Below are 62865 nucleotides of genomic sequence, written 5' to 3'. Positions count from 1 at the left end.
AAATCTATTACATGTTTTTCCATCGAATTCAATGGATAAGTTGCAGAGCCTTGCTAAAATTGAGGTGGTCGGTAGTTCCTCCATGGAAGCATTATTTGAGCCAATAAGTCTCGGCGCCGAGCAAAGGCAAAAGCCATTGGTTCTCTCTGCATTAAAAAAATTGAAGTTGTTGAATCTCCCAAGGCTGAGAGACATTTTGAAGAGTGACTGCAAAGTAACCTTGGCACTTCCTTGTCTGGTGGAAGTGAACGTGAGGCGTTGTCCTAGTTTGCCATATCTCTTCTCAAGTGCCACGGCCAAAACTCTTGATAAACTATCGATGCTTGATGTTTCCTGTTGCAATAACCCGAGAGGCATAATTGCAATGGAAGAAGGAAAAGGGAAAATTGTAGAGATGGTAAAGTTTCGTCAATTAAGCACACTCAAGCTTGGTGACCTAAAGAATTTGGTTAGTTTCTACCCAAATGTTGACACACGAATTTTTTAGTCGGTTTTCTTTAGTTTTATTTTCCAAAATTCATTAAAAATTCACAAAAAAATAAAAATTATAAATTCAACATTGGAAGCCTTGGCCAAGCATAAGGAACCAATTTGGAACAAAAAATAATTTTTCATGTTTTTCGCATTTTTTTTAATATTTTCGAAAATAGGAAAATACTTGAAAAATTCATAAAAAAATACTTTTCGAGGTCGCAAAAATACAGAAAAATGTTCAATATTTTTGTTTTAATTCCCTTTTAATATTGACCTCAAGAAAAATCAAAAATTGAGTTTAATCTTAGGCGTTTCTTCACAATGCCTAAGGTTGAATTTGCATAAAAAATACCAATTGAGTCTTTTTACTTGCAATTTTTGCACATTTGGAGTCTAGACATTCAATTGTGGTCCCTTTGAACTTCAATTTGGTCAATTGCACCCTCAATTGCACGAATTGCGTGAATTAGACAAGAATTCCCAAATTTTTTGCAATTAAGTCCCTCAACTTTACAATTTTTGAAATTACTTTCAATTGGGGAACTTTCTATACACAATTGGACTACCCCTAAGGTTTTTGAACATTATGAATCGATTGGGATAGGTCTCATGATCCAATTTGGTCGAATTGACGCTCAATTGAACATTTCCCCAATTTGGGATTTTAGAAAAATTTGGGGTTTTTGTGCAAATTGATAAGAAATTTTGGGCAAAATCACATTTTTATGTAGAATTCAGGCCCCTAAGTCCAATTTTGAAGTTTAATTGCAAAAATCCTCACTCAATTTCAATTAATTTTGAAAATTCTACGTGATTTCTTGTCTCGAACCGGTTCGGACCGGTCGGATCATTGGTCGGACCGGGCTGAACCGGTCCGGGCTGATATCATCTCCTTCACCGAGCTTGTGCATTTTGCAGGTTTGCGAGCTGGATTTCAATGGACAAATTGGAGGTCAATATGACCATAATTGAATCAATTAACTTGGGGCTTTTGATCCTCGGGTCTAGGGCTGTCGATTGCCACCGGCGGCACGGCCAATGGCCGCCGGAGCACGGCGAAATCGCCGGTCAAAGGTGGCGGTATCCGAAAGTCAACAAATCCCCAAACCGTGTCAAATCTATGCTCGTTTGTGGCAAATTGGAGGACTAACGGACGGGGACGGAATCCTAAGCGATTCCGTCACCGTCCGGCGGCCATTTGGCACGTGTTGCCACGTGCGAAGCATCACCGACTCAAGCACCGGACGCGCGCAAATTCAAATCCGAGTATAAAAGGAACAAGAAGATTCCGGACTAGAGAGAGGTTCATTTTGCTCGCACATATACCAGAATAGAGAGAGAAAGAGAGGAAAAGCTAGAGAGAGAGGCTCCGGCGAAGATTGGTCAGAGTTGCGGGCCGAGACCGTGAGGTCTTCGTCGCCGTCGTTCCCGGCCAAATCAGGTCACCGGACCACCGCCAGAAGCTTCTCCAAACTTCCAGAAGACGATCGCGGCAGCTCGTTCGGTCCCAAACCCCCATATCGGGTGAGTCGAGCTTCACTTCCTTCTACTGTGCAATCATGGCACCTCATCTTCGTGATCACGATTTTCTCAATTACCGTGTGCCTTTTACTGCTTGAACTTCACTAACCACAATCGCATTGTTCTTTCGCATTGATTTTGCCCGATCGAGTCGAATCAAACCTCCAACCAACCTCGTCCCGGGTCGGACTTCGGCCGGGCGTATCTAGCAACTCCGGGCTCGATCGGAGCCCGAGGTAAGTGTCCTTAACTCTATATTAACGTGTTTAAAGCTTGAATTCCATTGTTATGCTCTGTGTTGCTTGATTGAAGTACGTGTTGCCGTAATCGTGATTAGCTCGATTCTCACGTTTTTAGCCGTTGAAATTGCTTGATCTTAGAGTATGTTAATCTGGATGTGAAAGCGAGTAAATTAGCGTTGGTTTGAGGTTGATCGGCCGAGGTTTCACCGTTGGATCTCGCCGGGGAAACCTCGGCCGTTCGTCGCGTCGTCGTGAGGTTGAAGACGACAAGGCGACGTGTCGAGTCAAACAGGTCAATGAGCTGACGTGGCGTCCTCCCGGTTGGGCCAGCTCACGTCCGTCGGCTCGGCCGTTGGCGCGAGCGAGCCGACTCGGACTCGATCCGACGGCCGGGATTATTATATGAGTTTGATCTGTGGCCGTCGGATCTTGACTTTTGTATTTCAGATATTAGATATATTAGATAATAAATAGGAAAAATCAAAAACGGTGCCGCTTTAGCCATATAGTGCGTCGTCGTTTAGAGCGGGGAAGGAAACGGACGGCCCAGATTAAGTCGAGAAATGATCGTGGTCGTCCGTTTAGTTATTAGACACGGCATCGTTTTAGCTTAGATAGGTTGACGGTCAAGATTAGATCTAAGCTTAGATCCTAGCCGTCCGTTCAATAGGCTGAAGCGTCGTCGTTTTGTAGAAGAGATAATCGACGGTCGAGATGGATTCCAGATCTAATCTCGGCCGTCCGCTTTTTTTTAGTATTTTCAATAATGGAAAATTGATTTGGAAAATACAAAAATAAATAGAAAAATACTTACGGCGCCGTTTTAGTGTTGTGGGCGGGTCTGAATGTGGTCGGACCGGGTTGACCGGTCTTTGACCGGTTTGACCCGGTCCGGTTTATTAATAAAAAATAATAAAAAAATAAAAAGAAAATTTCCAAAAATCCAAAAAAATTGTAAAAATACTTAGAAAATTCATAAAAATTCTCAGATTTTCATAAAAAATTTTCTAAAAATTTGTAGATCGATTCGGGACTCATAAAGTCTGGATCGAAAATTTTTGAGACTTCGAGGGTTGATTAATTTCGATCCGGAAAATTCCAAATATTTTTAGAAAATAAATGAAAATTCCAAAAAATAGAAAAAATTAGAAAAATTCCATAAAATCACAAAAAAATAGGAAATGGCCACATTCAACTGGCCCGACCCTAATTTTGTGATTTTTGGGTCCCGAACTCCCAAAAATGACCATTCTACCCTTCCGGGCCATCCGCCCCAAATTTTTACCAAATCACCCCGATACCCAAAATTGATTTTTGTGTGGGCCGATAGGGCCATTTTAGACATATTGAACCTTGATTGATTGATTTGATCGATTGTAATGATTTTGATTGCGCATTATTTTTTGCTGATTGTGATTGATTAGGATAGAAAAATCCCATCTGTATGAATACTTATTTTTTTTAGGACCTACCTCATCCGATATCGCATCCGCATGAAATCTTAGGTTAGAAAAACAATCAACATCGGTAACCGAAAGGGCGTCAAATATGAAACTTGGCGTAACCAAATCCCCGGACCCAAAATCTCCGGTTTTCGCGGAACCGAACGGTTTCTCCCGACCGCTCGGTAAGGTTTTCCGATCGTACCTTCCAATAAATCGATCGGTGGCGACTCCAAATTGCATGTACATCTCGCACATGCCACCCGACCACACAAGGTCAATTTCGATATTTGAAAAATTTTACCCGACATCGCGATTCGAGTAATGGGTCTTGGGAGAGACTCGCGATCCCCCACACACATATATATATACCTATAAAAGGAGGGGATCGGCTCGTTAGCCCTATTCCACCCCCGGGAAATTGAGGGAATTTCCGGGAGGGTCGCGACAGACCGGCGACTCCGCTGGGGATGTACTTTAAGAGGATTTAAGCCGATAAAAATGCTGATTGTTTTCTAACCTCGTTTTCTGCAGATGCTCTTGAAGATGAGGTACGTCCACTAACAAAAAAGTGTTAAATGTTGATGCAGATGGGAGTTATAAGGGGTGGCGTCTGTGCTAACCATTTTTGATGCAGATATGGAGTTTTGGATTGTTTGTTTATTTATGCAAATTTTGAAGCGGTGTTTTGAATATAAATTGTGGTGCATGTCTTGCATATTTCGAGGATCACGACACTGCACACACAAGCGCCTAAACCCGAGCCGCGAAATCACCTTTTAGGTCGCCATAGATAGGGATCGGTATGCGAAGCTCTTGTGTTTGATTGCACTTGGGTTGACCATATTTGATCCCGCTCGCTATGTAAGATTGATGGTCCTACCCACTTGTTGTTTGATTGCGCTTGTGGGCGGCCCATCGATTTGTATAGCGGGAGCCTTTTTAGGTCCATACCCGAGCCTTTTTGATTTTTTTTAGAGTTAAACCTCACCTGTCTCATGCGCATGTGAAATGGATGGTTGGTATACCTAAAACCAAAAACCAAAAAAAGAGTAACATCGGTTGGTAAGGCTTTCTACCCTTTTTATTTTGAACTTGTAAATTTAAATTTTGCATATCATACATTTCCACTACATATCATCACAATTTGTAAGATCGTTTAAGTGATCGGGGTTGAAAGTCAAATTTTCCTTTTTAGGATAGATGGCGCCCCAAAGTCGTGTTGATGCACCCGATGTATTCACATGGGAGCGGAGGACCATTCGACGCGAGGACCGAGTACCCGCTACATTCCGAGTTTTCGGATTTGTTCACGGACGAGAGCTCAACGGACGGAACCGCATCCGTAGCGAGAGTTGCGATTATACCCGATGTGGACGATATTTGGAGCTCGAGCGCGAGAAAGAAAGAATCTGGGAATTGTACATGAAGTTGGCGAGGAAGCCTCATGCTACCAAGACGGCCCCAAAACATTCTCCGATTAAGAAGAAGGAAATCATCACCATATCCTCCGATGATGAAGAAGATATCAAGCTTCCCGAGATAGTAGAGATTTCATCGGATGAGGATACCATTCCCACTGTCTAGATTAGTACGACTTTGGGGCATTTTCTAGGTTTCATTATATTTTGAGTCTATTATGTACTTTCATCGACATTTATTGTCCGAACATCTCTGGATATTATCATGTTCTATCTTTTTTGACTTTATTAGACTTGTAAATTTCATGAGTTGTCAATTTGTGAACGACCTTTTTACCCCGATTACGCTTAAACGATCCTAATCAAATTACATGCCATCTTTGGGTGAGATTTGGTCCATAATTACCCTATTTGGCTTATTTGGGTCAAGTGGGAGTAGTTGACCCTCATGTTACCAAAAGATGACATGGAATTTGGTTAGCACATTTGCATCACATTACATGCATATACATATTAAACTGTGGTAATTGACTTTAGGATCATCATTTTTGCATTCTTAGATCATGGGGAATGGAGACATCAAAGTCATCCCAATACCGCGCAAGGAACTCGCTATATGGTGGGATCGCCTCGACATCGTCAACAAAGCCTATGTGGAAGGACGTTTGGGACGACTTGTAGATTTGATCAAAGTGGAATACCAACCGGCGCTCATTCAAGCACTAGCCAAGGCATGGGACGCGCGAACAATGACGTTCAACTTTCGAGGATTGGAATTGACCCCTACGCTTGAGGAGTATACCGCTATTATCGGGGCCAAATTTGAAGAACGTATAGCTCAACCCCCTTTGGACATGGATTCCACTCGTTCGCTATCGAGTTTCCTTCGCCTTAAAACTTCTGAAATTGAAAAAGTTTACAAGTCCAATTCCAACAAGTTCGCATTCTCGTTCCTTTTCGATAATTATTCCTCTCTACCCACCGAAACCGGTCATAAATCGGGAAAGGTGTTCATTTTGGCTTTCTTTGCATTCGTTCTATTCCCGACTTCTAGAACTACTTTTGACCCCTCCATAACTCATATAGCCGGACAAGCGTGTTGTCGCTGGGATTATTCGTACATGATCTTAGCTGAGACTTTTCTCTCCATGAATCGTTCCAAGTCTTCAAAAAAGGCTGTTTTCCAAGCGTCTAGCGGATTACTCCACTTGTGGTTCACCTCTCATATAAAGACTTTCCAACTCCGGGTGGGGTGTTATGAGATCAATGAGCACGTTCACCCCCTTAGATCCTTCCTTAAGTGTCAATCCCTTGTACCCAAATACTCATTCAAAAAGTGGGTTGAGCTATTGGACAATTTGAAACCCGAGCATATTAGATGGCGTTTGACTTGGCCCAAGATCGTAGAAGCTCGCATTTCGGGTATTGAAGATAACCCTATTCCCTTATTGGGATGTACCGGCGCTGTGGCGTATTACCCCATTCGAGTGGTGAGGCAATTTGGAGTTCTACAAGAGATACCACCGGATGTTTGTCCCGGGATCTTCTCATTCGATATGATACGAGGAAAGCTCACTAAGGAAACAAAGGAGTTGTATCGGGTCCGGATCAAGCTTATTCTTCACGTTTTGAAGAATTCCCTACTGCAACAAGTTGAATGGCCGGACTATTTGGACGATGAGATGAACGTTCACGGGGCCTCCAAGGAGTATATCCAGAAGTTTAAGGAGTATCGCCAATCAATGGTAGAGCCATATGTACCCGAGTGCGTATCTCCTCGGATTGAAGAAGTAGAGTCATATGAGCCGAGTACATAGTACCATATGTACCGGGAGTAGAACCGTACATTCCCGAAGATCCGGAGCGAGTGGATATCGAAGAGGGAGGAGACCCATACTTATGGGATTCCGATGGATCGAAGAAGAGCAAGAAGAGTGGAAGCGCCCCCGACTTGGATAGATCCATTCCCCCATTTAGATTTTACATATTTGTTATCTTTTAGATACTTTTGAACAATTTGGTTTGTAATGAATACATACTATTTCTTTTATGAGCATTTCATGCATACATATAGAAAAGTCAATTACCACGGATCAATGTCTCCAATCCTTTAATATTTCCCATACTTGATTTGATATTCCGAAAATAGGTGAGTGATAAATACGAGGACTCGCAAGAAAACGCGCAAGTTAAGGATGGAACAAGAAGAGCTCGCACCTCGTGTGGGTAATCTGGAGAATCAAATGAATGTGATCGCCACAATGGTGGCGGAGATGAAGGCAATGATGATTGCAAGCCGGGGGAGATACCCCGTTGACCTTAATTCTCAAGCTCTGCGGGGCCATCCGATGGAGCAAACGCTAATCCGGCGCCCGCCGCCAATCCAACTACGAATCCGGAAAGACCGCCTAAGGATCCTCCCATTGTGATTGACCTGGAGAAAAAGGAGAAGCAAGTCCTCAAAATGGAAGAGGAAATTAAGAGGCTCGCTAAGATCGAAGAGTGTTTGGCGAGTCAAGGTTATGAGCTCTCGAGATTCGACAAGGTTGCACCGTTCGAAAAGATAGAGGTTCTGCTGATTACAAGGAGCCGGACTTTGTAAGAAGATATAATGGGACCGGGTGTCCCAAGGCGCACTTGAAGTATTACTTGCGTCGAATGTCGCAGGTTCTCCGACAACATTCCACTCTTGGTTAACACTTTCCAGGAAAGCCTATCTGGGGCAGCCCTAGCGTGGTTCATTGAATTGGAGCCAGAGAGGCTCGCCGATTGGGATAAACCGCGAGACGAGTTCCTTCGGCAATACAAGTTTAACACTTTGACCGCCCTAACTAGAGAGGACCTTTTAAGGACAGTAAAAGGAAAGAGCGAGGCCGTTCGCGCCTACGCCCAGAGATGGAGAGCACTGGCTGTGCAAGTAAAACCGCCCGTCCCGGAAGATGAACTAATAGATCTGTTTCTCAAGGCCCTTCCGTTTGAATTTTTCGACAAGCTGAACACCTCTGGGTGTCGGACATTTGCACACCCGATCAAGGTGGCGGAGCGTCATGAGTGGGCACCGAGAGAGAAGAAGATACCCGAGGCGCCTTTCAAACGCCAATACCCTTTGAGAAGGGATATTAGGGAGCAAACTGGAGAAGTAGCTTTTGTCCCTAATCCGCCAAAGCCCGAAATTTCTCGCCTTCAATTCCTACCCAAGGAACGTCCTCCTGGACCGCTTCCAAACCACCGGAATTCGAAAGAAAAACCCGGTTGTTTTCACCCCACTACCCCGACCCTTATCCAAGTTGTTACCCATGCTTTTGGAGAATCGTTTAGTTGCAAAAGAGCCACCTAGAGCTCACCCGCCAAGATTTCCTGGGTATGATGAGACCCAGACGTGCGTATACCATATGGGAGAAAGGGGGGCATAACGCGGATAACTGTCTCGCTCTGAAATTCAAGGTGCAAGCATTGATCGACGGAAAAGTTCTGGAATTTGATAAAGCCGAACCGAATGTGCAGCGGAACCCGCTACCCGAGCATCGTGAGGTGAACGCGATCTTTGGAGATGAAGAGGAAGAGGTTACGGAGTTCATAGTGAATATGGATAAAATGCGGGATGTCTTGACATTAGCCTCGCAATACCCGGAAGGAGAGAGTATTTCCCGAGAGCAAAAAGAGGCTTGCTTGGAAAAATTGATTAGCTTGGGTGTCATAGGAAGAATGGAAAATGTCGCTTTCAAGGGAACCTACGTGGCGGTAAACATGCTTTGTCCGAGGAGTTCGCAATGAAACCTACGAGGGGAGCTCTTTTGAAAATACCCTCGGGATATTTGATGAGCGTCAAAGATGGTCAAGAAATTGAAGAGATAGACGAATATGAAGTCCGTCTGGATAAGGCCCGCCGAGGCGACAGGAGATTTTTGCGAAAAGCCCTAGAGAGGGGCGAAATAGTTGATAACCTGGGGGAAGATAGTGGTGGGTACAACTTTAAAGTGCTATATTCGGCGCCCCGAGTTTCTTTGTTGACTCTGGAGATGTAGTCCCCGATGGGTGGGGTGGAATGGATGACCCCACAAGTGACGAATTTGTGGGAACGATCGATGAAGTTAAGGACCAAGCGGCTCCTCGGGATGAACAGAGGAACCAAGAGGTTGATATGCGACTTTCTAATCTGGAGACGCATATACGTCATTTGACGACTATGGTAGCAGAATTATCGCAATTAATGGCCAGGAACAACGCCACAAGAATAGAAGAGAATATGCAGATTCTGGAGATACGGCGGGCCATGGAAACACAGAATCGAAAGATCGCTCTACTACAAGAGCAAGGAGATGACGTGTCGAGGAAAATGGATGAGTTGAAGGAGCTGATTACGCCACTCACCCAAGCGAGAAATGTCCCGCCTCAAGGTGTGAACCCGAGGGTGGTCTTCCGCACGAAGTATAATGGCGCCGGGTGTCCTCGGCGCATGTCTCATACTATCTTCGCCAAATGGTTGGCCACCATGAAGATGACGAAACACCGATCCGGAACTTTGGACAAAGTTTAATGGGCCTCGCTGGTATGGTTTCAATCAATCGATCTAGACCGGGTCCCGAGCCGGGAGGATTTATCGAGCACTTCATACGACACTTTGAAGCTGGAATCGAGGGTTATTTCACTAAGGCTAATCTGTTGAATATCCGGAAAGGTGAAGATGAGAGTTTTGAGCTCTTTGCAAGAAGGTGGAAGAAACACGCCGTGATGGTGCAACCGCCGTTGTCGGAGAGAGAAATGCTGGAGTTTGTACTAAAGTCACTTCCGGCGGAATACTTTGATCGCATGTATGCATACACTTACTCATCGTTCCAACATCTGGTGGAGATTGGCATGAGGATTGAAGGGATCATCCCGAGAGTCAGAAGAGAAAGGCAGAGGGATTTCGATGAAGAAAATGCCACGCCGGTAAGGCCGGGTCCAGAACATAACCCCGAGGATGTTCATGAGGATGAAATGATTGGGATGATAGATGCCCCAATTCGTTTTGTGATTGATTTGAACAAAGTTGATAGCTGGGAGTTAGAAGCTTCTAGTTCGGAAAAACCATCAACATCTCAATCACTACCGAAAAAGATCATGCCGGTGAGGATTAAATTATCGCACGTGGAAGAGTACAACTCAAGGGCGGTTCATTGGGATTATGGAACGGGCGAGATTGACGCCATAATGAGATCCGGAAGATGTTATCCCCCGAGAGAAGTGGATTCCGAAAAGAGAATCCCAACTGCGGAAGATGTTGAGAAGTTGCAATCGGTCGTGAGGACCGAGTGAATATGATGTCGTTGACCAACTGCGGAAGATGCCCGCACAGATTTCCTTCTTGGATCTCTTCAAAAATTCTGAAAAGCACAAAGACGCCCTTTTGAAGGTGCTAGATGAGGTGCATGTTCCAGAGACAATTAACGAAGTGCAATTGGGAGACTTTGTGGGTGCTATCCTTCTGAAGGACCAGATATCCTTCTCGGACGAAGACTTCCCGAAAGAAGGGCGGGTCCACAACAAAGCCCTTTACATAGCTGTGAGGTGTCACGGAAAAGAGGTGCCTCACGTCTTAATTGATAATGGTTCCGCTTTCAACTTGTGTCCACTAAGCACTTTGAGAAGCTTGGGGATCAATGAAGATTTTGTGAAGACATCCAAGGCCACCATCCGATCATTTGATGGAGTCTCCAAGAATGTTGTAGGAGAGATTGAGCTGGACATTGACATTGGACCGGTAACTTTCTCTATACCGTTCCAAGTGTTGGATATTCCAAGCGCCTTCACCCCCGCTCCCGGGAAGACCGTGGATTCATGTGTCCGGAGCGGTACCTTCCTCTCTCGCATCAAAAGTTAAAATTTGTGGTCAAGGGTCAGTTGATCACCGTCCATGGCGAGACGGGACATCGAGCGACTTTAAAAGGGATGGTTCCATACGTCGAACCCTCAAAAGAGGAGGAGCTGAGTTATCACACCTTCGACATTGTATCAGTCATGCATGTGTTACCAAATGCAAAGGTGGCTATACCGGAGCTTTCGAGACCTGCAACTATGGCGGGAAAAGTGCTACTCTCGAATGGATTTATTCCGGGTCTTTGGATTAGGGAAATATGGTCGGGGAATTCGTAACCCTTTGAATTTGGGCTCAAATGACCACAAGGTTGGTCCGGGTTATAGCGGAATAGCGGAAAATAACATAGGTCGAGGCCGAGGTCGAAACAATCGTTATGGAGACCGTGGACGCCGTGGACGCCAAGGTGGCCGTTTCATAGGTACCGATGTATGGAAAGCTAGAGGAAAAATGCTCCTAAACCCTTTATTCGAGGTATTCTCTAAGGGAGGCAAATGGCTGGAAGATAAAGACATCTCCGAGGATGCGAGCGGACTTATTCAACCCGTTCCTCGGATAATCGGGTGAACGTGATAATTGAGTGGCTGGACGATGATTTCCCCACCCCCGAGTAAAAGGCTCTTTCGAACTTTATCTTTTAATGCATTTTGATTACTGCACTTGCTTTAAAGCTTTTTGATGTTTTAGCACCCTTTGGGTCACATGCTTGTGATCCAGGAAGTGCGATCTTGTATTGTTCTTAGTTGCATTTATTAATGAAAAACATTTCAAATTTGATTACGGACATGTGGAGCAACGGATTGGTCCGATGATGACAATTGATTCTACCATGAAACTTGAGGCCCGATCCGCCATATGATCTAGGATTTTAAACGACTTTTGAGAACCAGGATGTCCGGAAGATCGTGGACTAGTTCTCCTTTCCTTATCTAAGAAAATTGAAATTTGAAAAATGTTTTCATGATAGCAATCATGCATCCTTCAATTTTATTATCTTTGAATACTAACCTTTCATGGTGCATTTCGGGCATGTCATCCCACCCATACATAACGAGGTTAATATGTGACTCATATCAGCTCGATGACTATGCATGCGAAGTTGATATAGACGAGGTTGATGTGAGCGATATCAAGAAAGAATGGGATTGTTTCGAAGAATCTAAGCCCCCTATTTCCGAAGAACCTATCACTATTAATTTGGGAGATTCGATTGCGTCAAGGAAGTGAAAATAGGAGGACACTGTCCGCAGCGAGATATTTTAAGAATGACGGTGTTACTCAAGGAATATCAAGATATCTTCGCACGGTCGTATGCTTGACATGCCGGGTCTAGATCGTGAGATTGTGGAGCATGCTTTGCCCACGAGATCCTTCTTGCACACCAAGTAAATCAATCACCCGGAAGAATGAATCTCGAATCGGCGGATAAAATCAAGGAAGAGGTGATGAAGCTCCTTAAAGTTGGATTTATCGAGGCTGTCCCATATGTTGATTGGGTCGCCAATATCGTACCCGATTAAGAAGAAGGATGGGAGAATTAGAATATGCGTGGATTATCGGGACTTGAACAAAGCTAGTCCCAAGGATGATTTTCCCCTACCGCACATTGATGTGCTCGTTGACAAGATCTTGCGGGTTTTGAATTGTTCTCCTTTATGGATGGATTCTCGGGATATAATCGAGATCATGCTTGAAGGAAAAAGATAAGATCAAGACCTCATTCACTACACAATGGGGAACTTTTTGTTACAAGGTGATGCCATTTGGGTTGAAAAATGCAGGTGCAACATATCGGAGGGCTATGGTGACCCTTTTTCATGATATGATACATAAGGAGATCGAGGTCTATGTGGATGATGTGATTGCCAAGTCCAAGCCTGGAGAAGACCATGTTAAAGTGCTGAAGAAGTTATTTGATCGATTGAGAAAGTATAAGCTCAAGTTGAATCCTGCGAAATGCGTATTTGGCGCAAGATCCGGAAAGCTGCTAGGGTTTGTGGTGAGCAGCCGTGGTATTGAAATTGACCCTTCCAAGATTAAAGCCATATGGGAAATAGGAACTCCTGTTCTTGTTAAAGAAGTAAGGGGTTTCTTGGGAAGATTGAATTATATATCCAGATTCATATCCCAACTATCGAAACGGCAAAACCCTTCTTCAAGTTGCTAAAGAAAGGTGCAAAGGTGAAATGGGATGCGGAATGCCAACAAGCATTTGAGAAGATCAAGGAATATCCGGTACAACCTCCGGTATTGGTACCTCCTATCCCCGACGTTCCTTTAACTCTATATCGACGGTTAATGATGAGTCCTTGGGAGCTTTACTTGCCCAAACTAACCCCAAGGATCGTAAAGAGCGGGCCATATATTATTTGAGCAAAAAGTTTACAACATCTCAAGTCAAATACCCAACAAGTGGAAAGGACTTGCGTAGCATTGGTTTGGGTCCTCCACAGATTGAGGCAAGTATACACTTTGCATTATCATATAGAGCTGGTCACTGAAAATGACCCCATCAAATACCTTTTGGAGAAGCCAACATTGTTGGGAAAGATGGCTAAATGGCAAATACTGCTTTCGAGTTCGATATCAAAACCTCTCCCCAAAAATCTGTCAAGGGAAGAGCAATTGCTGACATGCTAGCCGAGAATCCTCCTAAGGACGTTTCCGAGCAAAACAAGGGAGGTCAAATCCTCGAATATATCTGAAGACAAATGGACAATGTACTTCGACGGCGCAGTGAACCTCACTTGGATCGTGCATCAGGGCGGTTTTGATATCCCCCGAAGATCAACATTATCCAGTTTCAGCCAAGTTGGTATTCCCCGTACCAACAACATTTCCGAATATGAAGCCTGCATACTAGGATTACAATTGGCCATCTCATTAAAGGTGAAGAAGCTCTTGGTATATGGAGATTCCATGCTAATCATTTTACAAACTCAAGGGGAGTGGAAGACAAAGGATCCCAAGCTTATTCCTTATCATAAATACCTCGAAGAGCTGATCCAACACTTTGAGGAGATTACTTTCGAATATCTCGCGAGAACTCGGAACCATTTTGCTGATGCTTTGGCCACATTATCGGCCATGTTACAAGTGCAAAATGGTCTTGAGATAGAACCGTTAAGGATTGACATCCTTGAGCAACCCGCATCTTGCATGGTCATTGAAGAAGAACCCGATGAGGAACCGTGGTATCATGACATCAAGAATTACCTACCGAAGGGCGAATTCCCTTGAGACGAGTCAACCGAGAAGATAAAAAGTACATAAGCAAGATGGCATCTAAATTTTTCCTCGGCGGACGGATCCTATACAAGAGATCCTTTGACTCGGTCCTGCCGAGGTGCGTGAATTCCAAAGAAGCAAATCTCATTATGAAAGAGATTCATGAAGGGGAATGTGGACCGCATATGAATGGCCACCTCCTCGCCAAGAAGATTATGAGACTCGGGTATTACTTGGTTGACTATCGAGTCGGATTGCAACCAGCATGTTAGATCCTGTCATCAATGCCGGGTATACGGCGACAGGATAAATGCGCCGCCAACCGAGCTACATCAAATGTCGAGCCATGGCCATTCCGCATGTGGGGAATTGATATGATTGGCCCTATCAACCCAAAGGCCTCAAACGGACATCGCTTTATTTTGGTGGCTATTGACTACTTCACTAAATGGATTGAAGCCAGCTCATATGCCAATGTCACCGCGAATAGTGTGGCTAAGTTCATCAAGCGAGATATCATCTCAAGATATGGAGTGCCAAGAGCCATCATTACGAGACAATGGCTCAAATTTGAACAACAAGGTTGTCGATCAACTATTGGAACAATTTAAGGTACGACACCTTAATTCTTCGCCTTACCGCCCGCAAATGAATGGAGGCGTGGAAGCGGCAAACAAGAACATCAAGAAGATATTGGCCAAAACTGCTGAGAAATATCGAGATTGGCACGAAAGATTACCATATGCTCTCATGGCCTACCGAACTTCAATTCGTACTTCAATTGGGGCAACTCCTTACTCTTTGGTATACGGTATGGAAGCAGTCCTACCGGTAGAGGTGGAAATCCCCTCTTTAAAGATTCTGTCTCAAGTAGGGCTCACGAGAAGATGAATGGAGTCGACAGAGACACGAACAATTGAATTTGATTGACGAAAAGCGATTAAGGGCTATCTGTCATGGTCAAAGTTATCAGAAGAAAGTGGCCCGAGCTTTTAACAAGAAGGTTAAACCTAGAAGTTTTGAAGCGGGGATGCTAGTTGTGAAGAAAATGCTCCCAAACGCACAACACCCGGGAGGCAAATTCATGCCAAATTATGAAGGCCCCTATGTGATTCGAAGGTCTTATCCGGGGAGCTCTTATACTTGTAAACATGGATGGAGAAGAATTGGCAAGTCCGGTGAATTCGGATGCCGTGAAGAGATATTTTCCTTGAAATAAATTGAGCTTCGGAGCGGTTGATGAGCGAGATATGAGTCACATGAAAATTTTGCATTTGCATGACATCTGCATACATGCATTTGCATACGTTTGTATTTTGTAGGTGGACTGGGAATCATGAAGAACTTTGCGAGCAACCGGTCAAAACAGGGAAGTTATACATTACTTTGGATCACGGATTTTGAATATCTTGGACTAATTGTTTCCTTTGTTCTTTACGGGGAAACGAGAGTCGACACCCGAAAGAGGAGACAGGAGTCAACATCCGAAGGAGACAAGAAGAAATCACTTCGGGATTTGAAAATTTGAATATCTTGGACTGATTGTTTCCTTTTGTTTTTTACAGGAGACGGGGTCAACGTCCGAAGGAGACGAGAAGAAATCGCTTGAACTTAAAATTTTGAATACCTTGGACTGATTGTTTCCTTTTGTTTTTACAGGGACGAAGCCAATATTTGAAGAAGACAGGTTTGAGGTTCTCTTTCTTTACAAAGAATTTTCATACGCCGTCGTGCTTGAAATTGAAAAAAAACTTGGAATTATAGAGCCACAAGGCCCTTTCAAAGAAATATTCCTTACAAATTACGAAACATCTTTTGAATATTATCTTTGATGAGAACATTTGGCAAACGATGAATTTTGACGAAAACGCCCGAGTTTCTATAAAAGGGCATGCTTTGAAAGCTTTTCAAAAGAATGATCCTTCAAATGAAAAGAGGCAAACTTTGTCCTTAAACACGTCCCCACACACACTTGAGTGATGAGTGAGAGTGATAGAGCGAAAGAGCTTAATTTTGGGACGTAGGGATCATTCGCGGTGATTACATGGATTTAAATGATGAAAGGCATTTCCATTTCAAAATTATCCATACACATTTGTATCCCTTGATAACCACTCGAGCCAAAAAGGGAGAATTTTATGAATATAACCCTGTCAAGAACCACCCCACAATGGGGCATATTTGGAGGTTCATTGGATGATTCCTTGGAGAAAAGGTCGGGTAAGACTTTATTGTACTTGACCTGCATCAATCTTTTTGTGATTAGCTTCGGGTGATTTCGGCAAAGACTTGGAACACCTCAAAGTGAAGAAAAGCATTTCATTTCTATATCCCAAACACTTACCCTTTGAAAAGCCAATTTGAGCCTTTGAATATTCATTTCTAAACCCTTGTTGGTGATCACCCCCCCACACTTGGGGCAAAGCAAAGGAATTACCAGCAATGAATCAAAAAGCATGATCGGAAGAATTTTGATACTTGGTCTCAAAAGAGCCGATCGGTGCGAAAATGATGAAGAATGAAAGGGCTAGAAAAAGCAAAGTGCCTGGTAAAAGCAAGGCCAAAGCCCATGAAAAGAGCATCCCGAAAAGGGGCAAATCCTAAAGAAAAATCATTAAGATGAAAAGAGGAAAATCCTCAAAATCAATTGGAAAAAGAATGATCGTGAATCTTACGCAAAAGGCAAATGAAAGCTGGAGAAATGTCAAGGTGATCACCAAAGTTCACCCTCTTTTGAAAATATGGCCGTTCTTAAAGAGCCCACCTTAAACCAAGATACAACCTGTCACCAAAACTTTTCGATCTAAGAGGTGTTTCGGTCGATGCAAGAAATCATACGGGAAGCTACCGCTTAAAGGGGTAAGTACAATCTGTCTTATCATGACTTCGGGGTTCTTGACTTGTAGACCCGAAGAAACTATTGTTGATCAAAATTCATTTCTAAACTTCAAAATGAATATCCTTTGAAAAGCCTTTGACCTGGCCTGAATTACGGTCCCTTTTAAAATGCCTTCTCCGATTAGTCGGATTGTATGAATCTCGAATGATCCCGAAACCTCGAGGTTAGGTTTCCTGTGAGCAGATTTGAATTTTAAGAAAAAGCCTTTCCAAAACGGTGAGAAGCCCTCTTGGATGAAGGAAAATCCTTTTGAAAATTTTTTAAAACAACCTTTTTGAAGAACACTCGGGATGTGTCATTCAAAATCCATCCTCGATGGAGATTTGAAATTGTGATTGGACACATTTCCCTCACAAATACACTTTGAAAATTTGTCTAGAATTCTTAAATTTCTCCCAAGAACTTAAAGTTGTCATATTGATCATGTTTGATTGAACTTTCTGCGGGTTCCCTGGTGACCCCAAATCCTCGGAAAAGTTGCATTTTAAGATTTGATTAACTTGGATTTTCTGCGGGTCTTTCGGAGTCCCCGTGTCCTCCGATCTGCTTATTTGAAAATTTGAAATAGGGTTTGAGCTCGTAGGTACACTAGTCAACCTAGGTCCTCGAGATGGCACCCTCTCGGACGGTTAGTAGCCGGAGAGACGAAAACCGATCTGCTTATTTGAAAATTTGAAATAGGGTTTGAGCTCCGTAGGTACACTAGTCAACCTAGGTCCTCGAGATGGCACCCTCTCGGACGGTTAGTAGCTGGAGAGACGAAAACCGATCTGCTTATTTGAAAATTTGAAATAGGGTTTGAGCTCGTAGGTACACTAGTCAACCTAGGTCCTCGAGATGGCACCCTCTCGGACGGTTAGTAGCTGGAGAGACGAAAACCGATCTGCTTATTTGAAAATTTGAAATAGGGTTTGAGCTCTGTAGGTACACTAGTCAACCTAGGTCCTCAGATGGCACCCTTTCGGACGGTTAGTAGCTGGAGAGACGAAAACCGATCTGCTTATTTGAAAATTTGAAATAGGGTTTGAGCTCGTAGGTACACTAGTCAACCTAGGTCCTCGAGATGGCACCCTCTCGGACGGTTAGTAGCTGGAGAGACGAAAACCGATCTCGCTTATTTGAAAATTTGAAATAGGGTTTGAGCTCCGTAGGTACACTAGTTAACCTAGGTCCTCGAGATGGCACCCTCTCGGACGGTTAGTAGTTGGAGAGACGAAAACCGATCCGCTTTTTAGATGGTGAGTCCCCGCATGGAGGATAGCCAATCTTTTTTAAATAGGTGAAACCCCTTTGTTACAAGGGTGAACCTCCCCCTCGACGGTTAGTAGCTGGAGAGACGAAAGCCGATCCGCTTTTTAGATGGTGAGTCCCCGCATGGAGGATAGCCAATCTTTTTTAAATAGGTGAAACCCCTTTGTTACAAGGGTGAACCTCCCCCTCAGACGGTTAGTAGCTGGAGAGACGAAAGCCGATCTGCTTTTTAGATGGTGAGTCCCCGCATGGAGGATAGCCAATCTTTTTAAATAGGTGAAACCCCTTTGTTACAAGGGTGAACCTCCCCTTTCAGACGGTGAGTAGCCGGAGAGACGAAAGCCGATCTGCCCCCTTTTTAAATGATGAATCCCTAGTGGATAGTCAAACCCATTTTAAATAGGTGAAACCCCTTTGTTACAAGGGTGAACCTTCCTTCCAAATCTTCAAATCACCACTCGACACCGGACGGACGCCGACCATTGCAAAATCGCGCCAAACCGTCCACAGGTAATTCCATGCATTCAATTTTTCAACCTCAGATCAACAAATCTCAAACCATAGACAGGTGAGCTACGGGTAAGTCTCTCTCTCTTCTCATCTCTCTTTCACATGAAATGAGCATAAATTGGAAATAATTCCCCACGGAGTTAGAGCTTAAACCGCAAAGGTAAAGCAATTTGATGTCAAGACTTATTTTCTTTAGATTTTTCCCCAGCGAGTCGACAAAAGATCCAGGTGTCACCTTGTCTTTGAAAGCAACCTCTAACCGAGATTACTTTCAAAGAGGGCAGCAATGTTGACACCCGAATTTTTTAGTCGAGTTTTCTTTAGTTTTATTTTCCAAAATTCATTAAAAATTCACAAAAAAATAAAAATTATAAATTCAACATTGGAAGCCTTGGCCAAGCATAAGGAACCAATTTGGAACAAAAAATAATTTTTCATGTTTTTCGCATTTTTTTTAATATTTTCGAAAATAGGAAAATACTTGAAAAATTCATAAAAAATACTTTTCGAGGTCGCAAAAATACAGAAAAATGTTCAATATTTTTGTTTTAATTCCCTTTTAATATTGACCTCAAGAAAAATCAAAAATTGAGTTTAATCTTAGGCGTTTCTTCACAATGCCTAAGGTTGAATTTGCATAAAAAATACCAATTGAGTCTTTTTACTTGCAATTTTTGCACATTTGGAGTCTAGACATTCAATTGTGGTCCCTTTGAACTTCAATTTGGTCAATTGCACCCTCAATTGCACGAATTGCGTGAATTAGACAAGAATTCCCAAATTTTTTGCAATTAAGTCCCTCAACTTTACAATTTTTGAAATTACTTTCAATTGGGGAACTTTCTATACACAATTGGACTACCCCTAAGGTTTTTGAACATTATGAATCGATTGGGATAGGTCTCATGATCCAATTTGGTCGAATTGACGCTCAATTGAACATTTCCCCAATTTGGGATTTTAGAAAAATTTGGGGTTTTTGTGCAAATTGATAAGAAATTTTGGGCAAAATCACATTTTTATGTAGAATTCAGGCCCCTAAGTCCAATTTTGAAGTTTAATTGCAAAAATCCTCACTCAATTTCAATTAATTTTGAAAATTCTACGTGATTTACTGTCTGAACCGGTTCAGACCGGTCGGATCATTGGTCGGACCGGCTGAACCGGTCCGGAACGATATCATCTCCTTCACCGAGCTTGTGCATTTTGCAGGTTTGCGAGCTGGATTTCAATGGACAAATTGGAGGTCAATATGACCATAATTGAATCAATTAACTTGGGGCTTTTGATCCTCGGGTCTAGGGCTGTCGATTGCCACCGGCGGCACGGCCAATGGCCGCCGGAGCACGGCGAAATCGCCGGTCAAAGGTGGCGGTATCCGAAAGTCAACAAATCCCCAAACCGTGTCAAATCTATGCTCGTTTGTGGCAAATTGGAGGACTAACGGACGGGGACGGAATCCTAACCGATTCCGTCACCGTCCGGCGGCCATTTGGCACGTGTTGCCACGTGCGAAGCATCACCGACTCAAGCACCGGACGCGCGCAAATTCAAATCCGAGTATAAAAGGAACAAGAAGATTCCGGACTAGAGAGAGGTTCATTTTGCTCGCACATATACGAGAATAGAGAGAGAAAGAGAGGAAAAGCTAGAGAGAGAGGCTCCGGCGAAGATTGGTCAGAGTTGCGGACCGAGACCGTGAGGTCTTCGTCGCCGTCGTTCCCGGCCAAATCAGGTCACCGGACCACCGCTTGAAGCTTCTCCAAACTTCCAGAAGACGATCGCGGCGGCTCGTTCGGTCCCAAACCCCCATATCGGGTGAGTCGAGCTTCACTTCCTTCTACTGTGCAATCATGGCACCTCATCTTCGTGATCACGATTTTCTCAATTACCGTGTGCCTTTTACTGCTTGAACTTCACTAACCACAATCGCATTGTTCTTTCGCATTGATTTTGCCCGATCGAGTCGAATCAAACCTCCAACCAACCTCGTCCCGGTCGGACTTCGGCCGGGCGTATCTAGCAACTCCGGGCTCGATCGGAGCCCGAGGTAAGTGTCCTTAACTCTATATTAACGTGTTTAAAGCTTGAATTCCATTGTTATGCTCTGTGTTGCTTGATTGAAGTCTGTGTTGCCGTAATCGTGATTAGCTCGATTCTCACGTTTTTAGCCGTTGAAATTGCTTGATCTTAGAGTATGTTAATCTGGATGTGAAAGCGAGTAAATTAGCGTTGGTTTGAGGTTGATCGGCCGAGGTTTCACCGTTGGATCTCGCCGGGAAACCTCGGCCGTTCGTCGCGTCGTCGTGAGGTTGAAGACGACAAGGCGACGTGTCGAGTCAAACAGGTCAATGAGCTGACGTGGCGTCCTCTGGTTGGGCCAGCTCACGTCCGAGTCGGCTCGGCCGTTGGCGCGAGCGAGCCGACTCGGACTCGATCCGACGGCCGGGATTATTATATGAGTTTGATCTGTGGCCGTCGGATCTTGACTTTTGTATTTCAGATATTAGATATATTAGATAATAAATAGGAAAAATCAAAAACGGTGCCGCTTTAGCCATATAGTGCGTCGTCGTTTAGAGCGGGAAGGAAACGGACGGCCCGGATTAAGTCGAGAAATGATCGTGGTCGTCCGTTTAGTTATTAGACACGGCATCGTTTTAGCTTAGATAGGTTGACGGTCAAGATTAGATCTAAGCTTAGATCCTAGCCGTCCGTTCAATAGGCTGAAGCGTCGTCGTTTTGTAGAAGAGATAATCGACGGTCGAGATGGATTCCAGATCTAATCTCGGCCGTCCGCTTTTTTTTAGTATTTTCAATAATGGAAAATTGATTTGGAAAATACAAAAATAAATAGAAAAATACTTACGGCGCCGTTTTAGTGTTGTGGGCGGGTCTGAATGTGGTCGGACCGGGTTGACCGGTCTTTGACCGGTTTGACCCGGTCCGGTTTATTAATAAAAAATAATAAAAAATAAAAAGAAAATTTCCAAAAATCCAAAAAAATTGTAAAAATACTTAGAAAATTCATAAAAATTCTCAGATTTTCATAAAAAATTTTCTAAAAATTTGTAGATCGATTCGGGACTCATAAAGTCTGGATCGAAAATTTTTGAGACTTCGAGGGTTGATTAATTTCGATCCGGAAAATTCCAAATATTTTTAGAAAATAAATGAAAATTCCAAAAAATAGAAAAAATTAGAAAAATTCCATAAAATCACAAAAAAATAGGAAATGGCCACATTCAACTGGCCCGACCCTAATTTTGTGATTTTTGGGTCCCGAACTCCCAAAAATGACCATTCTACCCTTCCGGGCCATCCGCCCCAAATTTTTACCAAATCACCCCGATACCCAAAATTGATTTTTGTGTGGGCCGATAGGGCCATTTTAGACATATTGAACCTTGATTGATTGATTTGATCGATTGTAATGATTTTGATTGCGCATTATTTTTTGCTGATTGTGATTGATTAGGATAGAAAAATCCCATCTGTATGAATACTTATTTTTTTTAGGACCTACCTCATCCGATATCGCATCTGCATGAAATCTTAGGTTAGAAAAACAATCAACATCGGTAACCGAAAGGGCATCAAATATGAAACTTGGCGTAACCAAATCCCCGGACCCAAAATCTCTGGTTTTCGCGGAACCGAACGGTTTCTCCCGACCGCTCGGTAAGGTTTTCCGATCGTACCTTCCAATAAATCGATCGGTGGCGACTCCAAATTGCATGTACATCTCGCACATGCCACCCGACCACACAAGGTCAATTTCGATATTTGAAAAATTTTACCCGACATCGCGATTCGAGTAATGGGTCTTGGGAGAGACTCGCGATCCCCCACACACATATATATATACCTATAAAAGGAGGGGATCGGCTCGTTAGCCCTATTCCACCCCCGGGAAATTGAGGGAATTTCCGGGAGGGTCGCGACACCAGCGAGTTGGGCTAGCGACAGGTTACATCCTCTATTCGATGAGAAGGTATCATATCCCCATTTATTTCATTTGTTATTTTGCTATCTTTTATGCTTTGGCCCTAAGCAATTTTGGGTATTATTTTCTCTTTATCCCCGTACATTTGTAGCTTGCATTTCCAAAGTTAGAAGAGCTACACATCAAGGGAGTTCAACAAGAAGAACTATGGAATGATAAAATCCTCGTGGAGTCCTTTTGTCGTCTAAAGGTCCTCGAGGTGAAGCAATGTCACAACCTAATGAATGTGTTTCGTTCATTCATGTGGAAGAGGCCGCTTCACCGCATCGATTCCTTAGTAGTTGAGAAGTGCCCACGTCCGAGAAAACTTTTTACAATGTCAATGGCAAAAAGTCCGGGACAACTCCAATATCTTGGTCTTGGTGCACTACAAAAAAACGAGGATTTAGTGACGAATTTTGCCACGAAAAATTTTGCAAAATTTGTCGCTAATTGACTTTTTAGACGAATTTTGCCACGAAAAACAATTCGTGGCTAATCCGGCGTCGCAAAATTTAGCGACGAAAAAAAAAAATTCGTGACTAATTAGCGATGAATTTTGCGACGAATACCTATCCGTGGCTAATTAGCAAGGAATAAGTTTCATTGCTAATTGGCCACGAATTTTGCGACAAATTACCCTCGGTGGCAAATTAGCGACGAAAATTATTCCTCGTTAATTAGTCACGAATTTTCCCACGAAAACACAATGTTTCGTCGCTAAATTTAGCGATGCCGGATTAGGCACGAATTTTTTTTCGTGGCAAAATTCGTCACAAAACCCAATTTAGTGACAAAATTTTATTTTTTTCATATGGTAAAATCATTTTTTTGCTTTTCGATTTTAAATTTAATTAAAAGAAAAATTAATTTCTGCAATTTATATTTAGCATTGATTAAGCACTTAATAATATCACGGTTCCGTAAGATCGGCGGGTTCCTCGGGTTGGGTCAACTTAACAAGTTCGGGTCGCGAGGCTCACGGTTCCACAATCGACAGCTGTTGGTCGACGCGCCACGGACGGCTAGGGCTCGGATAGTGGCCGGACAACGGCCCCGGGCCTGTTGGGGAAGATGGTGCGGGACGGCGGCGGGCTCGTCGTCCTAACCCACAGCAAGCAAGCAAGCACTCAAAATAGAAATATTCATCGATGCTATGTATTCGGAGGACCCGTTCTTTCTTCTTCGTACTATAAATGCGCTGCTCTGATCCGACTCTCCGATCCTCTCTTCCCTTGTAGAAGCGATCAGAACCAGCCACCACCGCCTTTCTCGAGAAAAGAAATGGACTCGGCGTCGTCCCACGAGTTCGACGTCGTCAAGGCCGAGAAAGCCAAGGCCATGCGCAGGTACCAAAGGACCCGCAAGCTCAAGATCCTCGCCCACGCCCTCGAGCTCCTCCTCGCCCTGGTCCCGCTCTCCCGGTACTATTCCGGGCTCTCGGCCGCCGCGGGCTGCTTCCTCCGCCGCCTCGCCATCCTCCTCGCGAAGCCCCTCGCCGTCTTTCTCATCGGCACGTCGGGTTCACGAGCGGGGAGCTCAAATCGTCGTTGCGGCGGGCTCGTCGTCAGATCTGTGGGTTTCGGGTAGCTCACGTGGTTGGAGGTGGCCGGGTAACCGTGATCGGTGGCGGCGGAGCTCGGGTGGAGGAGGGTCGTGGGCGAAGGTCCCGGATTTACGGCGACCGGGCGACGATCTCAGCTGGTTACGGCTCGCGCGAGGCCGGCTGGCCGTGAGGCGTGACCGGCGACGGGAGTGGACGGAGGGTGGTGGTGCAGGCCGTAGTGGTCGAGTGGAGGTGGGTCACTCGGCTGAAGAAGAAAAAGAAAGGAAGAACAAGAAGAAAAAGAAAGGAAGAAGATGCATAAGCAAGGAAGAACAAGAAAAAAGAAAGGAAGAAGATGCAGAAGCAAGGAAGAACAAGAAGAAAAAGGAAGATGACGCAGCAGCAGAAAAAGAAAGGAAGATAAGGAAGTCGTACCAGCCAGATCAAGACGTCGTACAAGCGGGGAGAGAGAGAGGGCGGGGAGGCTTTTAAAAAGTACCGCCAAAAGAAAGATTAAAAAGATAAGAGAGAGAAATGTAGCGACGAAAAATATAATTTGTGGCTTATTTAGCGACGAACAAAACAATTCGTTGCTAATTTCGCGACGAAAAAGCTAATTCGTCACTAAATTAGTGACGGAAAAAAAATTCGTCGCTAATATTTTCTTTTTTATTTTTATTTATATCATGTTAGTGACGAATAATACATTTCGTCGCTAAATTAGCAACGAAAAATTATTTTCGTCGCTAAATTAAAATATTTTCTTTTTTATTTTTATTCAAAGTGCTAATTTTGCCACGAAAAAAATTGTTCATCGCTAAATTAGCGATGAAAAAACTAATTCGTCGCTAAATTGGCGATGAAAAAGCTAATTTTAATATTTTATTTTTTACTTTTATTTTTATTTATAGCATATTAGTGACGAAAAACGAATTTCGTCGCTAAATTAGCAACGACAAAGTTAATTCGTCGCTAAATTGAATATTTTCTTTTTTTATATTTATATAAAATTAGCGACGAAATATGATTCGTCGCTAATTTTAATATTTTATTTCTTATTTTTATTCATAGTGCAAATTTTACGACGAAATCAACATTTGTCGCTAATTAGTGACGAGCGGAAATTTTCGTCGCTAAATGATAGCAACAAATTAGTGACGAAAAACGTGGTTCGTCGCTAATTTGTGACGAAATTTGGTTTTCGTTGCTAATTAGCGACCAAAAACATTGCTCGTCGCTAGTTATTTTTTATTTTTATTGTGATTTTTATTTATATCATATTAGCGACGCAAAATAAATTTCGTCGCTACCTTAGCGACGAAAAAGCTAATTTGTCGCTAAATTGACTATTTTCTTTTTTATTTTTATTTCTGTCATATTAGCGACGAATAATACATTTTGTCGCTAAAATTAGCGACAAAAAGAATGGTTCGTCGGTAATTTTAATATTTTCTTTGTTATTTTTATTCAAAGTGCTAATTTTGCCACGAAAATAAAAGTTAGTCGCTAATTAGCGACAAATGTTGATTTTCGTCGCTAACTTTTAAGAGAAGAATTTGCGACAAAAAAAAAATATTCGTCGCTAATTGGCGACGAAACCTATTGTCGTCGCAAAGGAGATTGCGACGAAATATTTTTCGTGGCTATTTTAGTCGCAAATTAGTACGAATTATTTTTTGTGGCTATATTCGTCGCTAATTAGCGACGTAATTTTTTTCGTGGCTATATTCGTCGCTAATTAGTGACGAATTATTTTTTGTGGCTATATTCGTCGCTAATTAGTGACGTATTTTTTTTCGTGGCTATATTCGTCGCTAATTAGCGACTAATTTTTTTGTGACATCCTGAATTCCGACCCACTTTCGAAGCTTTGAATAAATGAAAGGTCTCATTGATGTATTTCAGTCTAATCTCACTCGGAGTTGATCCCTCTCGAGCAGACTAACCAAATGGGAATGGCTAGCTAGGAAAATCAAGTACGTGGACCTAAGAACTTGATCATGGATTGACTCTTTGGCCATGAAAATTGTCGAGGGAATATTCCGGACCAATATAGGCCGATTCTAGAATGATTAAGGAACGATTTGGATAATACCCTACGCTTGGATCACGGGTGATTCCGTTTGATCTCGTATGGGTTCCGAACGTCCCTAAATTATTTTCTAACGATCGTATCCATCGGGACTAGTGATTGATCCTCGCAATTGAATGACAACCAAGGTCGCCATGGCTCGAGGAATTCTTAAACGTGATTTTAATCACGGGTCGATACGCGTAACTCCTAAAAGCCGCCTGTTAGTTTGAGATACGCTGAAAATTCTATTGATCGAGATTGGTCACGAATCGAGCTTCGTAATTTGACGTCGGACCTTCAGGGGTTTCAATAAATAAAAATTTTGGACGTTTCCTCATCCTGTGTGAAATTCCTTCGCGGTTTGCCCCAAAGAGGTTCGGGAAAAGTAGATTTGGACTGGGTATGGGAAAGGACCCATTTGCCCTCGAAAAATACCCTATTTTTCACTTGGAACGAAGGGTATTTTGGCCATTTCCCCTTTTGGCCGAGATTGACTAGTCAATGAGGGGAGATAATTATTTTATTTTTTTTCTCTTGATTTTGTGGGCATAATTAATTATTATTAACCTATATTAATTATTATATTGGCCTTTTCTTCTTCATTATCCAAGAACTCTCTCTATCTCTCTAGCTCACTTTCTCTCTACCTCACTCTCCCTCTCCCTTTCCCTCACTTGGCCGAACACCCTCTCTCTCACCCTCCATTGCCGAAAATTCTTCAAGCCTTCTTTGGTGTCGCTTTGGAGCGCTTGGAGTCGCTAGATCGTCGCCGAGTCGCCGGCCGTGCAAGGATCGCCGGAATCGCCGATTAGTTCGGGCTTTTCCTCAACCGTTCAACGGACGTTTTTGCAAGTTTTTGAGGTAGGATTGTTTCTAAACCTAAATTAGGTGGTTAGGTTGCTAAAAGACCATGAAATTGTGAATTTTTTATGAAGAAAATTGTTGGATTTGGGCTTGAGGAGGGGCTGGACGAAAATTGCATAAATGGAGGAGAGATATGCTTGTTCTTGCAATGAATAGTAATTGCAAGAGGATATTTGTTTGGTCAAAGTTTGACCATGGTTACTCTACCAATCCTAGTTACTTTTTGTTCAACTATAGTTGCTTTATGCTATTTATTAATCATGGTTAGGCTAGTATTTGACTCTAGTTAGTTTTTGAACCATGGTTAGTTTAAATATTAACTAGGGTTACTTTTATGTGACATAAAGTCATTATGCCACGGTGCTAATTAAATGTGACATTGTTATAGTATAGTACTATGGTCGTGAATTAATTATATTTTAGAAAATTATTATTGTTCGGCCGTGATAAATTTCCACGTTAGTATAATTTTAATGGCGCGTGATTTATAAATTACTACGTTAGCGTAATATGGTCGCATGACGTGGATTGGATACTATGGTAGTATTAACCGATCGGGTAGTCTGGATTAATATTTGGATTAGTGTGAATTAATCGGGTGATCCCGAATTATTAATTCTCTAACGTGAGTGAATCACGTGATCCCGATCTATTCTAGAAAAATATGAGGGTCGTATTCAATCAAGTCGTCTGAGGCCAAAGTGAGCCGTATTCGTCCGATTGTCCGAGACCGAGGAAATGTGATGGTCGTATTCAATCAAGTCGTTCGAGACCAAAGTGAGCCGTATTCGTCCGATTGTCCGAGACCGAGAAAGTAAGAAAGTCGTCTTCAATTAAGTCGTCCGAGACCAAAGTGAGTCGTGTTCGACTAATTGTCCGAGACTTGATCCAGTCATGTTCCTATGTGTCCGAGACCGAGATCCGTGGGTCGTATTCCTATGTATCTAAGACCCGGGTATATGTATAGAGCCGTGTTCCATAAAGGTCTGAGGCTCAATGTTATGAACTTATTTGATGGCGGTAGAGTAACGTGGAATATTCTGGAGTAACGTGGAATATTTTTGGAGTAACGTGGAATATTCTCGAGTGACGTGGAATATTCCTGGAGTAACGTGGAATATTCTGAAGTGACGTGGAATATTCTGGAGTGACGTGGAATATTTCTGGAGTAACGTAGAAATTTTCGGAGTAATGTGGATATTTATATTATGGCCTGATGTGTTAAAAACGTGCCCTGGAGCACGTAGAATATTTTATTGTCGGACCGAGGCGTGAAACGCCGAGAGGGGAGTAACGTAGAATATTTGAGAAGGTGTGAGAATTTTCAGAGAAAGAGTGGAATTTTCTGGAATTTAATTGGGGAATTTTTGGGTAGCGTAAGAAAGAGTTGTTGGAAATTGTTGCTCGCCTAGTTTGTGTTTGGAGGCACTAGCGACCTGATCTAGGGTTAGAGATTTTCCTACTGAGATTTTATCTCACCCCGTCGTGGGTTCGTTGTTTTTCAGACCTTTTGCCTCAAGTATGAATGACCCGCCTCAAAGGTTCGATATTCCCCGAGGTCATGGTACCGGGAGAAGATGGGGAGGTTGTAGAGCCATTGGATGCGGAACAGCCACCTGAGCTTGACGAGGATGAGTTGGAGACGAGAGATGATATAGTACCGGATAGCGAGGACGAGGCCTAGGGTAGTTGGCCTCTTGGCTTTTGCTGGCTGTTTTATTTTGGATGTATAGTAGGCTTCGATCACGTAATCTTTTTTGTTCTAGTGGTCATAGGATTGTACAATGGCCTCCGAAGCTGTAGGTTTGGAAAATTGTACAGAACGTGTGGATATGTATATAAGTTTGTTTTTACCGTCCCAAGTCATTGTGATGTTAATTGTTTCTGTACGGGGATTTGTTTTTGCTTCCGCATGAATTTGTTGGCCTTTGGATCCTGGAGAATTGTACATAAGCGTGGCCAGGTGGGATGTCGACGAGCTCACAAGGTTCGGGTCGTGACATTTTTCGTCGCTATTGTCATCACAAATAGCGACGAATATTCATTTTGTCGCTATTTTCGTCGGAAATTAGCCACGAATTTTTTTCGTCACAAATTTTTCGTGGCTAAATCCATGTTTTTTTGTAGTGGTGGTTGTGGAGAGATTGAGTACATTGTTGCCAGACAAGGAGATAAACTTGAAGAAGCAGCTAACAAAATTGCTATTCCTCAACTTGTCCCTCTGTATCTTCATAACATGCCAAAACTAAGAAGTTTCTACCAAGGGAAACATATTTCAAAGTGGCCCTCCTTGAAAGAGTTTACTATTGAAAATTGTAAAGCTGTGGAGGTGATTTTTGGAGATGGCAATCGTACAGAACTAGAGGACAACGTTCCAAGACAACAACCGCTTTTACTCATGGAAAAGGTTTGTATTCGTTCTTCTTTAATGACATATCTAGTTTCTTGCCCCTGGTGGTTTGGGCTAGACAATCTATGGGGTCACTTATGCTAACTTATCATTTTATTTATTTTAATTTTTTTAGGAAACATCTCAAAGCTACTTCATTAATATAAAAATACTTAAATATACATTAAAACATTTTCATTAAGTTTCAAAAACTTAATACTTTTTTCTTTCCTTCTTATTGTTTTAGTCTAATGTAATTTCTTAGTATTGTAGATGAAGTGCAAATACTAATGAGAGACTAAGCTTCAATTAATAACTTTTAACTAATCTAGAGTCCAGATGATGCTAAAGAGGTTGGTTCAAATTTAAATCTAATCCCACGAAAGTTAAAGGGTAAATGAAACTATGAGTCCGAAAACTTGTGTTGATTCTGCATTTAAGTTCTATTTTCCTTTTTCTTTTTCTTTTTGCATACATTTAAGTTGTAATATTACCACAATTAGGGCATTTCACTTCAGGACTTGTAAGTCCGGCCCTTTTTTGTAGATAGAGATCTGCATCTGTTATCATATTTTCAGTCCTACATGGCTATTAACGCAGTGATGGAGCCTCCTCAAGCACAAAGGGAGCTGTTTCATTATTGACATGTCGGAAAAATCGAAAAAATAATAATAATAGACTAAAAATTTAAAAAAAAAATCACCACTAACATGGATTGTGGAACTAATAAGAAAAAAACAAAGTCCTACGAGAGACCACCAGTCAAAGTGGGGCTGCATAGGGACTAGGGAGCGACACTTCTCAATTTCAATTCAAACATGGGTTTGATTCACACTCGATATTCTGAGAAATATTTACTATCCGAAAAGAGGAAAAAAATGGAGTCTTTGTCTAAAAAAATGTGTTGAGAAAGAACAAATGTATAGAACCTTTCAACGAGATAGTGCTTTTTCAACTCTCTCAAAATAGAATCTATTCCAAACACTGCTTCCCTTCCTGTTGACGAGGGCCAAGAACCCTCGCTAGCGTCACAGCAAGACCGTCAACCCTTGTAGGGCCAATGGCAAGGGCTAGCCCTCCTCGTGAGCAAGCAATGGCCTGCTACTACCCTTGCCAATCTGGGTGAGGACATGTTTGCTCACTCACGTGTTGGCCAGCAGCCAAGTTCGTCAACTGCTGTTGGCCTGGCAAGGTGCCGGGCGCCTTAGCCATGACCGGGCATTGTTGCAGTCCTCACCGGTGCAAAGGCCGCGAGACCTTTTTCTCTCTTTTTGTTTTCTTTTATGCATATTTTAAAGGCCTAATTCCCTAAAAAAAAAAAAAACAAACTTTAAGTCAAGTCTCAAGTCTACCTCGAACATTTTTTGTCTAAAAAAAATCTCAAATTTTAAGTCTAGTCTCAAATCTGCTCTGAACTTTTTTATATCTCAAAAAAACTCTAAACTTTAGGTCTTGTTCCAAATCTACCTTGAACATTTTTTTTTTCTAAGAGAAAATTATTAACTTTTAACGCTCCATTATCCCTTTGTCCAAAAATAATCATTAGTTATCCCTAACTTTCTTATCCTAGAATCGCTTCATTTTGGAGAATTTCTTCGTTACGGAGGATTTGTTATCCACTTGAAAAGGCCACGTCGGTCCGTACCTATCGCCCATTATTTTACTAATGTGGGCTTTTTTATCAATATGAAAATGCCACGTCAATTTGAGACTATACCATAGGGTAGATTTGAGAATACATTGAAAATTTGTGATTTCTTTTAGACAAAACAGAATTCGAGGTAAATTTGGGACTGTATATAAAGTTTGGGGTTTTTTTTTGTGACAAAATAAAGTTCAAGGAAAATTCGGGAGAGCATAAAGTTATGGATTTTTCCTTAGACAAAAAACAGTTCATGATAGATTTGGGACTGGACCTAAAGTTTGGGATTTGTTAGGGAAATAAGCCATATTTTTAAAATTTTGTCGGTTTTTCTTTTTAGTGTGGCATTAGTACATTAGGGCCACATGTTTAAAACAAAAGGAAAATTTTAATAAACAAAATGCCATAGACACTTTTGATGCGGTCCTGGTGTGACTACTCGAACAATAGGATTGGGAGAGTGACTTCACATGATTTCGAGTGGAAATTTCTGTTCTACGCGATCTCGAGAGAATGGTCATAACTGTGTCGATACATATTAGAATGACTTGATTCTAGTGCCAATGTTTCGAGGACTCTTGGATCTACAACTTTCGTGTATTTGATTTTTCTGATATAAACACTATAGAAGTGTGTATGAGGGGATAAAGGGGAAGGCACGTGAATGAACAGAATAAGAAGAGGGTAGGAATTTCAATGTTTGCTCTTCCAGGCCTTCATAGAAGTCGATAGGGCATCAATTCTTCTAGATTAATGGCTGCAACTCTTCAAGGATACAAACTTTGAAAAGCTCTGACTCTTCTAATACGGAGTGAAAACTCTTACAAGTTTTCAATAGTATGAACTTTTCAAGGTTCAAAAGAAATGCACTATGTAATTTTCATTAGTCAAATTCATCTATCTTTCTGCATAAACTTGATGCCCTTTTATAGCACAACAAAAGAAAGGGCAAAAGACTATAGTTGAATCTAGAGTCTATAAAGAATTAAAGTACATGGAAACAAGAAGCACTTACGAACTAGAAGCTACTAAACGGCACAATATTTCCAATGCTTGAGGTTGTTCCAAAGCGTCTTGTTGCATAGGAAATGACAAAGGTTTTATGACAAAGTCAAATATGAGACTCTTGCTGGTGAGGGACTTGTCGATCAGAGGCAACGTTGCTCTTGAATACGGGAACCGACTGCATCACTTCCCATCCTTTTGAAACTAATGTGAGCAATGAAACGACTAAAATGCTGACTACTAACAAAAAAAAAATGTTTTAGTTCTTAACTTGCCAAACCGGTGAAAGATTTAGGACTCTTTCTGTCATTATTATTAAAATCAACTATAAAAATTGTGATGGGAAAATTGCTCCACAAATCCTAAAAGGTATATACGAAATGCAAGCGAGTCATTCAATTTGTGCATCAAGTCCTAAACCTTTATAAAAACAATGCAATCAAGTCCTAAACTTTTCAGTTGATGTGTTTAAGTCCTAAATGTGTACAAACAAATGCAATTTGAGGTTGCCACATAGACAATCTAAGTTATTGTGCACTAGAAAAACTTGATTACGCTTTTTCAAAAAGATTTAAAACTTGACCAACAGGTTTAGGACTTGGCTACATTTCTTACATAAGATAGGACTTCCAATGCACCTTCAATTCCCGATTATGACTAAAGTTACGTTAATATATTTTTCTCTTTGGGGTCAAAAGTGGTCAGCTTAATTCAATGGCGGCGCCATTAACTACCACCAAATATTTGAAGTGCTTTCTACATATGTTAGCAACTGATAATATAGAACGAAAGTGCATAGAAAAGTTTGTTCAGAATCATAAAAAATAAAAATAAAAAGGAAGGGAAATAAGATAGAAGAAACCCCAAATAGGCAAATTTATTAGTCAATTAATTCATCCTCTTTCGACCAAAAAAAAAAATTCATCCTCAAATCTGACGCAAATTTAGTATCTTGGCCAGTATTTATAGGTAATGAAAACAAGAGTTCATCAAACTAAGTAAGCATATCTAAAATAAGAGAAATTAACCGAAACACTTATCTTAAATAATTAATAATATCAAACAAATAAACTATTTAAAGAAACGACACAGCAACGTGGTTGGAGACTAATGTCATACATCAATCTCCCCCACCAAGAAGAAGTCAAGTCCTTTCTCCTATGAATGAGAGAACAAATTTTAGCATCACAAAAGGGAGATTTGGATATGAACCTAGGGAGTATAAGGCTGTACTATGTATTTTATAACGAATTTTAGCATCACGAATTTTTCACTTCTGTGAATGATCCACAGGAGAACTGACATTCCTGAGTTTATTAAATTTCAGAAGGTGTTTCAATAAATCCGTCCAGATTAGTTAGTAGAATTTTACTCCACTGACTTCATTGTTCCCATAAGTAGAGTCCGTATTTAGACATTGCGAGTACTTCTCCATGCCCTTTTGCTCATTAGCAAACTGATTTTGGACCGTTTTCATGTCTTCCTTACAGTTTTTTTACCATCCATTAAGTTCTTACCAAAATTGTTGACATATATAGAATTTGTCTAACTTCTTCAAGATTGTTAAGGATTTATAATAATCATAATCACGGCAATAGTCGCATTACCCCTTACAGTCAAAATTATTAGAATAACATGATAATCATAATAGGGGTAATCTCCATACGAATCAATGTAATAATGTTGATGACCACTTCTCTTTTCAAAATTCGCTATACGGGATTTAATTAATAATGTAACATTATCGAAATTTTTATTAATGAGCATATCAGCTCAGAAGTGCAAGTGTAGCAACTAAAATAAGTACCATAGCATGACTCTTGGTCTAGAATCGCTGCACAATGATAAGACATACTCAAAGCAAAGTTCCGATACTAGGTGTTACGTGTGTTGTGATAAGCGGAACCTAAGATAGGCACGAAATGATCATGTTTATCTAACTAAGGTGGTTATGGGTTATGCTACTGCTCACATAACGCCTGATATATACTAGATGAATATATGCCTTCTACTCAACAATAATATGACGGGAGCATAGATTTTAGGAGGTGGCATCTGCTTAAAAAGAAAATAACGTGCATCCAGTCTTTCTTTCTTTCTTTCTACTCTGTCAATGATGTTTACCCCATTATTATCCTAGTTCTTTGAAAATACATTTTTCTCTTTTTTGAGGGGAACATAGAGTTGGCTCTGAGTAGTTAAATTGAATAATAACAGGTTGAGTTTCCTAGTATGGAGTCAATGAAGATCTCGCACATGGATAAAATGGAGAAGATATGGCTTGCTGATCTTACTTCCAATGCCTTTAGCAAACTCAAGACACTAGTGGTGGAGTATTGTCCTAAACTTTCATCCATATTTTCATCTTATTCTATGGTCACAAGATTTCAAAACCTAGAGAAGATAATCGTGACCGATTGTAGGTCCTTAGAAGTGGTTTTTCACACCCAAGAGTTCAATTTCAACGAAGCATGCTCTACTAGCACATTTCAATTGAGAGAATTAATTTTGACGCGGCTCCCAAAAATGAGGCACGTATGGAGTGGACTTCCTCAAGGAGGTCTTACCTTTGAACGCTTGCAATACATGATGGTTGACAGGTGTGAGAGTCTTAAAATTTTATTTCCAAGCTCGGTGGCGGAAAGTATGACACAACTCAATCAACTTTTCGTACGAGACTCGGGGGTGGAGGAAATTGTTGCAGAGGAAGATGGAGTATGGAAGAGTCTAAGTGATCTCTTCTTTTCGCGTTTAACCGACTTGAGATTATTTGAGTTGCCGGAACTAAGAAACTTCTACGGGAATAGTCATGCTTCAACGTGGCCAGTCTTGAAGGAATTGCGAATGAGACACTACGGCAAGATAAGGTCATTCTCATCCTCTTGTGAATTCCAAAGCTATCAAGGTATGACCGCGAGCGAGAATCAACCTGCACACTTTTGTTTTGAAAAGGTATCGTCCTTAATTTATCCGGGGTTATGTTACTTTTGGTTTGTTTGTTACCTTATCTGTTGTGTTATTGCTATTCATTTGTCAAGTACAAATGCATTATTCTCATAGGCATAAAAAATAAAAATAAAAAACAGTGAAGCCATGCGCTACCCATGATATATGATAAAATAGAGATGAATTCTGCAGCTTAGAAAACAGAGTGCAACATATTAATACAACATCTTACTATTTACACACATCTATTACTAGACTATATATGTAATAGTAATACCATTTGGTGAAGCAAACAAGCTTTGCTTTAAGCTTTTGCTGCGAACTTGTTGAAATTCACATGTTTGAACTTTTGGATTGGATTGGTGGACAATTGAAATAGCTCAAGTATGATTGACAAATGCCCCGTGTTTACTTCTGGTGGCCTAATTAAAAGGGATTCCCACAGGTCATTCCACACTTGGAGGGATCGACATTGACGAGGGAGGATGTTGTGATGCAGCAACATTACATCTTTGGCAATTTCAGAAAGCTGGCTTTGTCATGCTACCACGATGAAAATGTCGTTTTTCCTTCCGACTTCCTCCTTCAGGGATTCCCCAATCTAGAATCACTTCAAGTGCTCTGTAGTTCCTTCGAGGAGATATTTCCAGAAGATGGGTCCGGACATGGGGGAGATACTCCCCATGGAGAACTAATTGGCACGGAAAAACTTGTTAGGATACTTGGAAATTTGAAGCGACTTGACCTGTATAAGCTGTGTAACTTGAGGCGAGTATGGAAATATGGCTCCTTGATGGCTGAAATCCTTAAACAGATTCAATTTCTGTTCATTTCAGAATGCCCAAGTTTATCCATCGTATTTCCATCCCCGATTTCATTCCGTAGACCGACGCAATTAGGAGTACAGGATTGCGCTGGTTTAGTTCACATGGGAACTTGCTCAGCAGTGATGAGTTTGGTGCACCTTACTAGGCTAATCCCGAGTAATTGTGGTGTAATGAAAGATGTCGTAACAGATGATGGGAATGCAGTAGAGGAGATCTCTTTCACCAAGCTTGAAGAGATTACGCTCAACGGTTTACCGAGCATGGAGAGCTTCTCCCCCGTGGATTGCGCCTTCAGGTTCCTATCGTTGGTGCGTATCATCGTGAAGCATTGCCCCAAGATGAATATATTCTGCAAGGGTGCCCCGAAGACACCTAACCTATATAAAGTGCTCCTCTCCTCCGAAGATGATGAAGGGCGATGGGAGGGCGACCTCAATTCCACCATCCGAAACTTATCGACTTGAAAGATCCACACCAAATTCAGTAAGCCGGGTAAATCTGTGTGCCCAATCGTGTCTCCCCGAACCCAGTGACAAAAAGGAAGAAAGTTGCGTTCTTCGAGTTGTATATGGGCTCGTGTGAAGTCCATCTTTCTTAGAAGAACGTCTGAATGGTTTTTAAAGGAATCTTAACACGATTTGGGAATAAGGGGCTTTTAGCCGGTTAAATTATCAATGCATTCTAGCAGTTTGATGAATTGCTTAGCATAACCTCTGTCGATGCAGCTCAGAAGATTGTGAGGTTTTGATAAATAAGGCTATGCTTGCCCGCTTCTCTGGTTAATCTTGAGGAGTCTCGGTAGCCATTGCCTTACCGACAATGTTGGTTTCTTCCGGGTGTCATGCTCGCTGGCTACCGAAGAGGCTACTTTCATATGCTAGAGAGTGTCTCTTGTAGCAAGTGCATGGCGGAGTCGACGTGGTATTCACCTTGGGCGGGTGCTTCATTGGATGTCTCATTCTTTTTTCTAGTTTGGGAGGTCCTATCCTCTCTTCGTCATTTGCTTGCTAATGGTACCTGTTGCGCGGAACAAGCGATCGAACAATAAAATAGACAGAACAAGAAAATAAATCGAACACCGGATGTACGTGGTTCGGCCGTAGAGACCTACATCCACGGGGAGAGCAGCAACGAATTCCACTATAGAACGAGTGATACACGGAGATTACAGAACCACACTCGAGTCACTCAAACACTTTCGGTGTTTATCAGCCCCAATTACATTCAAGAACGCACACAATGTTTAGCCCCAATTCCTAACGAAATAATCTCTTAATCTCGCAAAGGAATTAAAACAAATCTTAGACTCACAAGATTTAATCGGCTTTGACACTTGAATACTTGATGTAATTCCACGGAATAAACCCCGGAGCAAGCACTCGACAAACGGGGCTTCAAGAAGTCCCTCTTCGTTGGATCAACAATCGGCGCTTCAAGACTTCGTGCGATTAACCCATGTCACCCCCTACGTTCGTTGCTTTTATAGATATAGCAAAGCCAGCAAAAAAAGTCGTTCTACATATTGGTAAATAACATCCACATCCAACTTTGACCGAACTATTCAAGTCCACGGTTTGACTTGTCCTTTTGTTGTTATCTTCACTTTTGGACTTATCTCCTTTTTTTTTTCTTTGTTGACTTCATGAAGGTGATCTCCAAGATATCACCTAACAGAAGATATTCCACAATATGCAATCCCGATGTCCACGAATATTCAAATTAGGAAATATCTAATTCGAAATATTCAAATTTTTGCTTCGAGCTCAAAACTCGAGACATATTTTAACAATCTCCACCGTGGCTCGACGTTTGAGCCAAATCACAATTGCTTCGCTAAAATCCGAACACCATTGCTACTCTCCCACAGCCCCTACGGGCTCAACCGCCACATATATCATCCAAGTCCAAGTCGCGCTTGAACTTTGTCATAACCGTGGACCTCATCAGAATACCAACCGAACATGCATCTTTAATCGCTCTACAAGGACATTTTGACACAAGCTCCTTAATCGCAGATAAAACAAAACCATTGTTGCATCCATATCTGTTAGGAGATCGAACATATACCTTATCAATATCAGCGATTACAGCAACCGTTGGCTCTACGGGCTCCACCTCGCTACAAGCACCATTTGTGTCTATTACCACGCTAGTATCTCGCTACCTCGGGAGTTTCGGTTGCAACTCCACCTCAAGCTGAACACCGTTCGGATCCGTATTAACATTGCCACAAACACTCGTATCCCGAAGTACTGGAGACTCGTCAAAGGTAACTTTTCTATTGCGAACAGGTGAATTTATATTTGAGCACCACAACCGATAACCACACTCACCTCGTGCATAGCCATGGAATATGCACCTTGCCCTCACATCGAGCTTACCATCACTTACTCGATAATAACACGGGCAACCAAACATTCTAAAAATAGAATAATTAGCAATGTTACTCGACCACACTTTTTCAGGAGTCCGATATCCGATCGCAGTCGATGGAGATCTATTCACCGGGTAGCTTGCCATACTAAACGCATCTGCTAGAACTCTTCTAGCTATACCAGCACTAGAGATCATTTTACGGGGCCATCTCTAGTAATATTCTGCTCATCAATTTTGCAAACTGTTATGGTCTACTAGCACTAGTGCGATGTTTCACTATGCCCTTTATCATACAGAATTTATTTACCAGCTTCGAGCGTAACTCCATGCTATTGTCGGTTCGCACATGCTTGATCGACTTAGCGGTCTCCACCTCGATCAAAGCTCTTGACCGCGTGTTCCCGACAACAACATCAAACTTGTGCACCGGCACAAACACCCAGGTCTTCCTTGGGCGGTCGTTAGACTCTCGAACAGATGTCGACGTCTCCCGAGCGAAACCCGTTAATGTCTCACCTTAAAGTTCATACGAGCCACCATACTTGATTCCTTTCATTATCACTAGGGCACCTCGAACAATCTTCAGAACTCCACCTTGTGAAGAATACCTGCATCCAACTGAATCTAGGGTTCCCAAGGAAATTAAGTTTTTTTTCAATTCTGGAACGTGTCTTACTCCGGTCAATGTCCTCATAATACCATCATGCATCCCGATTTTAACATCACCAACACCCACAACATCGCATTCGGCGTTGTTCCCCAACCGCACTTTACTACTATCCGTGCACCGATAAGTAGCAAACCAGTTCCTATTTGGTGTAGCATGAAAAGAACAACCAGAATCCATAATCCATTCGTCAAATGACGAATTCTCGATGACGAACAAAACACTATCGACATCATCAGAATTTTCTGCTACAGCTGCAATATCATCCGCAGATTCAACTCTAATTTCTTTACCTTTCTCGTTTTTCAGCTTTAAGCAATTCCTTCTAAGATGCCCTCTCTTGCCACAATTCCAACAGACAGCACCACCGGTCCTAGGATGACTACGTCTATTTGAGTTCGTACTACTTCTACTACCACGAGTATCAGCTCTTCCTCTATTTTCACCTACTAAAGCGGTGGATACATATTCGCCAGATTCTCTTCTACGAATGTCCTCGCTCAGAATCAAATCTCGAATACCATCAAACGTCAAACTTGTTGACCCGGAGGAATTACTAACAGCGATGAAAGTAGTATTCCAGCTATCGTGCAATGAGGATAATAGAATCAAAGCACATACCTCATCTTCAAAGTCAATATCAACCGAACTCAATTGATTAACGATCACATTGAATTCATTGATATGGTTAGTAAATGACGCACCTTCGCTCATCTTCAAATTAAACAGACGTCGCATCAGATAGACCTTGTTGATCGCAGAGGGCTTCTCGTACATATCCGATAGGGCTTTTATCAAACCCGCAGTGGTCTTCTCTTTGACGATATTAAACGCGACGTTACGAGCCAATGTCGGTCGAATAACATCCAGCGCTTGTCTTTCCAACAATTCCCAATCAGCTTGCTTCATCGTCTCCGGTTTGTCCCCGGACAAGGGCAAGTGCGACTTCATCCGATATAGATAGTCTTCAATCTGCATCTTCCGAAAACCAAAGTTCTTCCCCTCAAATTTGTCGATTTTCACTTTTATTTCTTCTGTCGCCATCGATTCGCTTCAACTTGACAAACCTGGCTCTGATACCAATTGTTGCGCGGAACAAGCGATCGAACAATAAAATAGACAGAACAAGAAAATAAATCGAACACCGGATGTACGTGGTTCGGCCGTAGAGACCTACATCCACGGGGAGAGCAGCAACGAATTCCACTATAGAACGAGTGATACACGGAGATTACGAAACCACACTCGAGTCACTCAAACACTCTCGGTGTTTCTCGGCCCCGATTACATTCAAGAACGCACACAATGTTTAGCCCCAATTCCTAACGAAATAATCTCTTAATCTCGCAAAGGAATTAAAACAAATCTTAGACTCACAAGATTTAATCGGCTTTGACACTTGAATACTTGATGTAATTCCACGGAATAAACCCCGGAGCAAGCACTCGACAAACGGGGCTTCAAGAAGTCCCTCTTCGTTGGATCAACAATCGGCGCTTCAAGACTTCGTGCGATTAACCCATGTCACCCCCTACGTTCGTTGCTTTTATAGATATAGCAAAGCCAGCAAAAAAAGTCGTTCTACATATTGGTAAATAACATCCACATCCAACTTTGACCGAACTATTCAAGTCCACGGTTTGACTTGTCCTTTTGTTGTTATCTTCACTTTTGGACTTATCTCCTTTTTTTTTTCTTTGCTGACTTCATGAAGGTGATCTCCAAGATATCACCTAACAGAAGATATTCCACAATATGCAATCCCGATGTCCACGAATATTCAAATTAGGAAATATCTAATTCGAAATATTCAAATTTTTGCTTCAGGCTCAAAACTCGAGACATATTTTAACAGTACCGGTGTAGCATAATGGCGGAGCAAATAATCAATTGAATTCCTGTATCGAACTGTATAGACATTTTGTGAGTGTTGGCTTTTGGGAGGACCCCTTTTAGTGGGTTCTACTTAATCTTTTGTTAATTTTTTTAATAGGGTATTAGATGCACAATCTCCCAGGTCATCATGCAAATGCCGGTTGGTCAGCTTGACACTCGTTTCATTTGTCTGAACAGCCGCATTTAGCACCATAAAGTTTCTTTGGAGTAGAAGACTATTTGAAAGATGACAATAGCCGGAAATACACCTATAAAAAGGGGAAGAAGTGCAGGAAATCCAAGTAAGCACGTGTCCTTGACGATACATCAGAATGCTCATTCAAAGGTGTGTATGAAAGTTGTCCTAATGAGGATGAAAGTTGCAAACCCCTAAAAATACATGGAATGAAGAACTCCTTTGAGTGGACTTTACACAAGATGAAAGAAAAAGATTCTCATTTTTCTGAGTAATACACAAACTCTGCATCACTGTTTATCCAAGTTCCACTCAGCATAGTAAATCATAGCAGTTCGTGTAATCCCCTGTCTGGTTCAATCTTAGTGTAGGTTGGCTTCCGGATCAACAGGGCCGAGAAAGATCGCCACCGCTTGTGCCGAGGCCAGTCGGAAATGCAGCAACTCCCTGAACAACTTCCCTTCTCCGCTCATGGAATTAGGCCTGATCCTCATTATTCGTAATTTCGGTGAACTAGCAAGCAGAAACTTTATCATTTCCTGCTCTGGCTTACTACTAGAAATTTGGCCCATTGAGGCAACACGCTTGGTGGTCTTCCCAAAAGTCGGCCATTGTCCTGATTCATGTAGTCTGTTAATTCTCAACACGAGACTATTTTTAATGATCAAAGAGCAACTTTAACATAACGATGTGCAGAGAGAGAGAGAGAGCGCTTAATATAGTGATTTAATCAAGAGAACAGAGTGCTTGATTAGTTTTTTTCCTCTAGGAATTATGAACCAGATTACTATACCGTCATTTATTTTGAAAATGGATAATATAGTCACACTAAAGTATAGATTAGCTTTGACCAAAAAAAACTATAGATTAGCTCTCTTTTTCATCAAATTCGGGGATTAAAAGCACTAAGGTAATACGATGATCACTAAAAATAAAATCAAATGAAATTATTTCCAACATATATTCTAAAACTTGATACAAAGGAAACGTAAGTCTTCCTATACCCTTGGCTAAAGAACACTAGAAGTGTCAAAACTCGTGTACGGCGCTCACTTTAGTGCCAAAACTTTCAAAACGATCACTTCAGTGCCAACTTTAATTTCAGCTGACGTCGCTTACCGGAAATCCGACACGTGTTTTTTTTATTAATATTTGAGCTGACGTGGCTCGGCAGAGTTGACACTAAAGTGATCATTTTTTAAAAAAAGTTGGCACTTAAGTGATCGTTTTGAAAGTTTTGGTACTGAAGTGATCGTTTTTCAAACATTTTAGCACTTAAGTGATCGTTTTGAAAGTTTTAGCACTGAAGTGAGCGCCGTACACAAGTTTTGGCACTTGTAGTGTACTTAAGCCTATATCCTTCTATTATCTTTCTTCAAATCATGAGCAATTCTGCTAAACAGAAAAGGTTTCATCAATTTGTTTCATTGCCATATGTTATAGCAAACAATTTAATCAGTAAAATCCATTTAGACTACAATGATAGATCATTGGACTTTAAGTTTGACTCATGTATTCGCTAAAAAATAGTTTGCCAAGTAACAAGCATTTGTGGAGATGATCACACAAATACCTAAATAAGATCTTCGATAAGAGTTCTGAAGAAATACCATATTTTTCCGCTGAACAAGAATCTCAATGACCATACACACCTGAAAGTTTACATGTTTCAATTGAGGAGAGCTTTTGATCAGGCACATAACAGTCAAAATCTCCTCCACACTGTAGAAGTCTATGCATAAGAAGAGGTACTTCAAATGAACGAGTTCATTAGGCAGTGTCTGTGGAACATTTCCAACAGCCAAATACTACACAAATCAGCCAAAATCAAGTGTCAATATATACCAACTAATAACAAGGGAACCCGCATATTTGAATAAAAAAAATAGTGGATAGAGTCCTAACAAATTTCACGATTTATGTGCTTAAAATGTACCTTCAGTGAGTAATTTTCAAGTTTGAGACTCTGAATTTTGGACAAGATCGGAAGAATTTGTTTAGATTGCTCGAGTTGGCATTGTCAGGTCCACATCTGTTAGCAATATCACCATAGAATACTACCATGACCAACTTCAAATGTCTCATAACACTGAAAGCAACATCCTGAAAAGCTCCCCTCAGATCAAGCACTTGAGATTGGGAGCTTCAACGTTAACTCGCATAATCCGTTCTAAGTAATACAACCTCAAATGTTTTAGCAAGGGGCAGCGAGAAATCAGAGTCTCAAGCCAGTTCGAAGACAACTCAGTGCAATCAAAATACAAACTTTCCATGTTCTTGAAACCTTCAAAAGTCAACGAGATTTTCCCCATACGTCCGAACAGTTCCAAATGAATCAAGTCTCAACAATTGAATAAGGAGGTGGGAATCTTGTAATTCTGCCATACCCAGATGCGGAATTCAATTTCTTTGACGAAGACTCTGGATAGATGAAGAATCCAGTGCTCAATGTTACTCGTGACGCAAAATGCCTTGTGAGAGAGCATCAACTTCTGTATTGGGCCAGTACGAAGCAAAAGGACCTCATCAATTATCTTCAGCAAGTTTTCATTCAGAGCTGCTTGAAGAGAAGGAACTCCCCCAGTACATTGGTCATCAAACACAAGCTGTGGAAGAGGGGACCATTTGTACCTCCACCTTCTCGACAAAATACTAGTCCTCACTGCCCCCTTAATCGGCAAGCGCGACAAGATTTGGTCCGTTATGTTCTCCGGTAACTGGCTGATTTTGTCCAACTCAATCTCCATTCTTCTTCTCACCTAAGATACTCTTGAATTTCTGACGAGCAAGACGTATTGGAAACGGTTAGACAAGTATTTTTTTTTTATTAAAAAGGCACTAATTAAATTCTAAGCTGAAATAAGAAATATAAACTGATCAATTTAAAGCGGCGACACTGTTTCCACGATTTCATAACAAATCTATCATCAAAATTCATTTATTTATGATAGAAAGTGGGACAGCTCGCCTCTATCCTTTGAATAAACCGAGCGCGATTGCCCTTGGATTTTCCAAGCTTTTTTATTGGGATGGTGGAGCGGGATCGAGGAGGCAAATTGAGTAACCCAAGTTGTGTATATTGATACACAATTGTTCATATGCAGTTTTTGAATACAGACGCCAAATGATTGAGGACTTATCAATAAACTTTATTTTTTCCTAAGTAAACTAACGACCAAAAATTTATATTTCTAAGTTCTTGAATGTTTTTAATTGCTGTTATTAGCTAAATCAATTTTGATTTTGGTTGATCAGATTTTACGGGCTTATCTATTAATTAATTAAACTTTTTTCCGGATGTTCAGTACTACTCCCTCTCTCTCTCTCTTGTGGTTATTAACAACTTCTGAAAAACATTGAAATAATTTATAAATAAACGTTAACTTACGGTGTGGACGCGCTAGCAATTTACGAACAGGAAGATTTCAGCTGCATCAGCAAGGTCTCACACAAGAAAAGCTAATAAGCTGAGGTCGTCTCCTCTTATACTGACTTCAGTTCGATTGTCCTTTTAATTTTTCCTCCTTTAATTCGTGAATTATTTGGGCTTTGTTCTTGACTGCGCATTGGAATCTTCGCCAAGAATGGGCTCGCAGCTTTCTGCTTTGTTGGGTTTAATTTTTCTTTTTCGTGCTTTATTTCGTTAAGGTTTGTTCATTTTTTTTCCCCAGTTCTGACATTTGAAAGAGAATAGGAAGCATCTTGGATGGAATTTTTCTTTTGTGTTGCTTGGTTGTGGCCGGAGATAAAGAGTTGCTGGCTTGTGACAGAACTGGCATGGAAGTATTCAGGTATGGTTCATGTTCCCCAATAATAGGAAAGCATGTGGATCCTACTCATGAATAGCTACTGTTATATATTAGGAGTGTCAGAACCGAACTAAAAATGTGATGTCCTGGAATTCGACCCCTTTTCTACAGTAGAATCTAGCCCGGAGAATGTCTATGAATTTCAATTTATTGTTTGAGACTGGATTTTTGAGGATTAGACAATGGGAGTATAGAATTTCCTCGAATCGTCGATCAAATCGGTTTAGGGTTCGATCGATCGATTGTCGAGTTTTCGGATTGAAATTCTTATGCCTAAGTGTTGTTCTAACCAAACTAGGATGAGATTGGACGAGATTGCCCTCCGTAAAATGCCCAAATGACCGAAGTACCCTTAGGACAACAATTGACGAAAATGCCCATGACATTTTTAGAAATGACCAACTTACCCCTAGAGTGACATTTGACGAAAATGCCCTCAATAGTTTGCCAATTGACCAAAATACCCTTGGAGTGGCAATTTACCAAATCGATCTTGACATTTTGGAAAATGACCAAAATGTCCTTGGGGTAATTATGAAGGGGAGACAGCACATTAAATGAAGGGAGGCTAGCTCATCTTGTGAGCACCAATGAGAGTCAATGGCCGACCACCTCCATTGACCGTTGACCAACTTCATTGACCGATGGTGACCCATCATGACTGACTCATCTCTCTCTTTTTCCCCTCTCTCGGCCGCCCATCTCTCTCTCTTGCCTAACTCACTTTCTCGCCCATCTCTCTCTTCTTCTCGATTTTCTGCGCGTGCCCGGAAAGAAATCACTCGTTTAAGCTCATTTGGAGGCCAAATCGAGCTCTATTTTTTCCTACGCGATCGTAAGATCAAGGGTAACTCATATCTGGATCCATTTGTTGAAGAAACCCATCGAAACATCCCGAGACAGCCTAAGAAACGTACCGCCGTAATATGCCTTTCTTGCACCGCTGCTATTGTTCGTTTGGTTCTAGCGGCTGCCGTGCGTTCTCCCGGCGTGCACCAACCACCAACGACACCCCAAGACTTCTCTCTATCATTCTACGACACCTGCTAGCCCCAATGACCTCCCTAAGTGGCTGGAACAGCCCAAAACCATCCCTTGCCCTGTTGCTATTCAGTGCAGTTTTCAGATTCTGACTTGGAGAAACAAGGCTCGTTCGCATAGCAAACGGATCCAAAACCACCCCAAACTTTGTACACACCTTCCTCTACCTCTCTACGACGTTACCAGCTAAATAAAACCCCAAGATCTATCTCGAAATTTGAAACTATACACATCGCCGTCCGGACTGCTCAATCTTCCTGGTTTTGGGAAAACTGGACTGCTTCGCCCTTTGCCGACCTCCACGGACCACCAAACACCCCCTGATACCTCCCTTGACCTATTAAGATGTCCCTGGATCATTGCCAAGATTCATTGTGGACTGTAGTGGCCCAAACAACCCCGATTCGATAAGAACAATGTTCTCACTCTGTTTCAATCCTGCTTAGACTAATTATTGCTTGTCGCAACTCAAATGAGTTCCGACATAACCTCGCTGACCTGTGTGATACTCTATTTGGTCTCGACTTTGAGGAATAGCTATTGTTTGGTCGAATCGACGCTTGTTGCTCATTGAATCTTGGTTTGGAACCCGAGAACCATAGAGGATCATAAATTGTTGTTATGATACCAATCGACAATGAGTAAACTCCTAAACCTTGATTAGGTTGTTGATTGTGTTTAGAGTTAGCTGATTAGAATTATAGGTCGCTCGGATTATTGATTGTGTTTGGCATAACTAGTCGAATCGATTGCTCAATGGTGATTGGATTTCATTGCTTGACTCCATGATTGATAGTGGATTGTCGATCTATGTGAATCACTGGATTACCGTGATTATGTGATTATGTGGCTTGATTGAATATGGAGTGGACGACCGATCGTTATGGCCGATTGCGTTGTGTCACGTATATCATTATGTGTTCACATAACTTGTATAGCTCAATTTGCATGTTTTAGCATGAAACCGGCCGTAAGCCGAGTCTTTGAGCACATATGCTTGAGCATCCGACTTTAACTAAAGATAAGAACTGGTTGATTGTCGGGTAAGCTGATTGGATATATGATGGAAAGGTGTGGCGATGCCTGTCAAGTTTGTGCCGTAATTACCGTAAGGAACCACACGAGTTGATGGTTGCACGATTCTCTATGTACTAGTGCTGACGAGTACGGTGTAAGCTAGAGTCTCGAATGCCGGTCACGGCTTGTGACGAACCGATGCTTCTTCGGGAATGCCTACTCGTTGTGCCCGACATCCTAAGGCATTGGGGTTACACTTGTAGCCGATGTCGTCGGAGGAAGGGACGATGTCTTATTGATCCAATTTGGATGTCGCGGCCACCTAAAAGTAATAAATGGACTTGTGTGGTGTCCTAAAGTGTGATTGATGCCCGAGTGCTTATCGACTATTCGAATGCTTCGATGGTTGGTGGGAGTTGGCATGATTGCATATTACATTCCCATTGCCTTATGTGCAGTACTTCAATGGGTAAGTTGCTTGTGATTGGGATACTTGCCATCTATGAATGATTGATAGGTTGGTGCGGGCGAATCAATGCCCTATCCGAGACTTAGGTGTTGACTCACCGAGATTATATCTCACCTCTTTGTGGGAATATTTTTCAGGCTCAAGGTAGGATGTCAAGTTTACAGCGTCTAGTTAGGTACGGGTTCTCCGTCGGTAGGATAGTCCATGTCAAACAACATTCAATACCAAGTACAGACCGAGTTTGGGAACATCATGTCATGACGGTCGATGTAGACGAGCACTTTGGGTTCTTGGTACCTCATGTCTTCAAAGCGTGATACCTTCGTGACGACGATCAAGTCCCCGGTCCGATTCGAGGGTTCGATGGGCCTTCTAAAGGCTCTTCCAACTTGAACCCTCAAGTTTCGTACTTGTGGGATCCTTTCGACTTTGATTCACCCGATAGCGAGGTAGTGGACCCCGACCGGGATGAATCGAACTATGATCTTGCTAATGGTGGCTTAGTAGAAGCTTCTTCTGATCGTGACTCGTCAACGTGACCCCGAGATTGTAGGCTTTAGGAGCTTACTTTTGGAGTAGAAAGTTGACTAACTATATCCTCGATCTTTTTTTTTTTTTATGATTATGACTCGCTAGGACTTACTGTGATGCCTTTTTGCTATTGTAAAGACGACTATGTATTTTGGGTAATCTTCTTGTACGGGTGTTTATATTTAACTATCCCCGATGTTTTATGTGAATGGGAGTTTAAACGTTTCCGCATATGCGATATGTTATCATGGGTTGATAATGTACTTGGGACATTATCTTAATGACCCGAGGTGAATTGGTAGGGATATTGCGTACTTGGAGATTGGGGGGTGACGGAAAACTGAAACTATGACACAAAACCGAAACTAAACCTAACTGAAATTTCATGCATTTTCGGTTCAATTCGGTTTAATTTTCGGTTCGGTTAATAGTAATTTGGATAGTTTAACGGATCAATTCGATTCAGATCGGTTCGTTTCGGATCACGGATTTCAATTTGTCTTTCTTTTCCCTATGCACGTGCACTCTCTCCCCCCTTTCACTATTCACTACTATGTGCTCTCTCTTTTTGAGGTGAGCGGTTCCAGTCTCCGGGTAGGTTCCACCTAAAACCTAGAACATACCTGCTAGTACTGATTCTTCATTTTTCGGAACCTAAAATCTACCATACATACCCCGGAACCTGGAACCTACTTTGATATTCTGAATTCCAACCCTTTCGGAGCTTATGAATAAATAAAATCGCAATCGATGTATTTCGGTTAAACCTCATTCAGACTTGATCACTCTTGACATAACTAATCAAAAGGGAAAGGCTGACTAGGATTTAAGTACGTGGACTAAAGAACTTAACCATAGACCGGTACTTTGACCATAAGGATTACCGAGAAAAAGTTTTGAATCACTAGAGGCCGATCTAAGATGGGCCTTAGAACGATTTGTTAGTATTATACGATTGGTTCGTGGGTGATTTTGCTCGACCGTGGTATGATTTGCAAATCGCCCTAAACCGATTCCCGACGATCGCGACCTCCAAGACTACTGATCGACTCTCGCAATTACATGACAACCAAAATCTCCATGGCCCAAATAATTCTTAAACGTGACAATAATCACAAGTCGATACGCATAACTCTTAAAAGCCACATGTTAGTTTGAGATACACCGAAATTTAGATCGAACGATTTTGAGCAAAAATTGGACTTCGAACTTGGACGTCGAGTATTCGAGAATTCCAACTATGAAAAATTGGGCGTCGCCTCATCAAGGTCAATTAGAATTAAGGTTCGTTCTAGAAAGTTTGAAAAGTGAAAATTGGATTGAAAAGTGGAATTGCCATTTTTGCCCCCGATGAGTGCTCATACCTTTAAGATGGACCAAGGGCAAGATGGTCTTTAATCAAATTTCCCATGTGATCAAATGTTGAAGGGTAAGATGGTCCATAATTCTCTTGCATTATTGGAAGACTAGAATGACCATTGAGTTGATAAGAAAAATCCCACAAACAACTCTATTATTTGACCGCTATTCTCTCACTTGCACACTCAAGCTTTCCCTCCAACCACTTCACTCACATCTTGAATACTTAAACCACAAGTTGAGAAGCCTTTTTCTCTCCCCTCACCTCACTTCTCCTCTCATTTCAACCGGCTACCCCTCTTTTCTCTCCATCTCTATCTTGGTTTCACACACACACACACACACTCTCTCTCTCTCTCTCTCTCTCTCTCTCTCTCTCTCTCTACCCTGCTCCAACGTCTTTCTTGTTCCGGCCATAACTTCTTCATCTAACATCAGATGGAGGTAAGCCACCTACTATTAGAAAGGTTATCCTCTTGCCGTTCTAAGAACATATTATGAGCCCAAATCAACCCAGCTGTTTGTTCCGTGAAGCCGTTTGAAGCAGCAAAGGTCGTTACCCGGACCAGTCTAAACCCGAGAAGCATCCTAAGCCATTTGGGAACTGGTTTTGGCTTGATACTATGGTAAGGTACCTCTAAGACCTAGCTTAAGCGTCTAGAAACACGAGGATGGAGTTTAGTTGGGCTTTTGATGAATTTTGATGGTTAAATCTTTGTGATCTTCAAGGAGCAGAATCTGTCCATCGTCGACTAGCTTGGAACCGCGGACTCCGCCGCTTGTTAAGGCCGGTTGTGTTAGCTCAATCCTTGGTAAGTTAAATATAAACCCATATTAAGACTTGAGATTACTAATAGACCAAAGTATAGATGAGTTTCAGTGTGATTTATGGGCTATGTTGGTTCGGTTTGTGCTAAACCCCAAACTGAAATTTGTTGGTTGTCTTTTGCTCAATTGATAGAGGGTTGTTGTGGTCAAAACCGAGGCTGTTGTGGGGTATATAAGTTCCGTTGAATAGAGGTCACGATGGTACCATGAGTCGACTTACATATTTCGGCAATTTCATGGGGTTAGGAGACGAAAACTTGATGGTGGTCCTATTGAGTTCCAAATTGTTTGAAACCAGCCTATATTGGACTATGTGTGATTTTGACACTTGAACCGTGTTGCGAATCATCGAGCAAACTTGTTAGACCCTTTTTATGTGCAATTGACCTTATGAGGAGTATGTGGACCGAATGCTTGAATTGCAATTTGTGCCTTATATGTTTCGGTCATAAGTGATCCTGTGAGATGAAATTGGCTAATTTGAGAATTTCATGTGGTGTCTAGCCATGAGTGAAGCAATAAGGACTAAGTGTCCAATTTGAGGAATCGGGATTGAAATATGTGGAATTGAGGTTGTTTATGTGCTCGACTAGCAATTTGAATGAATTGTGAATATGTGTACATGTATACCCCGCGGTGTGTTAACGCGGGGTCTATGATCGACCGAATTATATGATATGAATATTTATGCACATGGTATCCCGATGCGATAATCGCGGGGTTTGTGATATCCCGACGTGTACGAACGCAGGATTTGAATTGAGGCGTACTAACACGGGTCCGTGAATGGCAATTGTAACTTGAGACGTACTAACGCGGGTGCAATGTAATTTCATTAGCCTAAGGCGTATTACCGAAGGCTTGGCCATTGGAATTGAGAACTATTGATATTGAGTACCACCTTATATTATCCGTGAGTTATTACTTGCCTTGAGTACGAAGTTTAGTTCAATTATCTTGTTCGACCCTTATTATGAGATTGATTGTGATAAGTGAAGTACCGGTATGCCATGATTTAATTTGATGTATCGATTGCCATGTACTACTTCTGAGTAGAATTGCATGTTGTTAGTGTATGGAGGTACTCCTGGCCTAGTATAAGTTTAGGATTAACTTGCTGAGATGTAATCTCACCCCGTTACTGGGACAACCTTTTCGATCCCAAGCCTTGAACGGATTGCGATGTTGATACTTTTTGGGTTACCGAAGAATTTTGAGCCCGTGATCACCCCATACCCAGTGGAACCGAACCAAGTGTACTATAGGAGAGTTAGTACTTTATGGGTAGATGATGGAGGCAATCATTAGATACCGTATACCTTTTTATCCTAGACGTATAAGGATGGAGGCACCGTTTTTAGACCGATGAAGGACTGTGTCATACTTGATGAAGTGCTGAGAGCTACGGAACATATTGAGAATGCTATCCGCGATAACGTACCCTCTGAGCCGGAGTCCGTCACCGAGCCCGAACTTGAGCTAGAGCTTCCGGAGCTCGAGAACCCCGTCAAGGATGAAGAGATCGTGGAGCCGGGAGATGTCGAGGATGACCCTATGGACACTTCTGAGTCTGAGCGGGAGCTGGAAAACGAGTCCAACGCCCCCTTGGAGTTTGAGTCGGAGGTGAAGCCCGAGGAATCCGAGCCCGAGATGGGGCCGGTATATGAGACGAGTGTTTCCACCGAGTACGCTCCCCCTACTAATGAGTTCACCGATGGCAAAACCGACCATTATGCGTAGTATAGTCACCTATCTTTTGATGTCTTTTGGGGCTTAGGTGGTAGTTACCCCTTTTGGCTTGTATCGCCCTCTCGGACCTTTTTAGCATGTTGCGTTACCTACTGGTGTCATAAAATACTATGTGTTATATTATATGATTTTTTCTTAAGTCATCCTGTTTCAATTTGTGCCGAGGTTTTGTTTATGCTTCGCTTGTGCATTTCATTTCGCGGTTAAAATATACGTCGTTTGCTCCTTGGAAATAATCAAAGTAAACGACCGTGGCGGGATGTTGGCGAGCCCGAAGGGTTCGGGGCGTGATACCTACCCTATCACAGATTCCAAGATTCGGTTCCGGGGTACACGAGAATCCGCAATTTACTATGAACACTTAAGAAAAGCAGGTCCAACATCCATATAATCATTTTCAATTGGAGATAGTGATTAGCCGTTGATAAATAAATAAAAAAAGCTAATGCATTACCAAAGTGTAAGATTGTGAATTAAAACCATCAACTTTCAAAGTTAAGTATCCCTACACAATATAGAAAACACAGAACTTTGCATCATTTTACCCTCACATGATTCCACATAAACACAAAAACAGGAAAAGTGGGACACGCATCCTCAGAATATTCATCCTTGACCATAGTATAATTTAGAGTAATCCACTCCGAGTTTTTGTGGAGCGGGTAAGGTTCATTACTTTATAATTATCAGCTGTAAACTAAATGCATTCCAAGTTGTTTCCTCTTATTTAAACAGAAGCTCACACTCAAGAAAATATCGGTTGACTTGTACAGGTAAGAGAAGTAACAAAAGGCTCGATTCTCTTAATCATTTATCGATTCGCTATTGGAACCAAATCAGACCTCAAGGCACTTCTTTCAGATATTGTCATCTTCGGTTTAAGTATAGAGTAATGGAGTTCTGATCTAATCGTCTTATTAGCAAGATTTTTTCGAGATTTCCATTCATGAACCTAATTGCTAAGGCCAATAAAATTATTCCATCAAGGTTTGGGTTGCCTAAGAGTCATTAAACAGGAACCAATATGTTGAAGCAATCTATCAAATGGTGACCAAAACGAACCCCAAGTCAAATGCTCTCGATCAAGAAGCCCGCGCATCTCAAGCAACCAAATGCACAACCTCTCAACAAATTTTATCAAGTTTTCAATAGACAAAGCAAAAGGAGGTGTTGGAAAGCGAGCGAAATCGAGTGGAATTGAACTGCCCGTACAAGTACCCGACCTTGAGCAACTCAAATTTGGACAACTTGAACGTCGTCAAGCAAGAGGAAGTTGGGGACAACTTTGGACGCCGTCGAGCAAGAGCAAGTTGGGGATGCCATCGGAGATGTAGGTACCGAGGACGAGGCCATGGACAATGAGGGAAGGGTCAACGGTTAAGAGCGGGGGAGGGAGCCGAGCCGAGCCCAAAGGATGGTGAGGGATGGCCACTCGAGGGCAAAGGAGATTATCGCTCTCACTTGTACCTTCCCAAAGCCGTCGGGTTTGCTGCTGCTGCGTTGAGGTTTCGGAGGGAGAAGTGAGAAGAATAGAAAAAACTTAGAAAGTAGAAACAAAAAGTTAGGGTTTAAAAATGCTGGTTTTGATTTCACTTCCGGTTTGATTCCATAGAGAACCGGGAACCGAAACCGAAATCGGAACCGGCGATTCCTCAAAATGCAGAATTGTGAACGATGCCCTATTTCACTAGAACCTGGAATTGGACCGAAATCACGGGTTCAATTCTCCGGCTCCCAGTTCTACCCCGAAACCATGCTCACCCCTACTTCTATCTTTACGCTCTCTCACTCCTCCTTTTTTGCTTTATTCTCTCTCTTCCTCTATCTTCACTCCCTCTCTCCCCCTCTTCTACTTTCTTCTCTCTCCTCCCTCATCTTCTTTCTCATTACAGCGGTGGACGGGTTCTCTCCGCTTCTTCTTTCTCCCCCTTTTCATCTTCGTGCTCTATCTCATCGGAGCGGTGGATAGTTTCTCTATCCCTCTTTTTAATCTTCGCGTCTCTCTCATCTTCTACACGATTCAAAAAAACTCCACACTTTCAACCTATGTATATTCTATTGAGTGGTGGAAGAAGAGACTAGTGTCACGAGCCAACAGATTCCTTGGCCAAGAAACGGACCCGGGGGGGCCTAGCAAGTCGTTCAGACCGGTCCGGCCTTGTTTCTTTAGTTGTCCCACGAAACTCTTAGGAGAATGTCTTTTTCATATCGGATCATATCATGCCCAACTTAGCTCGGACTTCCTTTATATCGAGTGAGAGCAAACTACTTTAGGCACCACAATTAGTTTCACCCTGCCATGGCCTCATTAGAAGAGCGGCATCGGCTCTTGACCGACTTGTACACGAGAGGCAAACCCCACCTTCAGAGCTCCTAAGGGATGTATTATATCTAGCACAAACCGTCTTGACACTACTCCTACAGACCCAATTGTATCTTCCCCTCTATATCGCTCATTTACTATGTTTGACACCAATAAGCACCACTTCAAGGTTTAAGAGTATGGGAGGACTTGAAGGTACAAGTCATTCGGTCCCCCGCATCATACGAAGAACACGGGACAACCGGCCCATGTCATTCTCCCCCACTTAATTCGTTAACGCCGTCGTTGTGGGCTGTTCTATCACTTCCTTGCGCCTTTTCCCTACCATCAGCATCACGTATCCGTGTCTTACATGGATGGAGGCGCATGCTCACCCAACGGAACTATTTTTCCTCAACATCAATAGCATCTTTTTGTTGGAGGCGAATGCTCGCCCAACGTAACTATTTTTCCTCAACATCAATAGCATCTTTTTGTTTTAAAGGCCATTTGGGTTTTCTTTCATCCCTCATGCATTTCAGTATGGCACTTTTGGCCAACTATGCTTACCTAGTAGCACCGTTTTTTGGTCATCGTCACTTTCAAAGTGTGGCACTTTGGCCAACTATACTAACCTAGCGGCACCTTTCTTTTTCCCTAATAAGCATTTCTTTGTATTAGCTAATCAATGGAGGTTTGTTCTTATTTAAACATGGTAGAGGATCCATCTTGAGATTCACCGTATTAATCCGGGGCGTTTCCCATTTCGGTGAGGAACTAGTTTCTTATTGTGCTCCCATTAGCATCCTAGAAGCATATTGAGAACCGCACATTGTCCGACCCTTTTTCTTTTTCTTTTTTTTTAGCTCCGACGATTCACTCTCTACACTTGTAAGATCGGGTATATCACGGTTTTCTTCTAATTCACCCATCTACTGGAAAGATTTCTACCCCGATACCACTTGTCATAGGCTAACAAAATCCTTGGTCGCGGAACAACTCGTGGAGCGCCCGGCGAGTCGTTGAAACTAGGCCAGCCCTGTTTCTTTAGTTGTCCCATGGAATACATAGACGAATGTCTTTCTCATAGCGATTCATATTTCGCCCAACTTAGCTCGAGCATCCTTTATATCGAGCGAGAGCAAACTACTTGGGCACCACAACCGATTTTGGCTTGCAATGGCCTCATTAGGAAAGCGGCATCAACTCCCGACTAGTTTGTGCATGGGAGGCCAACCCCTACTTCAAAGCTCCTAAATGATGTATTCCATCTAATCCTAAAATTTCTATCACAAATCGTCCCGACACCACTCCCACAGGCCCAATTGCTTCTTCCCCTCTGCATCGGTCATTCAATATGTTCGACATCAATAAGTATCACTTCAAGATTTACAAGTGTGGGAGGACTCGAGAAAACAAGCCATTTCATCAACTTGAATCTGAGATAAACCTAACTCGCTTGGAGCAACGTTGCTGTCTTCTTCGTGTTCTAACCTAGAAATTTCAATAGGTGTAGTAGTGTCATGAGATCCGATTCTCCTCATCGGGTGAGATGACGTCCTTTGTTGTCTAGTATTGTTCTTAGTAGGTTTCTTCATAGAAGAGGATGATTTCGGAGCCATTGGACAGAGAAAGGTTCAAACTTTAAAGGAGATGAAGAGCGGCTTTTTTTTTTTTTCAAAAAGAGAGAGAGAGACTGAAGTATGAGAGAGTTAAGGCTTGAAAGAGTGTGAAAAAGAGAGAGTTTTTCATAGATATATAGAAGTTTTGAAAACAAAAGCAAGGTGACGGTTCGTGTCGCCTCTTTGAAATTTGAAAGTGAAAAAAACCTGAAAAACGGTTATTTTTGGCAATAAAATCAATTTTGAATAAAATCAATTAGCAAAACATATAAAGCAAATCAATCAACAATATATGTAAAAATTTGAGAGAACTTACCTTAATTTTTCTTGATCTAAACATAGAAATAATTGACCTCTCATTCTGCAAAAATATGCTTCCGAATACGAATCTCTGCAGATTGCTTCTAAACCTTGATATAAATCTGTCTTACGGAAAATTCTCAAAGAGGAGGATTATTAATGGCTAATTCATTTCTAATGAAATTGAAAGTTTCTTTGTCCGAAAGCTTAGTAAATATATCTGCAAGCTGATTCTTTGTATCAACATACTCAATATAAATATATATATATATATATATATATATCTCAATTCCGAACATGGTCGCGGATGAAATGATGTTTGATCTCAATATGTTTCGCCCTTGAATGTAGAATAGAATTCTTAGTAAGATTAATGGCGCTTGTATTGTCACATCCGATTTTCACATTTATAATTTCAACACCATAATCTCTCGGTTTTTCTTTAAGCCATAGAATCCGAGCACAACAACTTCGTAGAGATACATATTCTACTTATGTTGTACTGAGTGCTACAGCGCTTTGCTTCTTAGAATACCAAGAAATAAGCATGTTACCTATAAGTTGACACGTCTCGGTAGGTTTCTTCATAGAAGAGGATGATTTCGGAACCATTGGACAGAGAAAGGTTCAAACTTTAAAGGAGATGAAGAGCGCTTTTTTTATTTTCAAAAAGAGAGAGAGACTGAAGTATGAGACGGGGCTTGAAAGAGTGTGAAAAAGAGAGAGTTTTTCACAGATATATAGAAGTTTTGAAAACAGAAGCGAGGTGACGGTTCATGTCACTTCTTTGAAATTTGAAAGTGAAAAAAAACTGTAAAACGGTTATTTTTGGCAATAAAATCAATTTTGAATAAAATAAATTAGGAAAACATATAAAGAAAATCAATCAACAATATAAGTAAAAATTTTAGAGAACTTACCTTGATTTTTCTTAATCTAAACATAGAAATAATTGACCTCTCATTCTGCAAAAATGTGCTTCTAAATATGAATCTCTGCAGATTGCTTCTGAACCTTGATATAAATCTGTCTTATGGAAAATTCTCAAAGAGGAGGATTAGTAATGGCTAATTCATTTATAATGAAATTGAAAGTTCCTTTGTCTAGAAGCTTAGTAAATATATCTACAAGCTAATTCTTTGTATCAACATACTCAATACACACACACACACACACACACACACACACACACACACACACATATATATATGTATCTCCATTCCGAACATGGTCGCGGATGAAATGATGTTTGATCTCAATATGTTTCGCCCTTGAATGTAGAATAGGATTCTTAGTAAGATTAATGGCGCTTGTATTGCCGTATCTGATTTTCACATTTATATCTTCAACACCATAATCTCTCGGTTGTTCTTTAAGCCATAGAATCCGAGAACAACAACTTCGTAGAGATACATATTCTACTTCTGTTGTACTGAGTGCTACGGTGCTTTGTTTCTTAGAGTACCAAGAAATAAGCATGTTACCCATAAGTTGACACGTTCCAGAAGTACTCTTTTCGTCAATCTTATATCCAATAAGATCTGCATCTGAATATCCCCTTAGAATGAAATCTGATTCTTTGGAAAACTAATGCCCATATTTAGGATATGTTGCAATATACTTGATGATCCTTTTAATGGCTGTAAGATGAGATTCTCTTGGACTAGATTGAAATCTTGAACATAAACAGACATTGTATAAAATATCTAGTCTTGAAGCTACGAGATAAAGAAGTAAACCGGTCATGCTGCGATAGAGCTTAGGATCAACTTGTTTGCCCCGCTCACCTTTGTCAAGTTTGGAGGAATGAGACATAGGAGTTTCTCACTTCTTGCAATTTTCCAATCGAAACTTTTTTATAATTTCTTGTGCATATTTCTCCCGATGAATGAAAATCCCTTTCTTTGTCTGATTTATATGAAGTCCTAGGAAAAATTTCAATTCTCCCATCATACTTATCTCGAATTCGTCATACATCACTTTTGAAAACTTCTTGCACAAGAGTTCATTAGAAGAACCAAAAATAATATCATCGACATAAATTTGAACGAGAAGAATGTCCTTACCTTGCTTCTGAATGAAGAGAGTTGTATCAACATTACCTTTGCTGAACTTTTGTTCAAATAGAAAACTACTTAATCTTTCATACCAAGCACGTGGTGCTTATTTTAATCCATAAAGAGCTTTCTTCAATGGATAGACTAGATCCTTTCTTCTAGGTTCTTCAAAATCGGAAGGTTGTTCTACATAAACTTCTTCTTTGATGTAGCCATTTAAGAATGCATTTTTCACGTCCATCTAAAAAAGTTTTAAATTGTTGTAATAGGCATGAGCAAGAAGTAGCCTAATGGCTTCTAACCTGGCAACCGGTACATAGGTTTCATCATAGTTTATTCCTTCTTCTTGAGAGTATAGCCTTTAGCTAGCAATCTTGTTTTGTTTCTAACAACTTTTCTTTTATCATCCAGCTTGTTTTTGAATACCCATTTAGTGCCAATGACTGGGCAATTCTTAGGTCTTGATACAAGTTCCTAGTCATTATTGATCTTGAGCGGATGTAGTTCCGTTTGCATTGCATTTACCCAATTTTCATTTGCAAGTCCTTCTTCAATCCCCTTTGGTTTTACTTCAGAAACAAGAGCTATGTTGCTCATTGCTTGCTTGAATTTTGATCTCGTTTTGATGCCGTCATCTATACTTCCCATGATAAGCTCCTTAGGCCGATTGGATTTATGTTTCCAGTTTTTGTTGAATCTTTCATCGTAAGTGGCAATTTGATCTTCAAATTCATGTTGTAATTCTTCTTTTGTTTCGATGGTTTGAAGAACTTCCTTCTAAAGATCTTCAAAATCAATATTTCCTTCTAAAGCTTCATTGTTTTCAGATTCCTTCGGTGATTCCGAACTTTGAGGAAGAAAAGGGACTTGCGCACGTCCGGACCGATCAATCTAAAGGTTCTCATCAAACTTGACATTCATAGATTCTTCAACTACACAAGAGTTTTTGTTGTAGACTTTGTAGGCTTTGCTCATAGTTGAATATCCTAAGAATATTCCTTCATTTGACTTTTCATCAAACTTACCAACACGATCGTTAACATTTTTCAGAATAAAACATTTACATCCAAACACTTGAAAATATGCAACATCAGGTTTTCTCTCCTTAAAAAGCTCATAAGGGGTTTTCTCAAGAATTGGTGTAAGGAAAATATGATTCAAAATATAGCAAGCTATGGAAACTGCCACCGCCCGGATATGAGAAGCAACTTTGCTCTCAATCAGAAGAGTTCTTGTCATTTCTTGTAAAGAACGATTTTTCCTTTCTACTACCCCATTTTGTTGAGAAGTATAAGGTGTTGAAAAATTATGTTGAATTCCAAGATCATCACAGAAACCCGAAAAGCTTTGGTTTTCAAACTCACCCTCATGATCTGTTTTTATGCATGAAATAGCATAACCTTTGTCATTCTAAACCTTCTTCGTAAATTTTGAGAAAGATGAGAAAGCATCTTTTTTGTGAACAAGAAATAGAATCCATGTAAACCTTGAAAAATCATCAACAATTACAAGATAGTATTTTTTACCTTCGAGACTTAAAGTTCTATTGGGACTAAAGATATCCATATGGAGCAGCTGCAAAACTCGTTTAGTAGAAACTTGATTCATTGATTTAAAAGAACTTCTTGCCTGTTTACCAAGAGTACATGCTGTGCAAAGTTCTGATTTCTCATACTTTGTTTGAGATAATCCTCGAACAAGCTTCTTTGTAGATAGCCTTGATATGTGCTTTATACCGATATGGCCTAACTTTCTATGCCATAGTTCAAATTCATCTTTAACAGAAATGAGGCACTTCAGTTCTTCAGAGTCAACATCAAGAAGATAGATATTTCCAAGTCTTCGGCCAATAAAACATTGCTTCTTGTCCTTACTAACACCTAAGCATTTTGAATTTTGAAAACAGATTTGATAACCAGAGTCACAAAGTTGATTTATAGAAATAAGGTTGTAGTTCGGTCCCTTGACCAAGGAGACATTATTTACTATTAGGTTTCCAATATTCACAGTTCCTCTTTCAATGACTTTTCCTTTGTTATTTCCTCCAAAAGACACACTTCTACCATTGTATTCTAACAACTGAATGAATTTTTCTCGATCACCAGTCATATGATTTGAGCACCCACTATCCAAAAACGACTTGTTCTTTTTCTTCCTTGGTACCAACTCATTGTTTCTTTTGTACCCATACTTTCTTGGGTCCATCCGAGTTAGTAGCATCCGATAACTTTCTGTCAACAGGCCTCCACACTTTCATGCAATTATCCTTGACATGACTTGGATTACCACGGTTTACACAAGGTTGTTGCACATAAGATCTTATAAATTGTCTAGGAAAATGTTGTCTGTATGCAGATCAAGAAAGTTTTTGAAAAATCCTATCATTTGCTTTGGGAAATCTGTTTTTTAGATCACTTTTCTTTTTGAGTCCCAAACTAGACTTGACGTTAAAAGGTATTTGTTTGGAAATAATATTTTCTAGAGTTTTTTAACTCCGTGAAAAAAAATTTGAAATATTTTCATTTTCAACTTTAAAAGAATCATTTTCTTTTGAAATCAAATCTCGACTTTCCTTCATCTAATGAAATTCCCGTTGTAAAAAATCAATTTTATCTTTTTGTGAAACATCTTGTTGTTTCAAAGATAAAATTTCCTTTTTCAAAATAGAAACCTTCTTAATAGATTTTTTGTAATTCTTGCATAATTCATCGATGTACTCTATAACTTCATCAGAAGGACATACCTCAATGTCTGATTCCGAACTGGAATCTGATTATGATTACGAATCCGATTTCGCCATCAAACATATGTTTACATAGTCATCCTCACTACCATCGGAATGACTCAGAGTTTCTGCTTTCAATGCTCACTTCTAGTTCTCGTACTTGATTTTGTCTTTCCTCAGAAGAGGACAATTTGGTTTAATATGTCCCGCTTTCTTACAGTGAAAATATATGACATCTTTGTTTTCCTATTTGTCATTTCTTGATTGTCTTTGATCATTTTGTTTGAATGATTTCTTTCCTCTGAAACTTCTACCGCTTTGAGCCATTTTCCTGAATTCCTTTACCATGAGCGCAAGCTCCTTATCATCTAAACCAAACAATTCAGAATCGGCTTCAGATTTTAATGCAATAGACATATTAGCTTTAGAGTCTTTTGTTTTATTTGCGCGCTCCGTCTCATATGACTGCAGAGTTCCAACAAGCTCATCTACAAATAGTGGATTAATTGTTTGACATTCCCGTATTGAAGGCTTGATATAATTCCAGTCATTTGTAAGGCCTCGAAGAATTTTCCCGACTTGCGTCGGTTCGGCAACTGGAGCACCTTGTCTAGCAACTCCACTTCTAGTATTTAAAATATGTCAATCATATTAGCAATTAACTAGTCCGGCTTCATCTTGAATGCTTCATAGTCACTCGAGAAACTGTTAAGATTTATTTCCTTCACTCTGTTAGTTCCTTGAAATGTGACATGAAATATGTCTCATATAGCCTTTGCAGATTCTTCTTACGCAACTTGATTATATAAAGGAGCGGATAACGCACAGAATAATACATGAACAGCTTTGGAATCGAGTACGTGACATTCTGAAATTCCCGTCCTTTTTGAGATGTATGAATGAGGAATAATCCATCAATGTATTTCGGTTATATTTCACTCGGATCCGAACAATCATGAGTTAACCGACCAAAAGGGAAAGGCTAACGCTCGATAAGGTACGTGGACTTAGGAAACTCAAATAAGAATTGGCATTTTGACCACAAGGATTGCGGAGGGGATATTTAGAGCCAAGAAAGGGCGATCTAAAGACGATTATGGAATTCATTGCTAGTATTGTACGATTGGTACACGGGTGATTCCGCTTAACCAATATATAATTTTCGAGCTTTTCCTAAATCGATTTCTGAAGATCGAAACCTATGGACTAGTGATAAACCCTCGCAATTACATGACAACCAAAATGGCCATGACTAGAGTATGCCTAAGAGTGATGAAAATCAATGAGTCGATACGCGTAACATTGCTACAAAAGCCGCCATCAATTTGAAACAAACTAAAATTACATTTGATAGAAAATTAATCGGGAAATAAAATCTCAAAATTTGGACAAAGGAATTGAAGAATTCAAATTTTGGTTTTGGATTACATGTTGCCTCATTGAAAGCAACCCGTGGTGGAAAAATCAAATTTTCGATCGACGGGAGTAAAATGACCGTTTTACCCCTAGAGTATTAATTTTTGTTTAAAGTATAAGGAAGGGCAACATAGTCTTTTGGGAATACATCTCAGCTGAAACTATCTAGAAATTAGGGTTAATAATGGCTGAAAGTAATTTATGGGGTCGAGGATTTATATGCCAAGTGTTAAATGGGAGTGGTGTGTTATTGATTAATACTTTATTGAAGCCAATAATTCAAGAAATTAAGGGATAATAACAAAGAAGAAAGCTTGCTTCAGCTGAGAACTTCCCATAAGCCTCCCTTCCCCTCCAATTGCAGTTTCTTCTCCCCCTCCTTACAGTTGCGGGCAAACCAGAA

At 41.2% G+C, this 62865-nt stretch overlaps 1 pseudogene; it reads right to left on the bottom strand.

Annotated features, from left to right (window-relative positions):
- Positions 1 to 41599: 41599 nt before the first annotated feature.
- LOC115727804 lies at positions 41600 to 43984 on the bottom strand (annotated as a pseudogene).
- Positions 43985 to 62865: the final 18881 nt, after the last annotated feature.

The sequence above is a fragment of the Rhodamnia argentea genome, chromosome 2 (assembly GCF_020921035.1).
Source record: "Rhodamnia argentea isolate NSW1041297 chromosome 2, ASM2092103v1, whole genome shotgun sequence".
Lineage (NCBI taxonomy): Eukaryota > Viridiplantae > Streptophyta > Magnoliopsida > Myrtales > Myrtaceae > Rhodamnia > Rhodamnia argentea.
This window is presented reverse-complemented; position numbering and strand designations above follow the sequence as displayed.